At 35.7% G+C, this 72,089-nt stretch overlaps 1 protein-coding gene across 2 annotated transcripts; it reads left to right on the forward strand.

Annotated features, from left to right (window-relative positions):
* Positions 1-914: 914 nt before the first annotated feature.
* LOC149774882 (uncharacterized) lies at positions 915-36,774 on the forward strand. 2 transcript variants are annotated; one of them, XM_089944690.1, is made up of 4 exons: positions 915-1,216; positions 32,085-32,415; positions 32,851-33,615; positions 33,838-36,774. In XM_089944690.1, exons 2-4 carry the CDS (start codon positions 32,098-32,100, stop codon positions 35,344-35,346), a joined length of 2,592 nt encoding a protein of 863 aa, XP_089800816.1. In that variant the 5' UTR covers positions 915-1,216; positions 32,085-32,097; the 3' UTR covers positions 35,347-36,774. The 2 variants fall into 2 exon arrangements, with proteins under 2 accessions (XP_089800816.1, XP_089800817.1); XM_089944691.1 differs by lacking the exon at positions 915-1,216 and adding an exon at positions 11,782-11,864.
* Positions 36,775-72,089: the final 35,315 nt, after the last annotated feature.

Below are 72,089 nucleotides of genomic sequence, written 5' to 3' on the forward strand. Positions count from 1 at the left end.
ATTTCCCTTGACGCTAGAGAGACCCAAGGGTTTTTTTAATGCTAATTCCCATTGACGCTAGGGTGACCCCATTTACTACTTATATAATCAACATCGAAAGTATTTATTTGTAAATTACCTTAAGTACAAGAGCAGGTGTACATGCAATTACTGGTCAACACAGTTACATATACATAAACATTTAAGATTTAATACCAGACTTATGTAAACCAGAGAATCACGGGAGACAAAGGTGATCGACTCCCGTGGGAGAAGGTGCAATGGAGCTTCAAATATAATTGCACCTTCTCCACCTCTTTAAGAATATATTTATAATGATTTATATTACATAGAATTCACGTTATGGAAGTACAAGAAAGAGTTGCTTAAGTCGGGGCGGTGAATAAGGTGAAGTATTAACCTTCAGGCAGAGGCGTAGCTATGATATTTTGCACCCGGGGACGAACTATAAAATTGGCGCCTCAGCCCCCTCCCCGTTTAATCGCATTTTTGAATATTACCCTTGTTTACTTATTATAATGTAACGTTGTAAGCCTCATTTTGGCGTCCCTGTACCTTGGCGCCCGGGGACATATGTCCCCCCCCCCCCAGCTACGCCTCTGCCTTATGAGTATCGTAAGGTGAAGGTGCAGTGTGAGTTCGCCTTCTAACGAAGGTGAAGAGTGACGGTTTAGTAGCGTTAATATACTTATATATCAGTTTCTGTGGGAACAATTTGTATGTTTCCCAGGATTATATATATCGTAATTATCTCTCGCCTTCACTTGCATAGGTTAATCGCGGTGATAATTCACCGAAGGTGAAATCATATCAACCAATGCGGTAGCAGACGTCATCTCATGAATAATAGATAACTTCTGGAATTCCTCGTAATGTCAAGCAAACATATCAAATTTCATTAGAACTAACCATTGGAACTTGACTACGTTTATCCAACATAGCTTGAGACATTATAAAATAGTTGAAATGGGTACAACGTCACCCGATGCTTTACTTCCGTCTGCTCCGAACGATGGAAAAGATAACAGTGAAGCCCCACTTTACATGTACGTGGTGCTATTTATAGGAAAAGATCAAGTGACCAATTTCATAGCGCTCACTGACCAAAAGGGTGCAAATGGTGGATTAGTACGTATTTTGACGGCGAGTGCACAGCCAAACATTGGAATTATGGAATAATTTGACCATGTCCTGGTGGAATTATACATGATACAAGGTAATTTCATTATACTGCTATGACTAACATGTAAAATTTGCACAAAATATTCATACAAGGTTACAATACATACCGAATCTGTCCACAGGGGTTCGTTACAAAGAAAATTGAGGAATGGGGGTTCTAACCTGTAATAATTACAGGTTAGAACCCCCATCCCTTGATTTTCTTTGTAACGAGCCCCTGTGAATCTGTCTATCAAATCGTGTCAAGGCATCGTGAGTCAGCGTGTTCCAATACACAAAGCAGGTAACAAAATTCAGTTGCTTAACGCTGAAAGACGCGTCCTTGATAGTACATTATACATATTACCATACATAAAGCACATATCTCATCTAGGAAATTATGCATAGTAATTACATTGTAAATTCGTAATGGAGGTAATGTTCATTACAGTGCCATTTCCATCTTGCTTCCTGGTGCATTGTGATGTTTTATTTGCGCAATTTGTAAGCGACGTTGTCACAGCTGCTTTGTCTTTTCTTTTTTGGGATCTCCAGGCGCGGTCTCTCTAATCACCCCAAGACACCCCAGGACACCCCAAGACACCCCAGGACACCCTAAGACTCTCCAAAAACACCCCAATATTACATATATTGGCACCAAAGCTCTCCAAAACGTACTAAGAAGAGAGAAAAAAAGCAAACACACATACAGACATCAGTGATTAATAGTATTGGTTGATGTCCCAATTTCCAATAACCTACGGAAACTAACTCTTATGCATCAAATATCTTTAATTTTATAATATTATCAAACAATTTCCTTATTTAATGGCTGTGCACCATACTTTTCTCATTTATTTTGTTATAAACTGTTTATATACAAATTTTCATTTTAAATCGTGTATCAACATTTTTGACAGAGACGTTCAGAATACATGACCAAAGAGTGTTACAAGCTCCACGCGAGTGATTTCCCTTGATTTTAAGTAGCCGTGAAGGAAAGTCGCTCTGTAATTCCTTTCGAGTTTACATCAATGTCATGCTTGATATATCAGATGTAATTTATCTAAGCTGTCTGATTGGTACAGTCACATAGACGATTAATTATCAACAATAACTCACAAACCACCAAGTCGTTTAATTCTCTGTATGAATTACTGTCTCAAGAGCGAATCGAGAGGACATGCCAATAATACTACCCAAATTAAAGACTGATTAAAAGATGAAAAATGATGAAACACACATAGCTGGTTTGTTTTATAAGTTATTAATGTTTTCTCAAGCATAGTACTAGAATATAAAAGGTAGATTTTTCATCGTTTTAAATTTATTTATTATAGCAAGTTTCTAGCTGAAATCAGAAAAAAAGATATGAGCTATCGCATTTACATTTATTTTTACCAAAATAACTTTGCAATGTTTCCATAAAGAAAATATAAAATTAACTTTTAGTAAACCAGGCCATTATCAACACTATCAGACAGCAATGCATATTTATTGATTATTGAGTTCTCTAGCAAATCTGCTTTCTTCGCATTATATTTACAAAACAAACTGCATAAAGAGTTATTGATGAGTAAAACGATAGTACAACATATCAAAGAGTTATTGATGAGTAAAACGATAGTACAACGTATCAAAGAGTTATTGATGAGTAAAACGATAGTACAACGTATCAAAGAGTTATTGATGAGTAAAACGATAGTATAACGTATCAAAGAGTTATTGATGAGTAAAACGATAGTACAACATATCAAAGAGTTATTGATGAGTAAAACGATAGTACAACATATCAAATAGTTATTGATGAGTAAAACGATAGTACAACATATCAAAGAGTTATTGATGAGTAAAACGATAGTACAACGTATCAAAGAGTTATTGATGAGTAAAACGATAGTACAACGTATCAAAGAGTTATTGATGAGTAAAACTATAGTACAACGTATCAAAGAGATATTGATGAGTAAAACGATAGTATAACGTATCAAAGAGTTATTGATGAGTAAAACGATAGTACAACGTATCAAAGAGTTATTGATGAGTAAAACGATAGTACAACATATCAAATAGTTATTGATGAGTAAAACGATAGTACAACATATCAAAGAGTTATTGATGAGTAAAACGATAGTACAACATATCAAAGAGTTATTGATGAGTAAAACGATAGTACAACATATCAAAGAGTTATTGATGAGTAAAACGATAGTACAACATATCAAAGAGTTATTGATGAGTAAAACGATAGTATAACATATCAAAGAGTTATTGATGAGTAAAACGATAGTACAACATATCAAAGAGTTATTGATGAGTAAAACGATAGTATAACATCAAAGAGTTATTGATGAGTAAAACGATAGTACAACATATCAAAGAGTTATTGATGAGTAAAACGATAGTACAACATATCAAATAGTTATTGATGAGTAAAACGATAGTACAACATATCAAAGAGTTATTGATGAGTAAAACGATAGTACAACATATCAAAGAGTTATTGATGAGTAAAACGATAGTACAACATATCAAAGAGTTATTGATGAGTAAAACGATAGTATAACATATCAAAGAGTTGAAGGAAACAGTAAAAATGAACATCCGATATGTATTGATCATGTCCTTCTGTACACGTACGCCTCTTACAGAATTTACAAGAGCTTTCTGGAACATATTGCTACAGAGCTAGATAGATGTGTTGAGTCCGTACAAGTAAGAGTGCCTGAAATGATGGAATTTGGAAGTGATGATGAGAAGGGTATAACCAAGCCAATAGAGCCTGTATTCTCCTCGGCTACACGCTATCTGTGCACGAAACATCTGAAGGATAATGTCAGCACTTCCTTCAAAATAAAATATGGGTGGAAAAGGGTGAACGTGATATAATAAAGACCCAAATATTTGATACCGGTGTCATCACAGACACAAATACTGCAATAGATTTTGAAAGTCGATTGGAACTTTTGGAAACAATCATCAATGAACAGCATCCAATATTTGCACCATACTTTAAAAATAACTTAAAACCATGACTACGTAAATATTTTTTTCAAAAAGATAGCTGCAAAAGTGCTGAACGCGTGAATTTGACTAATGACAATGCAGAGTCCATTAATAACATTCTACAACTTTCAGTTGACTGGAAACCACAACATGCACAAGATCTAATACATAAACTTTTCAGCGTGACACAGCTCCATTTCATAGATGATAGAAGCACTCTTTACGACAGCGGGAATTATCAGTTAACGAGAAAAGAACACATTTGACACATACATGACAGAGTCTGGAGGTGCAAATCCGAAAAGCAGAAGACAGAGATTTTCGCAAACTTCCTCAAGGACATTAAACTTATACAGAAATTAAAGTACATGAAATCACAAAATGGAAAATACACCTTAATTAATAAAGCTATTATTATTATATACTGCTAATTATATAAAAAAATTATTGTGTTTTGGAAAGTTAAATATTATTAAGAATTTACATGTATCTGTAATCTTAGTATTGATTTATTGTATAGAAGATTTCGCAATTAACTTCATGCTCAGTACTAATTAATTTAGAAATAAATTACATTTAAAACTAAAGAACATGATATATTGGTATTTAAAGTCAAACATCTAATACTTCGCAATTACTGCAAACAATGTTGGAATCAGCCTGAAATATTGAAATTAGTACGATGTTTTTGCTAATCGTTAATTGATTCAATATTTAATTATTTACATCATGTTCTAAAAATAAAGAAATTATATAACTGTATAAAGTTGGTAGGCTTGGAGGAAAAATATAATGATATATATACTATTACATCTAACATGTATGAATATACAAGCATCATCTATGCTACTTGGTATGTTAAGTTCAGAAATAAATTGATAAATAAATATAAGTATTGAAGAGAGGAAGACTGACAGAACAAAAAAGGATAATGAATCATTACATGAACCTGTATCGCAAATGCGATGCTGTCATTTCCCGCATCTATTACAAGACAAAGCAAGCTGGCGAGGCCTGACATGCTTATGATATTGTATATAAGGATAAAACGCCATTGTCACAATTAACAGTTCAGTTCATATTATATCAAAATATGTCCGATCGGAAATGTCACAGTATAAACTGTAATTACTATAAATTAATGCAAAATGTACACACAAGTATGCCAAACACCTTTATTAAAGCTTAGGATAAAAACTAGCATGTAATGAAAATGTTTGGCTCTTTTGTACAAATTTAAAGCATGTGGTGCGTTTAATTTTCAAACCTTTTTCTTTCCATTCAAATTAGCGTGCATTGATTAACTTAATAAAAGTGACTTTAGTTATAATTGACTGTTCACATCTTTTTTATATAACTTGCAGACATCAATGAATAACCGTGTGATTAGTGGGAATGATCATTAGCAGTGTGTTAATTATTGTTTCTAAAACTAAAATCAGATTTTTTTAATGCAAATTTCTAGTGTGCAGTAATTGTGATTTCTTTGCACTCAAATTAGCGTGCATTCGTTAACTTAATAAACGTGACTATAATTTTAATTAACTGTTGACATTTTTTTCGGCGACTTAGAGATGTGTTGGTATCTTATTTAATTGCAGATGTCAATGAATAATGGCGTGATTAGTGGAAATTAATATTAGTGCTAATTATTATTTTAAATATGCATGAACTGGGGGCAAATTGTCCCTTGACTGGAGTTGAAGTGTCTTGGGGTCGAAATGTCTTGGAAATTTTCTTGGTGTCGAAATGTCTTGCTCCCATGTGGTATTGCTACTTATTTATAAATGTTGATAAATATTCACATTACTGCACCTGAACACTCTTCGTCGAAATGGGAGTTCTTTCCCTTGGCAACTCTTTGACCTCGCTATTTTTTCCGTTAAATAAACAATCGCTAAATATTCACACTTTTTATTTCTATGTTTGTTTGTGTTGTTGTTGAAAATTGAAGTAGGTAAATTTATTGAGTCTTGATGTGTTCTTTGAGAGTCTTGGGGTTTCCCGTGGTGTCTTGGGGTGTCCTGGCGTGTCTTGGGGTGTTTAGTGAGACCCTTCCAGGCGCCGTAACAAAAGCGCTCAAGACAAAAACACGCCGACAAAACCTCAGCGAGAATTGCGCGAAATAATAAACAACCTGACAAATACTCGCAAGACAAAAACGCGCATGTGTACAGTTGAAGCCTGGCATCGTTCATTTCAACAAACGATAGATTGTCATCATCCATCAGTATTCAAGTTAATCGAACACTTTCGTAAAGAACAAGATCAATACGAATTGAAATTTCAGAGATTTCGTTCGGGCATCAGACAATCAGAGGCATCTAAATCAAAGTACGTTCGTCTTAATTGCCATCTCCAGGCTTTGGTTCTAACATATGAAACAGTACCTATAGAAGATTACTTCGAGAAATAGCTCATAATATTGACATCTAACATTTCTACGTATGATTTATACATAAATCAATCAAGTTTTGCACAATATTCTCTTTTTTATTATTGTAATAAGTCAATAATAGGTTTGTTAAAATTCACAACAAGTGTGTATAGGGCTCCCGCCGTTTATAGAGTAATAAACATTCTAAGTAAATAAACCAACATTGTTTGGCAAATTTGTATGTTTTATTTATTTAATGCATTATATTGTAAGAATATTTGTTAACACGTTCTTATGCACGCTTATGTCTGCGCGCTTATGTCCTGTGCGCATGTGTCGCTGCGCGCTATTGACTGCGCAATTATGTCGGTGCGCATTTGTTTTGCGCGCTTTTGTCGGGTCACCATTTCTTTATTCTCTTCTTTGCCTTGCTGTGTATTTAAATGTTTTCTGGGTCGCTTAGTCCCATGGCTATTTGGTCTTCTATAATTTCATTTCCAACTTCATCCTGCTGCCTCGTTATTTTTTTTTTTCTTGGTAGTAGTTCTGGCGGTGTGTTACTATTGATGTTTTCTCTTTGATTTTTAAGATTAGTTATTTCCTAATTTGTATTTATGACTATAGGGAATAAGGTCAGCTCGGCTTTGTGTGGTTATCTTGGGTGGGCAGTCGCGTTTTCTTTGTTTGTTAGGAATCAGATCACAATTAGTACTTCCAGTTTGGTACCCACGAATGTAGTCCTAGTCTATTTTTAGAGCATTTTTCCTGTCTCCTTTTAGTGGTGATACAAGAGTTAGACTTAGGCATTTCGGTATGGATTTAAAGGTAATTGTTTATTCTTGAGAATATGAGTTTATGGTGTAGGTGTATTCTGGTGACAGTGTACAGTGAGTAATAAGACCTTGACGATTAAGTGAAATCTGTGTTCCATTGCACGTTGCTTTCTTTACAGTCCAGCCTCTCAAAAAATGTTGTTGAAACTAGGAAAAGAACTTCACCTTGAAGTCATTTTTGAAGATATTTTACATTAACATATGATTTGTATTGATTGTCAAACAGTGGAAAGTTCCAAGCTGATAAACAAATGTAGGGACTACATACGAAAATTAATTGTTCAGAGTCATGTCGAGGCAGTGTTAATCAAACTTTAAATTTTGTATACATTCTTTATGAAATGTACACATCATTTGGATATTGACTTTAAAAATAGAATAAGACAATTCAAATTTTAAAATGTTAATTTTAAATATTTTTAATGAATTGTTTTATTTAAAAATTAAAATTAATTTTCCCACTAAAATTGACATAAATGATATATTGTGGATATGACACTCAGCATTATTAGCAGATATTTTTTTCCTACATCATGTACAAGTTACAATGGAGGATTTTTTGCAAAGCCTGTCAGTAAAAAATATCTTTAAATTACGTGCCAGCACATAATAGTGATTGTATACTATGGACAGGAAGTGTAACATCTAATAGTTTATATGGCCTATTGTCATATAGGGATCCTGAGACGAACATATGGAAGAAAATGCATGTCCCCAGACCGGTATTAATGGTAAAGTTGAGAAGTCTGAACATTCCAAAGGAGCTCGATGCATCCCATTTATGCCACAATAGTTTGTTTGTGAATGTTGATCACCTGATTATAAAACCTCATTCCATTAACAAGCATATACATTGCTGAAAAGGTTATGTGAATTGCATTGGGCATGGTGACTTTCCAGACTGCATGATAAAGTTGAAATTGTAACATGGAATAATGCGGGTATCATTATATGTCCTATATTTTCACCCACATGCATATCGAATCATATCTGGCTTACTACTTGCATGGATAAAGCGGAGATTATTCAGTGATGGCATGCATGCATGAATGATTGTGTTGAGTAAGAAGGCATTATGTAGCGTGTTCCGATGTTGACTGTACATTTTCCAAACTTTTGTTCCAAGAGTCTTTAGTATGTTGGTGTAGCACATTTTAACAAGCTGCTTCCTCTGAGCCTTTCCTCCTGTAGACATACTTTTAAGTGGGGGGGGGGAGGGGGCACCAGACAGATGCCACTACCCCATTTTTCCCCCAAAAATACAAGTGTTTTTTTATGTGTTTTTGTTTCCTCCAGAGGTGAGTGTGCTGTGTGTTTTTTATTCTTTTATATAAAAGAACTTTGACCAAAAATTTATTTAATAGTAAACTTTTGATGGGTTATTTTCTCCCTAGTGTTATCTAAAGGTATCTAAAGGGTGGTTCATCCGATCTAGGTTTGTTCCTAGCTAGATTCTCTTCCCTTGTTGTGTTGCAGTGACCTTTCCCAAGATTCCCCTATGTCCTGTGTATCTTATATGTATGTTTGCTATATTGTTTGTGTGCTATGGATGTGTATGGTAGGACAGCAAGTATATCAAATTTACCCTCGAGTTTTCATCTTCTATGTTCAGTTTATTTAAGAGGAAGAGATTTGCTGCATATTTTTATTTGGTGACTTTAAACTAATTTTGTTAAATTTTGAATTTTGAAATCTATTTCTGAGTTTTAAAGAGAATCGGTGTCTTTATATAGAGGAAAAAGACATCCTAATGTGTGGTTTTTTTTGGTGCACTTTTGATGTGGCGATTCTCCTTTTCCCTCAGATTAAATTTTGAAAATATACGGCTATGCTCAATAAGAAGCCGCATATTCTTTATTTTCCTTTTTTATGGTTCTCTTATTTTGTGAGCATAGCCTTGTTTACCGTTTTCCCAAAACTATTATATTTATTTTCCAGAATAAAGTAATTATTTTTTACCTACTTCTTTAGATTAGACACATTATCATTAAGTGGTATATGTATCCTATTTCTCGTACTTTTATTTCCTAGACCGAAAAAGGTTCAAAATGGCCTAAATATTTTAGTGGATACCCGGTATTGCAATTTTGTTCTTATATTTATCCCCATTTGTATGTTTCGTTTGTCCATATCCTACATGCTGATTTTTCTGAGGCTCTTTCGCAGGCCTGGGCATTTCGGTTGGCGCCTTGTGATATAGCCCTACGATGTCTATGTCTCTTCTCCTTTTTCCCTCATCCCTGTATTTCTCTACAGTTTCTAGAGGGTTGGGAAGATGATGGAAAAAATCTAAAGGGGGCGTTTTATTTATTAATCTTTATTTATTATATCGGGTATTCAGCTGTTGCTTAATTTGGCAAATTAAAACTAGACAAAATTTACTCAAAATACATTATATACATAAGACCCTTTAAAATAGCTTCAAACCATTAAAATACCTAAGCTGAGAGATGAAATTAGAGCTTCAGCCCATGCACTGGCTGGTACAGACCCCTACTTGGGTTGTATACCGAAGCCCTCCCCCCATCTCCCTCCCCTTTGGTTTAATTTCATGAAACATATTTGTTAATTTAGTCGGGACACAGGGGGTCTAGCCCGCGCACTGGCTGATACACACCCCGATTGGGTTGTAAACTAGATCCACTGGTCATTTTTCTTCCTGCATGTTTTATTTTATTTTATGTTATATACTCAAAATACATCCATAACATCCATTACATACATAAAACCTTTTGAAGTAGCTTCAACCCATTGAAATACCTGGGGTGAGAGATAAAATTAGGGCTCCAGCCCGCGCACTGGCTGGCGTGTGTGCGTGTGATTTGGACTTTTAACGTAGCTTTAAGAATTTTTCAGTCATATCGCTACGATGTCTGCAGTGTACCAGTTTATAGTGATGTCTAGCACTGGGGCATCATGTCATTATCCTGACACCAGGCCGACCAGTCCTAACACTAACCTCTTAATGCGGAGGGCCTAGCGAGGCAGCTGTTAGTACCATTTTTTAAGTCTTTGGTATGACTCGGCCGGGGCTCGAACCCGCGACCTTCCGTTTCCGAGGCGGACACTCTAACCACTAGGCCATCGGAGGGCTGGTACAGACCCCTACTTGGGTTGTTTACCGACCCCCCCCCCCATCTCCCTCCCCTTAGTTATAATTTCATGAAACATATTTATTAAATTAGTTGGGACCCAGGGGGTCTAGCCCGCGCACTGGCTGGTACATACTCTGATTGGGTTGTAAACTAGATCCCGTGGTCATTTTTCTTTAACTACATGTTTTGTTTTATTATTCTTATAATTTGACCATGGTTGTTGTGATATAGTCAATTATTTTTAAAACTACTTTGTTTTCAAAGTCTGCGTCTATATATAAAATATTATTTCTGTGGCACTTATATTTCTTACATATTTCCATAATTAACATTAACCAATTATTTTTTGTTTTGTCAAATTGGGCGATGGTATGGAGTTTTGTGAAATTAGCTGCTTTTCACAAAGGACTCTTAGGTATTATTCTGATCATTTGACGTCTAACAGCTTCTTTGCCTGTGAGCCAGGTGTTGAGTAGATATTTAAAAATTATACTTTTACGGATCTTATTTTTTTTACGGATCTTGTTTTTTACCCAGTTTACCCTTCAGTTGTCCTGCTCTACTCTACATCTTATATATATATATATATATATATATATATATATATATATATATATATATATATATATATATATATATATATATATATCTTCTCTTATGCAGTCATAGGTATTTTTGGTATCTAATTGCCATAAATATATTCTATCTCTATATTTTAGTAGTGTTTCTTTGATATAGCTAAATTTTCTCGGTACTTCTAGTTTTTTTTTAGCAAGGTTGTTATTTCTGTATATTTCCGGTCTGTTTCTCATAGTGAAGCTAAACCAGTAAATATATAATGCTTCCCACGCTGTCTTTTTTCAACCTATTAGCCTAATTACGTTGTAGCAGTAGGGGGCTGAGTAGTCCCCTCTACCTTTTGATCTATACAGAGTTTCTTTGATAATATAATGAGTTGTCTTTGTCCAGTTTATTTAGATTTTCATTTTCCATATCAATAGATCTAATATTGTAATTTATATTTGAGTAAAGGTTTGGACACTTGGGCCCTCTCCATTATGCATAGTGGCATTAAAGCCCAGATATTTACGGGCAGTTTGTTTAGTGCGAGTCATGGCTGCTAAATAATCACAATACAAGCTATTGATTGCTTCAAGTCACTATGTTCACTCCAGCACATTTCTATTTATAATAGCATTATCAGGACTGCAGGACAAAGTCTTTCGGAACCAGCCAGTGAGAATCAGTTGTTTGCTTTAAATTTGTTTAACATTACACCTCTGTCTAGATAGTGTCCGCCCTTACTCAGTTGAGGCAAGTTATATAACATAGACAGTAAATTTGCCTGATCGATGACCTTCTTGCCAGAATATTTACAGAAAAAGTAGTTAGGTAAGTGCAGTCATTTTGATTGCATTTTGTTTATTACTTACAACCCAGAAATTGTCTAATAACAGAAGTTAATTTTTTTTTATAGAAGTGTGCATTTGCGTGTCTGCCCCTAAAGATGTACTAAGCAGTGGCAGTACTAGCAGCAGAGAGACTGAGCCCACCAACTATTCGTTCCAACAGAATCCTCTATCGAGAACACTCTTGATAGAGGGTCTTATTTCACAAAATAAACCCTCTATTCAGAAAACTATGATAAATAAGCCTTCTCTGCTGACTGGAAGAGTTATTTCATGAAAAATAACTAACTATAAAAATACTTCTTGACTCCGGTGGGGGGGGGGGGTTAGACGAAACACTTGGTGGCTCAGTCTCTCTGCTGCTAAAAATGTAAATATTCTAGGATTTCTGTTGTGAATTAAAAATTTAAGTTAACAATAATGGCCAACATTGGAGAAGCACATTCTGCTAGACTAGCTCGAGAGCGACTAGAAGCAATAAAAAAATTTCTTCCTGTGCGAGACTGTGTAAGACAAAAATTACAAGCACGGCAGCAAGCACAAGTTGAATTTGCAACAGGTGCAGAAGAATTATTTAAACCCGTAACAACAGCTACTGAAACAGTTAAAACCGCTATCATAGGAAAACCCGATCCTACTGATCCTGAACAACCACAGAAAAGTTTGCTTCAAGCGATAGAAGAACTTAAGCGGGCTCAACCTAAACCGATTAAAGGATTTAATTATAAAACAGACTTTCTTGAAGATTTTGCGGATGAAATCAAAAAACGTCCAGTCAGAAACAGAGATGAAATAATTGCTTTTGGCGTTGACGCTGCTAGGGCTTATCACTCTCGAGAAAAGTTTATAAAAGATCCTAATCAAAAGGTATCTAAACAACAATTTCTCGATGGAATTTATAAAATAAAACAGGGTATCGAACGGTTAGATACCAGTGATGTATTTTATCGAGAGTATATGTCAGGATCAGATCGATTTGATGTCCAAATGCGACAGACAAAACGACATAAAAAGCAAACTCCCAAAAAAATATAGCTAAACCGCAAGTCGTCATAGATCCAACAGAAAAAGAATCAGAAGAATTATATCGACTTCCTCCTCCGTTGCAACAGACCCAACAACAGTTAACTCCTCGAGATATGTTTACGCAAGCAGATCTTGATAAATTAGATAAGGCTATGTTTCTTCCCGCTTTTGCTTTAAATAATTTTGATAACAGAGAAAAATTTTTAAGAAAAAGACGTAAACAAAAAATGGACACCGAGGAATGGGCAACTGCGGTATATTTTGGTGGAAAAAAAATTACCCGTTGATCTAAGCGATCCTGGTTATATAAAATTTAGTGAGGAACTGGCAGAGTTAAAAGAGAAACAACAACGACCACAATCACCCCCCGAGGAAACCATTCCAGAGGGATTTTTCGATGAACTCAAATCAACATCAGGAAAAGGTTTAGGGTCAGGTTTTATTGCCTGTCCTGATAATATCATCAATGATGTATCACGGCTAGAAGTTCTCATAGGAGGAAAACGTGCCGGAAATAACTCTCCGGAAATTATAAATGAAGCCGCAGATATCTGTCAGCAACTATTTCAACGTGGTATCATGGATATCAGCATCTACCGTGAACTTATTAATGAACTCGCAGACGGTTACTACAGCGACTGAAGGTCACAGTAATTTTAGTTAGAGAAACAACAATTAAATAAAATGATTATACACAATGCTCAACCTATTCCAGTCAGAGTAGTGAATTCACGATTACCGGTCTATCGCGCAACCTACGGAGATGGTTTTGGTGATATTGCTACGGGTTTGTTTAGAAGAATAGCCCCCAAGGCGTTACCGATTGCAAAACAATTGTCGATGAAGGCTATTGATGTTGTTAAAGATAAAGCCCTTGGAGTTGTTGGTGATTTTGCCGGGAAAGCATTTACGGCAGTCAAGGATAGATTGGTACGGTTAATACGCAGACCGAAAGCGGTTAAACCACCACCAGTAAAATTACCGAGCACCGAAACTATGCCCGCGGCTGTCAGTAAAGTAATAAATCAGGCCGCAAATCAAAAACTCGCATCTCTTGTAAACCAAGAACCTGAACAAATAAATACCTCGTTCATATCAGGAAGTGGAGTTTCCCGAAGTGGTCTTCGTTTTAGACGACGATAATTTATATAAAAATGTTCAAACATGTATCAGATCCAGCGTTCGATATGGATGCACCAGTATTGAAAGATGAGTCTGTGCGCGATTATCAGTATTATTCTTATGAGGCAAGAACACCCAATCAACGCGGGCGAATTGAATTACAAGTGCATAATACAAGTAGATATTTCTTACCCGCTGAAGCATTCCTTGAAGTCACGGGGGAACTTGTAACAGATGTCGCTCTTGATGCACCATACGACGCTAATATCCAAGTTGGTCTTGTTAATAACGGCGTCATGGCGCTATTCAGAAGTGCTTCATATAGCATCGATGGAAAGGAAATTGAGATAATTCAGGATAACGTTGACGTTGCTACAACAATTATCGGGTTAGCACGATACTCAGATGATTACACTAGATCGGCTGGTCCGACTATGATGTTCGCTAATACTGATCATCCGAATGGAAGACCTGTTATTAGATATTCAATGTTAGCTAACTCTTTTGCAGCAACTAACGATAAATTGCCAGATACTCCAGACAAACCAGCAGCTGTCACAGCTGTCTCGGCGCCAAATCCCGATTACAATCTTGGTTTTGCTACACGTAAATTAATGTTATCGGGTAATCGTAGAAAATTTTCATGTGCAATTCCACTGTCTCACATCTTTGGATTTTGCAGAAGTGTCAGAAAGGTTATTTTTGGAGCCAAGCATACAGTTGTACTTGTTAGAAAAGGTGATGATAACGACGCTATCTGGCGAGACGGTGATGCTGGTGATGCTGGTGTTGCTAACGGTAAAGTAATATTATTCAAGCTTGCGTTGTGGATGCCAGTAATGTCCCCATCGTTAGTTGAAGAGCAACGGCTACTCTCTTTCATGGACACAGGTGGCAAATCACTGATATCATGGTTAACAACATCCACAGATTCCATTCAAGGCGCCGGTGCCGGGCAATTCACGTGGCACATAGCATCACAGCAAGGAGTGTCAGCACCACGACATATTTTCGTTGCACTCCAGGCTAATGCGAGAGTAAATTCACAAGCGCGGAGTCATATGATATTTGACAAACTTAATGTCTCTGAAGTTTCGCTGCGAATAAACGGACATCAAGAACCATCCAAAGACTTATTGATAGATTTTGAAAACAATCAAGTCGCACGTGCGTATCATCGTCTGATGACATTTATGGGACGTGATCAAAATATTGATACCGGCTTGCAGATATCAGTTTGATTTTACAACACTGTATCCGATTTATTATTTTCGCTGGAACATCTTGATTTAACCAAACAATCGGTCGTTGATATACACTTCAAGGCTAACGTGGGTGATTTCCCCGCTGCAGTTGCTGGTCCACCTGCAATTCCTGGTGGTTTTAGAGCGATCGCTGTCATACTCTCCGATAAAGCAATGCTACTTGAAGGTGTTGGTGGACGAATGAGAGTCATCGATGCCCCGGTGGAAAATACGTAACATTGCTAGCAGCAACGTGTAAACAATTAGATCAATCTCGTATTAAATAAAATGTCATACAGTCATGTTAATGTCACTCTGACTCCTGGTCAGGTGAAGAAATTACAATCGAAAAACGCGAGCACATGTGGGACAACAATAACACTAAAACACGATCAGGTTACTGGCGGTCCAAACAAGTTATCGTTGACTAAAACCCAACTAAAACATTTTAATAAAGCAAAACAATCAGCGACTGGAGCTCGACTTGATTTCTCTCCAGCCGCGGTCAAAGATATGGTTAAAACCGGCGGTATATTTCCTTTTCTCGCCCCGATACCAGCACTGATAGCTGCTGCTGCTCCCGCAGTCGCAAAAGCAGCCGCGTTATGGGCTGTTGGAACAGCTGCTGGAATGGCATTAAAGAAAGCCACAGGGCCAGGATACAAAAAAGTGGACTCGCGGATCAGGTCTAAGACTACCGGGAACTCCGGCGTCATGGTACCCAAAAAGGTTCTAAAAACACAAAGTGTTTTAAGAAACGGTAGCGTTTTTACACCGATGTCCAATTTTGATTTGCTTGATGCTGTTAAACAATTGCGTATAAAGAACTTCAGAGGCGTCTTTATGCGCGATCAATTACCAGCACGGCCGAATAATCCAGAAACCGGAATTATTAATCTTGATAACAGCGATGGTCCAGAAACTCACTGGGTTGCTTACGCGATCGATCCACGTGGAATTATCTATTTCGATTCGTACGGGCTAGCACCGCCAATTGAGTTTCTTCGATATACAAAAAGCATCCCCCTGACAGGTAAGATTTGGTACTCAACGCTGCCAACACAAACATTAACCGATCCTCCGATATGCGGTCGTGAAGTATTAAATGTTCTTGATGCAATCTCAAAATCAGCGAGTTCTCCTCACAAAGTCGTGCATGAATATACTGCAAATTTAAATAATCCTGTAACTAATAATGGTTGATATTTACGGAAGATCAAGCAGAACAAAGGAAGAAAAAAAAGATATCGATTTATCAAAGTATGTGACCAAAGATGAATTTGATGATCTTTTAAATCTGACCGGGATAGACCCAGATGAGGTTGTAATTTTTCAAGCTCGACATGGCAAGCTAAGAACCAGTAACATTAAGTGGAATGACATAATTCGCAGGGTCCTTGGAGCTACCACGGACAACATCGTTGTATTCACTGACAGCGGCAGAATCAGAGATTCGTCGATATCAATTGCAGCTTTCCGAGATGATATGCAAAAACTTGCACTAGCCCGTGTAGCGAAGACCGGTGATACAATGACAGGTGAACTCAGCATGAACGGTAACAAAATAACCGTTTTAAGAGATCCAACATCCCCGGAAGATGCCGCAAACAAACAATATGTAGACACAAGCACTAGCGCCATTGACGGTAAACTAACCACGTTGCGGGCAGAGTATGATGTTCACGTGGGCGCGTTTACAAGACTTCGAAGAAACTTCGCAAAAGCTGATGAGTCCATTGATAAGTTCTTTGGGGTTCCTCCAGTCATCGACATGAAACTTTCTGAAATCATACCAAATCTTACTAATAACGCCAACGATATCAACAAGATTAATACCCGGTTAGGTGTAGTCAGAACAGAAAAAAGTTTTTCAGATCAAATTCATATAATAGAAAATAACATTAACACGATCAAACAAACACAGCAAAACATCGTAGCGGGAATTCCTGAGATCGTTAACAAAACCAGTCTGATAAAAGTCCCCACTGGAGTTACCCCTGGGCATATCACTAACATCGTATACACGGTATCATCGGGATTCGCAACATGGTCCCGACAAAATAATACTATCAAATATACAGCAACAGCCACTGGCGTGCACAGGTTGTCCGTATTCAGTGCCGCTAAGTTTGAGATCTTTACAACATATCCCTGGAGACATTCCACTGACAAATATTCCAGGGTTGTGACTATCATATTAAACAAGGAAACCGTAGAAACATTTATACTGGAAGCCGCAGACAGGAAATTAACCGCAACATCTTACTGGTGGTGTTTGGAATTCGTCGCAGAAACACCTCAATTGGTCACCGCGTAAACAAATAATGGACGCAAATGAGTATAGATACAATCAAGTACGTGAATGGCAATCCGAGTTGAAAACCGTCATCGACGAGTATACGTCGAAAGTAAAAAAATACCGTAGACGTGTTACCGTGTTAGACATCATGGTTTATTCTGTATCTGCGGTAGTTGCATCCACCGGAGTAATATTATCAGCGATAACCCCAGTGACTGCAGTAATCGCTGCAACGATATGTGTTTCCACAGCTATAACTACAGCGGGTGTCTTTTGTATCATCGCGAAAAAAATATCATCATGCGCGAACACAAAATTACACGACTACACGGTAAAATTAAATACAGCCACGGCCGCATATCAGAAATTGTCATCGCTGATATCATCAAGTCTTGACGTACGAAGTAGCTCCGGTGGGGCAATATCAGATTCTGAATTCAAGTTAATGGCGGACACATACAATGACTTCTCCAAAGTAAATTCAAAGAATTTCAATTCCGATTTGAAAATGCAGCAAATAAATAATCATGTCAACGCCAGCCGAATTACTTCAACAAATAGTCGCGAATACAAACCCGGTAAAAACCACAATGATAACAATATCTTCGACGATTCCCGAATTCGGTATTAATTTTCCAACTCCGATTCCAGTTACCGAGATCGCGTTAGCACAACTGCGAGTATACCATAGCTGGCCCAATATCAGATCGGCATCGTTCGGCGGACTGCAGCCAAATAATTCGTTTGTGTTTTCATATCGGGATAAACCAGGAAATGTTAACATTCCAGATTGGGATACTATCACACTTCCCATAGGGAGTTATCAGATCGAAGAAATCAACGCTGAGATACAACGTCAAATAAAACGAATCACCGACAAGGAATCTAAAATGTCAATGACCGCACACGAACCAACGCTGTCCGCGGCCATCGAGATTGCTACACCCGGTTACGCCGTAAATATTTATAACAGTTCAATCCGAACAGTGTTAGGATGGCCAGAAGAAAAACCACCAACGATACCACGATCACCAGAACCTAAAAAATCCGACTACGTAACGGAAGATCTTTCTGATGATTTTAAAAAATAAATTCTTGCAAAAAGATCCCATTAAATCCAAATTTAAATTACCTATCAATATAGAATTACTTGCTCGAGATGAGATTTTCCACATTTCTATCTTTGGAAGGAGGAGGGTTTATGGAATTTTCATGCAGAATATGCCTATGAGGAATTTACGTTAGAAGAACTTATCGATGCATTTAATTATTATAACGAGTTTTATCGACAACAATTATCTAGTCTGCGTGGGCTTTTTCAATCACATATCGTAAAATTTGAACACCGTGATGAAATCATCCAGAAAATTAAAGAACTAAATCATCTTTCGTTTATCATTGAAAAAATACACGATAAATCAGTTCAAATGATAGCTGCTTATCCAGGTGGCGTAAAGAGGAAAATTAAAAGAGCTGAAGAGGATTTAGATGAATTCCTTAGCAGGTTTGATAATGTACCCGCGCATGCTAGACCCCGCCCCGGAGGAGAACTAGGAGAAGCAGGAATATTCACGCCTTTATTAGGAATGGAAGCAGCAGTAAGGAACGCTAACGACGAATATAGAAGATTTCAAAAATTTTTAACCGATAAGAAAATCACAGAGGCTGAATTACCAGCGTGGAAAGTCCCCGGATATGTGTCTGTGGCTGATAGTAAAAAACTTCGTGATGATCTCATCGATGAATCTTTCCAAGATATCCTTGCCGCGCACAAGCAAACACTACCAGAACCCGTCATCCTTAGACACGACAACAGCACAGAATCAACTGGTAGGCATATCTCTCCGGGGATCGTAAATATCACAGATGTGGTTGCGGTCAATCTTGTATGTGATGTCATCGACGGTAACTACAGCGCATCAGATACAACCACAACAGCACAGCAGGGGTTCATTCTGTATTCATTTACACCTAAAGACCCGCCTGGATTTCTGATTGTGCAAGAGGCGATCAATCCGGTCTATCTGCGGTGTCATAACCCGTGGCTGTCAAGAATAAATTTTAAAGTCACTGACCAGCAGGGTAGACTTTTGGACCTGAGAAACTATTAGTATTAATTTGCTGGTGAAATCCTAGAGGATTTTCAAATCGTAGACTTTCAATTAATAATATCATATCATAATAATGTCCAAAAAATCTTCGAATTTCAAGAAGTATGATGATGATGATGAAAATCTCTCTGACAGTGATTTTATTGTTAGTGATGAAGATGAAAATGTCTCCGACGTTTCCACTGACAGTGATTTTATTGTTAGTGGTGAGGATGAAAATGTCTCTGACAGTGATTTTATTGACAGTGACAGTGACGACGATGATGGCACTGTTGGTAACATCACCATCAATGACAGCACTGTCACAATAAATTATATTAAATGATAAAAAAAATATAGCATGTATCAGCACGTGAAATGTTTCATATACGACAAACAAACACTTGAAGAATATATCAAAAAGTTATTCAGCGGATCGTCGTCGATTTCATCAATGATGAAATTAGGTGTAGTTAAAATAGTTATTGATAAATACGGCAATGATGATTTTTTACTGACAGAATCGCAGTTGAAACAACTACAAGAAAATCATATCATAGCGATCACATGTTTTCCAGACCAAATCATGAATTATGCTCACTCGTGCATTTCACGGGATCATCTTGATAAGATACTGTAGTGAAAGTCAACGGGGAAAAAATCACAGAAATCGGACAATTTCACGATAATTTTATTTTTTTGTGCAGTAAAAATATTTGAAAATTATAAAGAATTTTTACTTTATATATATTTTTTACAACACTGACAATTTCACTGATTTTCATAGGGTATTTGCTAGTAAAAACCAACGAAATTGTCCAAGTTGCTGATTTTCATAGGGTATTTTGCTATGAAAACCAACGAAAATGTCCAAATTGCTAATCCTGATAGGGTATTTGCTAGTAAAAACCAACGAAATTGTCCAAGTTGCTAATCCTGATAGGGTATTTTGCTATGAAAAATGATAAAAATCGTGCAGTTTGTATAAATTTCATATAATAGTTATTTTTTCTGCGGGATTTTATTTTTTCTTATAGTATTTTTCTGCAACAGACCAAAGTACTCAATTTTATAGGGTATTTGCTAGTAAAAATCAACAAAACAGTCTGAAGTACTCAATTTTATAGGGTAATTGCTAGTAAAAATCAACAAAACAGTCCAAAGTTGCAGATTTGATAGGGTATTTGCTAGTAAAAATCAACAAAACAGTCCAAAGTCGCAGATTTGATAGGGTATTTGCTAGTAAAAACCAGAGAAATTGTCCAAGTTGCATAATTTGGACAGTAAAAAAAGTAATATTTTTTTTTACTTTCGATTTCACTTCCCCTTGACAAAGTCAAGGTATTTGACTTCAATGACGAAATCAAGGTGAGGTATTTACTTCCTCGTCAGTGACAAAGTCAGCGGACATATAATGTTTCAATTTTCGAACCCGATTATTTATTATCTTTTTAGTTTCATACTCGGCTGCCAGTGCCAGCCTGATCTTTTCGATTGCACGAGACAGTGGAACAAATTCATTTATTTGTGCCTCCGCTACGCTGGCCAGCGATTTATACAAATTATTTTGGATCATCTTTATGAATCGATATTGAGCAGGAAGAATATAACGCCCTGCACATTTAGCTTCATATAATGATTCAAAATCAGACAGTATTGTTTCAGGATTTAGTAATATATTAAATCCCTGTTTTTCTAATTTTTTAATAGCATCAATCACATTATTGATATTTTCTCGATTCATATTTATATATATTTTTATATATTTAAAATAAAAAAACATCACATCTCCTTTGAGCTTCTAGCTTATCATATGATAGGCTACCAAACTAAGGAGCGGTTTGCGAACGACGAGACAATCCCCAATTGTCAACCCCCTAGCTTACCATTTGATATCCTAGCAAGGTTCATATGAGGACAACACACACAACATTAACTTAATTCTAACTTATCCTGGTACTTAATTCTAACTTATCCTAGGGACGGTACAAACATATAACTTAATTCTACCTTATCCTAGGGACGGTACAAACATATAGTATTTACAATATTTACAGTAGAAGCATATTTACAGCAGTTGTATTTACAGTAGAAGCATATTTACAGCAGTAGAAGCTATTTACAGCAGTTGTATTTACAGTTGTATATATAACTTATCCTAGGACGGTACAAACATATAACTTAATTCTAACTTATCCTAGGACGGTACAAACATATAGACGCGTGGTTATATTGTACGTCCAACGAAGTTGCACCCCCACCCCGAAATCAATCCCGTTTGGGGTAAAAAACCCACCCCTGAACGAGGCGATACGGAGAAAGTTGTGCAACTTCGTTGGGTTTCGAAACCCCGTATAGTATTAGGACGATATTGTATATAAACCGACTGATACCCAGAAGTTCAAAAATAGCTCAGCGTGATTTGTTTAAAACGTATTTTCTTAAATATGATCGTGTGAAAAATACAGATGTACCATAAACCCGAACAAGTGTAATAAAATAGTGATATTGTCTGTAAAAAAAAAGATAAATACGCGTTTATTCCTGACAAAGTCAGGGATAAAATCATTCTTGCGCTGTCACCTTGATAAAATCAAGGGGAAATAAAAGGAAGTTATTTACTTCCTTGTGCAGAAAACCGTCTGCTGTTACCTGTAAAGTGTTATAGCGCGCTGTCATCCTTGACGCTGTCAAGGTGACAAGGGGGAAATAATTGTATCATTGACTTTCACGCAGTCACTGCAGAGTTATCTACATAAGAAAATATAATCCAGCTATCAAACTTACTTGAAAAAGTTGATTTGATAATATTTTATGCAACACGTTGAACCGAACGGGGGTTAATACCAAAATACTTGGCAGCTAAGCCCATTGAGCGAAATATATTTTTTTTATTAGTATTTTTCTTGAGAGATCTGACAGCTCTGGGAATTTTTACAAATTTACCAGTGCCACCTCGTGCAGAATTCTCGCTCTGCGTGATGGCTTGTAAATTTTGGAGAGTTATTAAGTTTATTATTATCTTTGTGATCAATTACAAGACCGTCTTTGATCTCTCCGTTAAATACCTCAAACACAAACCTGTGAATGTAATAACTTTTTTCCAACAGTAAATCGGAGATAACCAGTATTATTAACAACACCAACTGGTTTTTTCAACCTGCTATTTCTAACTATTCCCTCACGTGATGCTTCATAATTCTCGATGGTTGGATGTCGAACAAATTCTTGATTCATTTATATAATAATGTATTTGTCTAATTTATAATTTGTCTGAAAACTTAGTTATATAATCACTCACGGATTTTAGCGCGTCTCCGTTATTTTTTTTTATTGTAATATAGCTTGAGTTCCCGGTATCGTTTCCCCCCGCATCCCGCACACAACTGTGTTTTACCCCTGACACCAATGCCACATCGCAGGCATGGTATGGGTCCTGTGCTTCCTCGTTTGATGCTTTGTATGTGTTCACCGCAGAATTCCTTCCTGCAGGGCTTACCACAGACTGTTACAGATCCAACTTTTAACCACTTGCAGTTATTCATTGTATATATATATATATATATATAATATTTCTTATTTAAATATTTGTCTTAAATATAATATGAAGGGTTTATTTGGCGCTGGGAGATTCGATCTTGACAGGCTAAACAGAGACTCACGACGGCGGAATCTAACTGATCTGTTTAATATTATCAACGAGGGTAAAAAAGAATTCCGCGACGACGGCGCTTCTCATGTATGGTCGTCATTTAAAATTATCCGCGACACCGACGAAGTTATCGAAGCTACAATGACTGATGCCCGAGCAAAAACAATTATTGATTATCTATTTGATATTCATCAAAGTGATGAACACAGTAAGAAATATTTTTTCAGAATAAAATTTATTGTGCAAACAGATTCCGATGAATGGATTATCCGTGACAAACTCGACCCTGTTCTTGCTAACGGAAAGACCATTCTGCCAAGTAAAGATTCCAAACCAGGAATGCTGACCGGGATTGATAAACCATATTACGCTCGAGCGTATCTTGTAACCATAGTCATTTATGGAATCTATCCGATAAAAAAAACAAAAATTGATAAATTCACCCCGATGAAGGCGTCATCAATGATTACGTTAAATTGTGTAGCCGAGCGAGTAATGGAACACTTTAAAAACGCAAAACGAGGAAACGGTTTAACCGATCTGGGAGGTGAAAAAATAACAGCATGGGCTGAGCAAGTCAAAGATACTGGGGCAACAATAAATGATGTTGCTGTGTTATCAAGTAAATTAAAATGTTCAATAACAGTAAAAACACTAACCGGGGAAATATTATATAATTCCAAACATTATAGAAAGTCAGGATCACCGATTGAAATTATTGATCATAACTCTCATGCCTGGACTGACGCGGTTACAATATTTCCACGAGATCGTGTTGTCAAACTTTATTCCGGAAATATATTTGATGCTATTTACACGTTGAGTAAAACCGACCCTGTGTCGGTGTGGTTATTTAAGAGTTCCGAAGATTCCGAGTATGATCAATTTGTAAAACCCAACGGGGAATTATACCGGACAGAGTCGTTGCAACAACAAATGAAAAAACTCGCAGAGAAATATGCGAAAACCGAAGACAATATTGAGCAGTTATTGGTTAATTGTTTTACAGTTCCAAGTGCTGCCGCTCACGCCGCCAGAGAAAGAAATTCGTGGAGACCAACCCGAAGTCAGTTTCTTTCGGATATACAATTAAGCTGTGTCGAGTATGGGCATGGCGGGCTGTGGAATACCCTATATGACCACCGGGATATGATTTCCGTGGATATGACGGCTTGCTACCCAGGAAGCTTTCTCGGGAACGGCGAGTGCAGCGAATATTTTAAGCGATTTGGACATCCCACGAACTCGATGACGCGAGTTGCTATAAACGGCGTTTTACCCGACTTTGACCTGACAGGATTTGCTCGTGTGACTTCGTTTGAATTTGCTAAAGGACTTCATCCGTGCTGTTATGTTTGGTTTGGCAGACACTTCAGTGAAAAGCGCTGGGTACCAATAGTGTTATTGCGATATATGCGCGACAGCCGAATACTGGTATCGTTGACTGTCAGTGAAGCAATCATATCATATCAACCGCAGACCTCAGTTTGGTTGCCAACACCGGGGCATGTCAGTGTAGATGAAGTTATCAGCGAGTATGCACGAGAGAGTCCAAATACCCCGATGGCTGTCATTGTCAGTGAGGCTCCTAAAGTTCTTAAGATCAAACTCAGCAATAGTGAAAAAGCAGCAAAAGATCTTGGACGAAGAATGATCGGTAAATTTACTCAGGGTGCAGCATTTGATCATAAAATGCATCACTCGCGGTTGATTATCGATGATGCTGAATTGGATTTTATAATTGCTGACGCTGTTGCGAGAAATATATTTTGTAATCGGGAGGATGTGTTCTTGTCCGACGGGAAAAAGTTGGGCACAGTTGTAAGTTATATCGACGGAGAATCGCCTCAATACACACATCTAAGATCTTCAATGCTGGCTTATGTTTCTATAAATTTACTATCAACGATAAATCGATTTCCTGACACCGCAGTTAGAGTTGCAACGGATTCATTTTATATCAATAAAAAATATTCAGAATTATTGGCTCGTTTTACAAAGAGCGTCGAAGACTTTTGCGATGAATCATGGAGTTCGTGGAGAATAAAAGCGGAGATGTTACACGAATATTGTGAATCCGCCGATGTTGCAATTAAGGATGATTATTGTAAATCAGAAATGTCAGAAATATCTTCCGCACCATCTGTGTATGATCCAATCACTAGACACAAAACCGTTTATTTAAACGAGCCGGGTAGGTCTGGTAAAACAACTCGAGCGATTGAATTATCTGGAAAATCGGATATGATTGTGCTAACACCTTCACACAGGCTTGCCAGGGAGATGAAACAACGAGGAGTCAATTCTTGTACTTATCACAGCTTTTTCAAATACAGCGGCGGTGTGTGGACGCTAGATCGAATGGGAACAAAATATATTCCCGAGAAAATAATTTGGGATGAGATATGTACGGTACCGCTGGAAACGTTAAAAACATTTCTTGATTGGCTGCTAACGAAAAATACTGCAGTCGTTATGTGCGGCGATCACGGTCAACCACCTTCGTTTGTCGGCGCATATCCACATGATTGGCTGAGGGATTTTGTTGATTATTACGAGGAAGTGTCTGATGATCATAGAGCACTTGATGCAACGTTGAAAGAATTTAAAACATTAATCAGATTACAACCGAATAAAATTCAATGTGAAATTATGCCCGAGATGATTCCTGAAACTTCGATGAGCGACTTTTGGGGCGTGTGGAAACCAGACGATTTGATAGTAGCAAGTAGAAAGATAGTCAGAGACACACTTCAACAGCAGCTATTTCAGTTACAACAAGAAAGGTTTCCAATGCTGCCAACGCCGTTATGTTATTGACCAGCTGATACGCGGTTACAAAATATAGATGTTGATATCCCTGCAAAAACAGAGAAACAGAATTTAGTACTAAATGATATTGTGCTAGTTGATATTAATGCTGTCAAAGATGCACTAATAATGAATAAATCTCCGTGGACGCTAGGATACGCAATGACAATTCATTCATCTCAAGGACTGACTATCTCTGATACAACTGTCTGGATTGTTGATGATCGAATCGAATGGTCAAACTTAGTCTACTTGGCTGTGTCCAGAGTCAGAAGAATATCTCAACTGCGAAGAATTGTCTTGGATGAATCAAACGCTGATAAAATTAATAATGAAAACAACAGCGACATAATAAGGAAAAAACTCGCCAGTTACAAACAGAGTGACAAAAAATAATCGTGATTTTGATCTTGATGTTGAATTTATCAGAGCGCTGAAACAACAGCAGAATAATCACTGTGCGAGCTGTAATTGTATAATGCTATGGCAGTATTCGAATAAAAATTCAAGACAATTTACCGTAGATAGAAAAGATAACAGTCGCAGTCATACACGTGATAATATCATGTTGACCTGTCTTGAGTGCAATCGACGTCGGGGTGCTAGTTAAGTGATCGAAATTACTGAAGTGATTTTGGCAGTAATTGTGTGTCCTCGGGAATCACCTGTAATTGCTCACGTGTGAATCCGCGTTGAGGAGCAGTTGAATCCAACCTGGAGATTGCTGGTCTGCCTGACGATCTTGTCACGGTGGTTATCTTGTGTGTGGTAAAGCTCCAAATGGGATCAGTTGCTCTTCGTTTACCACCTTCAAGTTCACCGGGCTCATATAAATATCTAACTGTAACATTACCCAGTATCGGCTGCGCTGAAGAATCACGTCGTACGGGTATATTTTTTGTGATTGCGATGGCAGGTTTCATGTTGGTTGCTCGTGTGATCTCGTTATTTAGTGCAGCTATCACGCTTGGTAATCTTGCAACCCATTCGCGAGATCTCGTATCCTGAATAAATTCCTTCGCGTATTGATATCCAAATAACCGCTCAGCAAGTGTTCGATTGAATCGCTCAACAATTGCCTGATCACGGTGAATTTCAGTATGTCTTCGTCTGATGGTGACGTTATGTTGCTTCATCAACGATGATACTGCACCCTGAAATTCTTTGCCAAGATCAACTTGTAATAAATTTGGCCAACGTAGACCACGTTGATAAATTCGTTTAAACGCAGAAGCAACTTCAGATGCTGTTTTAGTCGTTAACGGTTCAGCATCTTTGTATCTACTTGCAACATCAACTACAGTTAACGCGTACTTGTATGTACGTCTTCGGATAGTATCATGTGGCAGAAATAATATATCAGCCTGATGAACCTCATTTGGCACACTAACATTAAAATGCGCAAAGTGAATTTGTTTAGGACCGGGTAGATAAATTTGCCATATTGCCTGTCGGGATAACCAATTTTTAGCAGCAACTTTTGTAACTTTTGCTGCTTCAGCGAGTTTACTAATTGCTGCGCTACCTTTCCAATATCCGCTTGGTGAATAATAAATCGACTCCATTATAATTAATTACCAGCGCCTAATACAAGCTTAGATTTCATTGCAGTTTTTATTAACCAGGATGCTAACTTTTCTTTGAAAGATTTATCAGGGATGGCATTTAACGCATGAATTAATTTCACATCCGCGAGATGGCGCTGTTGCAAATCCTTGCTTCGGTAAGCTACATCATGAGCATGACACGCCTTATCAATAGCGTTTATCGGATACTCACCTGGTTTTAGTTGATCTTGGTCATCAAGTCTGATATCAAGTCGGGTTCCTGGACCACAGTAATTATATCCTGGAAGATGTTTTTCTCCTGGGTATTTAGCCCACGGAGCCCCTGGTAATTTTCCTAACTTGGCGATATCACCGCCTCGCTTTTTTAAAAAATAAATCTAAACATTTTTATACCGCATCGTTCACACTTGACTGTAAGCGCTTGTCGATTATTTTTTGTTGTAATTGTTGTCATATCCGTAGTTGGGGTATGTGCTCGGCATTTCACACAATATAAATTCATATTATTTTTATGATATATCTAATGGAGATCACTGACTTTTCTGCGTCAAAAGGACGAGAGCCAATTAAACATAACTCAGTGCTACCAAATTCAATTCGAATGATTATTATAGGTCCATCTGGGTCGGGTAAGACGCAGTTGTTACTTAATTTAATAATGAAGTGGATGAAGTGGGATAAATTATATTTGATAGCCCCGTCTGTGGACGATCAGCGGTGTTATCAGGTATTAAAAGATTTTAACGAAAGTGCAAAATCGATAAGTGAAGAAGATGTTATTGATTTTATAACTGATATCAATGAAGCACCGAGTATCGATGATATTGATGGGAGTATTAATAATTTAGTCGTGTACGATGATATCATGCTGGACAAACAATCAAACCCTGCCAGGATATTTTCACGCGGCAGGCATAAAAACACCGATGTGATTTATGTAACTCAACGATATACACAAATTCCGAAAGTGATCAGAGATAACTGTAACGTTCTTGCGGTATTTAACGGTGTTGACGCACACACGCTCCAAAATATTCATCGGACTTGGTGCAGCGGTGACATGGACATAAATAAATTCAGAAATTTCTTTAGTCGTGCTCAGGCAAAACCACACGGATTTGTAACGATAAATTTACATGATCCTTGGACACGGTATCGAGTTGGGTTGGATACAATTTTTAGTTAGAAATCCTTTAGGATTAAAAATGTTTACATTTTTAGCAGCAGAGAGACTGAGCCACCAAGTGTTTCGTCTACCCCCCCCCCTCCGGAGTCAAGAAGTATTTTTATAGTTAGTTATTTTTCATGAAATAACTCTTCTAGTCAGCAGAGAAGGCTTATTTATCATAGTTTTCTGAATAGAGGGTTTATTTTGTGAAATAAGACCCTCTATCAAAAGTGTTCTCGATAGAGGATTCTGTTGGAACGAATAGTTGGTGGGCTCAGTCTCTCTGCTGCTGTACTTTAGAAAGAAAAAAATATATACTATAGTTCATTGCGCACAGCTTCGCGAATGATAACTGCATCTCTTTCTTGCTTAATTAATTTAGCAGCAGAAAGGGTGAACAGACCAGAACAGGTCAATAACGTCAAGCCGAAGCCTCTAACTGACCGAGAGTTTCTCTAATTGGGTTACTTTATCTTTGTCGTTTGTGTTTTTTTAAATTTTGTTTACCCACCGTGTTATGTATATTTGATTTAATTTATATTTGATTTAATTTGTGTTTGTTTGTGGGTTTTGGAGTCTTTTTATTTTCTTTACATGTCAATGTAATGTAACTTTCTTTAATTGGAATTTGATATTTTCCAGAAAATTCAGATTGATCTAAATCTTTCCATAAATGCCTAATAATAGAAACACTGTTTCTATTTTTGACTTGGTTCCTGGCCTTGACTGAGGGTCAAGTAAACAACTTTTATTCTCGGAGTAAAATGATTGGTTTTATCAAAGACATACAAGGGCTACGTGATTTGTATATGTAAACAGGATCACGTGATCATCTATTTTGCAATTAGGCATTTCAAAAATTGCAAAATACTTAGTATTAATAGTGATGTTTAGATAGTTTGGGGGCCTTTAAACACTTGATGTACAGTTGTTTTCTTCTGCTGTGACTAGTTTTGAGTGTCTGAGTTTCATTTTAATTTTTCTGATTCTAAAAGATTAATTCGTTTCTCTGGAAATATTTTGTATTCATACAGAATTATTGCACATAGACATTTCTTAAAACTTTTATTTGGATTTCCATGACCAGAGGATTAATTATTGTGTTTCTACAAGGAACTGTAGACTTCAACACAGTACTAGCATACGTCATTGCATTCCATCTTGGATTCTTCATCGGGACTCAAACTTGAAATCATTAGAACATTTTGTTATTAGGACTTCTAAAATATTATTCGTGGATTATTCTTTGAATCATTTTGGATTTGATTCTTGAAACCGTAAGTTTTTTTTTCTCCATTTCTACAATATTTTTCCAGGTAAATAAATAAATTATTATATTTTTAAAAGCTTGTTGTTTTCACTCTTTCTTGTGTTACTGTTTATTCGAGCCTAAACACGTAACATAAGAATTGGGTAGCTCGTCCTAAGGATAATTTTGAATTTTGGCTAGAATATTTCAGAAAACTTTGTTTCTTGAAATTTATATTCCCCATGTTTTTGAAACCTTTAGTGAAATCTGCAAGGTTTTTCTAAAATGTCATCAAAAGTGGAAATCTTTCTTTCAAATCCTACCCAGGAACAATTAGATCTTTCCAAAAAAAAACGAACTGATTCAACTTGCCAGAAAATACGATCTTTCTGAGGTAAAGGCTTCCTTAAAGAAACAGGAAATAAGAAATATTTTGATTCAGTCCTTGGTAGAAAAGAATATTTTGGATAAAAGTGCTTTGGTTTCGATCAGTAAGTCTGTATCAGACTCTGACACAAAAGTAAAGGAATTAGAATTAAAATACAAGATGGAATTGGGGTTATGGAAGCTGGAACTTCAGAAAGAGGAAAGAGAAAAAGAGAAATGCAAATGCAGTTACAAGAAAAACAAATGCAGTTGCAATATGAGAAAGAGGAGAGGGAGAGATAGGAAAGAGAGAAGAAAAACAAATGCATTTACAAGCGGAAAAAGAGAAAGAAAGACAAATGCAATTACAAAAAGAACAAATGCAAAAGGAAGAAAGAGAGAGAGAGGTAAATGCAAAGAGAGAGGGAATATCAATTTAGAATGAAAGAAATGGAACTGGCAAGTGAAAAGCATTCATTCTTCAACACAAATTTAAGTTTTAATCTTGCAAAGAATATTAGATTAGTGCCCCCTTTTAGAGAAAAAGAAGTAGACAAATATTTTCCTTATTTTGAACAAATTGCTGAAAATTTGAAATGGCCAAGGGAGCATTGGTCTCAGTTATTACAATGTGTACTCACTGGTAAAGCTAGTGATATTTACCGTTCACTGTCTGTGCAACAAAGTGGTGACTATGATATGGTTAAAGAATGCATCTTAAGGGGTCATGAGTTAGTCCCTGAAGCTATCGGCAAAAATTCCGAAACTATAGAAAAGAAGCTAGACAAACTCATGTCGAATTTGCTAGAGAAAAAGAGCAGTTATTTGACAGATGGTGCTTAGACAAGAAAGTTGAACGAGATTATAAAAGTCACAAACAACTTATATTACTTGAAGATTTCAAAAACTGTGTCCATAGTGACATCAAGTCTTATCTTGACGAGCATCAGATTGAAACCTTGGAAAATTTTGCTCGAGCTGCTGATGAGGATTTTTATCAGCATGTTTATGCTCACGTATTGTTTGAAAAGGTTTAGGAATATATGAGTCGAAACGACTACAACACTCGCTGACCATGGGGTTTATTAACAAACAAGAAACACGGGATAAACCTAAAACAAGCAGACAAAATTCTTAATAAACAATACTACAAAAGAGACAAACAGAACAAATAAATATATAATACTACAAGAGACAAATACGATACACAATCCGCACGCCGGTATTTCAATATATCAGCTCAATGTCATATAAATGATATCTTACCAGACACGAAGACTCGAAATATAAAAATGCTACAATTACCTCAAATTATAACTATATGCGGGAGTAGAATTAGTATAGTGTTGTTCGTCTGAAGACGAGACGAAACGTGCCAAGGGCTTTTGTTAGTTGGCATGGGATCGACGTTCATGCGCATCATGCACTGTGATCGATCGCTCGCTCACTCGCTCAATTCTTCAAGACGAACACGTGCTGAGTCTCCAATACATCAGATCTGTGATATGAATAGCTATTAAAAAGATTACAAGTTAGTCAGGTCTCATATTCTTAGCCAGACAAAAATGCAAATGATCTCATGCTTCATATGGTTATTTTCAATTTCAGGAAGAAACTAAAAATGACAGAAATATTACCCTATCGACCGGGGATGATTATAGGTAGAACCTATGACCTAAGGAACCATTCTATTGGACAGGACATTTTTCCAGAGGAGTATACAGCCAAACCACACAGAGCGCCATGTCCTTCAACAATAGTCAAATACAGCGTAATTAAGAAATCTTCCGATGTGAATAATATACTTGAAGTTTCCGGAGATATATCCTTGAAAGTTAAAGCAGGGATTATAAATGTCCAAGGAATGGGATCATATCTCATGGAAAGCAGATCAGAGGAGAGTGCTTTGGAAATTATGGCCATAGCTCATGTGGAAACGGTGTGTTTTCATTTTACAGAGATGATTATTGTGTGTACATGATTCTTCTATTCAATAGATACATGATATTGTTGTTTACTCTTAATAAGATGGGGATGTAAAACAAACGGGTTTTATTTTAGTTTAACTTGCATGAAATATAAATCTTAATAATTAACGTGTCTTAGGAATAGTTGAAACTTGTATCTTGTGTTTCTTGTCGTAGCATGCCAAGAAAAAAGTCATCTTGCTTTATCATAGCATTCTGCAGATAAGACAATAGATTTAGAAATAGGGTGGCTAAAGAACTAACGTGAAAGTTCACCAAGATACTTCATTACTTTGCTAACGTACATTTGTTTTTAATTTTCTTATTTTTATTATTAGTAGTAGTAGTATTAGTATTGCCATTATTGTTGCCATGCTGTATATTAATTAAATAATTTTTGTTATCAGATATCTACAACACTGAAGAACCCACAGCCAGATTATAATTGGAACAAAGGCGCAATAGGCACCCATTACATACGCTCAATCATCTATGGAGGAGACTTAATCGTCAGTATCCGCATCATTGCAGCTGACTCAAGACATCTCGAAGATATAAAGGCAAACGTCGACGGAAAACTTCAAATCCAAGGCATCATCAATGCTGAGGCTCAAGCAAATTTTAAAAAATTGGAACAGGACCTCAAAGATAGTTCAGAAATAAAATTCAGCTATTATTGCACAATACCAGGCATATCAATTCCAAAAGATGTTGCTACCATGTTGAAGACTATGGATGATTTCCAAAATGAGCTGAGAAAGATAAACAATGGAGACGGGGCACCTCTCAGATGCGAAGTGGTTCCACTTGCATTTCTTACTGATAATTTTCCCACAGTTCTCCGTCAGACAGGTCTTGAGGCCCAACTTAGACAATTAGAAGAGATGTATGATGAGATCAGGCAGGCAAAGTCCATGCTGCATAAGTGTTTGGAAGATGATGCAGAGTATTTGGCAGATGAGCAACAGGTAAAAGTTACTGAAATTGACAACAGGATACAGGAAGTGATGTCATGTTTCAACAAAGTTATTTCAACAATAGATGTCACGACTGCTGGAAATAGCCTGGATGAGATTCAGCAAGCTTTAATGTTTTACCGTAAGAATGTAAAGCTAGGAAGTTTCCGGACGGAAGTAAAACTGTTCATTAAAGAGGTCCAGGCACATAAATCGGTAAGCATATTATTTCTCTTAAGTTTAGACTTGAAAAATAATACTATTGAGCATTTAAAATGATGCATTTATGAAATTACTTATAAACGATGATATCCATATTTTTAAGGAAAATTAATTCAAAAGTAAAGGATTCACTTTTACTAATACCAATGTACAGAGAGGAAGCCGTAAGTATTTCACTTCTACATATTGCAAGCTAATATTCTTTATTATTTTCAGAAAAGCGCTTCTGAAATGCGTATCACTTCTGGAAAGCCAACCAAAGAACTCCCACATGGTCAACCTTTAAGTATTATTCTTCTAGGAAAGACCGGCCATGGCAAAAGCGCAACTTGTAACAGTATCTTTGGTGAAGAGAGATTTGTTTCGAATATGTCAGCTGACTCTGTATCAGTGAAATGTCAGATGGCAATTGGTACCCCAGGGGGAAGAAACATTTCTTTGGTGGACACACCGGGAGTAATGGACACCAGATTTCCTGATGAGGCATTAAACGAGATAGGAACTGCTATCGCCTACCAACCACAGGGATTCCATGCCTTTATTTTTGTCATTAGCATAGATGCCAGGATTACAAAGGAGGAGAAAATGGCGATCATGATGCTGAAAAACATGTTTGGAAAGGATATCCTCACACAGTATGGCATATTTGTCTTCACACATGGGGACAGTTTTAAAAACAACAGGAAGAAGCGCAAAGGAAATACAAAGTTTATGGAGCATATAAAATCCCAGGGAGGGTATATCGAAAGCGTTTTAAAGGAATGCAACTACCGCTGCACTCTAATTGACAATTTGGAAGAAGATCCCGAAAAGCTTAGAAAGAAGGTCATCAAAATAATCACATTGATAGACGGTCTTGTCCAAGTCAATAATGGTAAAACGTACACAAATCACATGTTTGAATTGGCACAGAAAAGATTGAAAGAGGAGGAAATGAGATTAGAGGAGGAAAAGGCCGCACTTGAAAGGGAAAGACAAGAAGAAATAGAAGCCATAAAGACGGAGGCACTGAAAGATGCCGCAAGAAAAATGGAAGAAATTCAAACAATGTATGATGACAAATTAAAAGAAAATGAAAAGATGCTGAAACAAAAAGAGGAATCCGTTGGAAAAGAAATTGCACATAAAGCAAAGGAGGAAGGTGCCTGCTTCCCGCCTGATGCTTTAGTAAAGCTTGATGACGGCAGAACAATTACCATCGCCAATCTCCGTACTGGGCAAAAGGTCTTGTCATCATCGTCCTCTGGGACTCTCGAATATAGCGAGGTTTACTTCTTTGCTCATTTGAACCCAGATGCAGTAAACAAATGTATCATCTTGAACACGTGTAAACATATGCTGAAGCTTACTTCGGAACACCACATCTATGTTGTCAGACATGGCCATCTTGAAACGATTGCTGCCAGAGAGGTCAAAATAGGCGACAATGTGCTTGTTCTAAATAACAATGTTTCGTCTCTCCTACAAGAGCCTGTCAGGGAGATTTCTGAATCTATTGAAGTAGGTGTTTACGCACCAATTACGATGTCAGGAACCATTGTCGTCAACAACGTCCTTGCGTCATGTTTTGTGGACATAGTCCCGCCTGTGTATGCACATACCATGTTATGGCCCATGAGACAACTATACCGACTATCACCGTCACTTGCAGCCCTGATCAATGTTAAAGGAAGACAAGGAATGCCCGCCTGGGTCCAATGGATAATGGACAACATTCTTGCCTAATAAATACATATTTATTTACAACACGATTTGTAACTTATGTAACTGATCCTGTTCATACATAGCGCTACACACTTGCGTATCACAGCGACCTAACTGGTTGGCATTCTCTTCGCTTTTGAACTGGACTGGTGTGTCTACCATTTCCCTTAAGATGAATGATTTAACACTAGTGACACATAGAACCTTTAAGTGGGGCACAATATATATTTATCCCGAACATGTGGTACCTTGAGGAGTTGGTGATCTAATTGTAATTTATAAAACCTGTTCATGCCTTTTTATATGGTCCAGCTTTGTTGTTATTTTTATTAAGCCTGATTTACTAATTTGGGAGATGTTTCTGGCTTAGTTTTGTCGTCATAGTGTTATGTAATATTTAATTTAATTATTTGTCTGTTATTTTTTTTTATTCCATTACATGCTATTGTAATGTAATATTGTTTACTGGATTTTATATTGTCCAGAGTAGAGTTCAGTTCTGTTTGTCCTGACTGACTTCTTTAATTTTTGTTTATTTTCTATGTAAACAACTAACAATATAAATATTTTATCTAGTTGCTAACCTTGTTTCAGAATCAGTGACAGTTTTAGTTTACAACTTTTTATATTTTTTAAAATCTGTTTGAAAGTAAGACTCATTAAGTTGAGTCAAGGACATACGTGGACTACGTGACATTAAGCACGTTTAAATTGATAAACAAACTTCTATTTTTTCCAGAAGGATGAACTCTTGACCCCATCCGGGAATCTGTTTTGCGTTTTATTAGTTTTATAACTGATGTTATGATAAGAATTCTATCAGTCGTGCCTTAATACTTGAGACGTCAAGTTGTTTTATGTTGTGTCCAGTTTGGGCTGAGTTTTTATTTTCTTCAAATTATTGAAATTCAAGTGATTCTTTTCCCTGGAAATACAAAAGTGCTTTGATAATTCTTGGAAAAAGACATAACCTGGAAATAATACAGAATTCAAAAACTGGAATAATATTTTATGTGATTCAACAAAAGACAGTTGACACAGCAGTACAATGCTGACCATAATAGACATCATCGCCTTCCATCTTGGATTTTCATTGGGATTTGAAGTGTGATTCACTTAGAACTTTTGATTGAAGGACTTGTGTTTTTTAATTCTTGAATTATTTTGCATTTAATTCGCACTACCGTGAATTCTTTTTTTAAATCATTTTTTTATTTTTTATTCTAGGGAAATATATTTGTTGTGTTAAATTTTGCAAAACTTGTTGTCTTCACTCTTTTCTGCTACTTTTTTAAGAGCATAGACTCGTGAAGATAGTGAGTAAAGAGTACCTACTTATCATTCTTATAATGTGTATTCAGTTCTTGCCTTTTCATATCTAACACGTGTATCGAGAAAGACATTTCCTTGTGGCACATACATTTTTAATAAACAATTAAATCCAATAAATATTTTAATCTATTTTCAACCCTCTCCTAATTTAATACCATCCTTGCATAGGTTATTGTCACGTGCTTAAATTGTCAGATGAACATGCAATTGCTTTCTTCAATAATGTGTACCTGTATTATGGCATTTTAAGGAAATAAAATTGACACTAAATCAATATAATACAGAATGCGTGCAGCGGTATGAATTATAAACCGTGTTCTTGTTAACCTGTCTGATTGTTGTGTGCTCAAGAAATAGATGCTTGAAGATTAAAGATTATCGTTTGCAATATGTTGGCATAACATTAAACTTCTTGAAAAATATAGACACACCACACAGACTCATACACATATGTATGTGGTTTCTGTACGTTCTGACATTAACATAACGGATGAAGACTTCAGCAGTTACTTGCCTATTTCAAACCAAGTTATTAAAGGCAATGCTATTTTCATTAATTTGTTTCCATTGTACTTATTATGTCCGTTTTTATTTGGCTATATTCACACACATGACTTTTCAAATGTTTTTTCTTTGATTACATCCAGCGCACACATAATCAAGTACAAATATATTGAAACATTATCATAAAAATAAATGAAGGATGAAGCTTCGGTACTTGATTTGCCTAATCTAAATCATGTAGAACAACATAATGCATTTGCATATACAGTCGAAAGGAGTTATGACCAATTAACAAGGTAATATAAATATAAAAATAACGAAAAGGCTTAAAGATTCATTTGAAATCAGCGTAAATTATTAAAACTTTAAAGGCGGCAACACTTGTAATTTGTATGTTTTCGTTGACATTGAAGCGGACTTGAAGATAAAAGTCATTCAATACAATCTGCGTTTTGATTCTGTTAAAATATAGCTGTACTTAACCATCAGACACTTATAAAGAGGCTTAAAGGGCAGTCTGTGTAAATTACATATAGAATCCTAACGTTACACCTCAAGAAAGGTGGGACAGTGCATGGCACAATTCAAACGGTATTAGAAACAATGAATACAAAGAAGTTTGCTAAAGAACAAAGACCTATGAACATAATGAACAGAAACAGAGTGGTTAATTACTCTGAAATGTGAGACATAACATTGGAATATGAAATAAGCAAAATAACGAAAGTCGACATGATTTAAAACTTAACATGCGCTGGAAAATTTAGTGGCAGCACTAACAAGCACTATCCTAACAGTTTAGCAGTGACAATCACATGTTTGAATGATGTGCATACAATAAATGAATTATGGCTAGGCAATTCGTATCATATTTGTGACTGAAAATGTATTTAATGGAAAAAACATTGTGGTCTTTGAAGAAAGAAAACAAGTATACTATTTCTTGGAAACACCAGATCCAATAGTGAGACTGCAATTCAGGACCAATATAATGAAAATGCTACTTCCTATAGCCATCATACTTTGTTCATGTGTATCACGATCTTCCTGATCTTTCTTCTTCATTCGTTTTTCTTTCTTTGCTTTCTTTCATCATTTCCATTCGGTTGTGTTTTATTCCTTCTCTTTGTCAGCAGATAGTCCTGGGGGATATTTGCAGAAGTGACAAGACATTATGTCAAAAACTGTTTTGTATACCACATAAATACCTGACCCACTAATATACTGGGTATGTGGGGGCCCCTGAAATTCCCCATCACAACAGCCTTTGAACTGAATACATGTGAGAGAACTCATGAAGATTTCTACAGTTATTATTGGTGCAATACTAGTTTTTCGCCGAGCTTAAAATAAATATGTGCATTGCGAAATGACTTTTATGGATAAATGGTAGTCTGTAGACTCTAGCTAAAATATGGCTCGAACAATTATCTTTTCTTTTAACATAAGTTCATTCATTGCAAAATAAGTTTGAATACTTCCAGGGTATAAGAGTTTAGAAGCGGGATAGATTCATAGCGATATGTACAGATAGACCGGGATAACTAAACATACATACAGAGATATGTGGTATTAGATTAGTATTGAAAAGATGTCTCTGCTTTGCATGCACTGGTTTCCCGTTCACATTGTATCGGACTGCGGAAATGAGAATAAACGGACACCTCCTGTTCGTCAGGCAGATGGGGGTGCGGTCAACGTTATATCTTTATATTTTGATTCTAGTCCAATGGATATAACGGTTCTTCTAATCATTCCGCAAAAATGTTAACTTTTAATTTTTAAAGAATTGAAATATAAAATGTAAAAGAAAAACTTGGAGATCATCCTTTCACTGTGCTTAACCGCTATTATTCTATTGTCAGGAGAATTGTTCTCGCAAAATAGCACACTAAACCGCTATTAATCTCTTGTCGGTGAACTGTTCTCACTGTCATTAAAATACCACACTGAACCAGTGTTAATCTCTTGTCACGTGAATTGATTTCGCTGTCAGTGTAACACCACTCTGAACCGCTGTTATTCTCTTGTCAGGTGAATTGTTCTCGCTGTCAATAAAACACCACGCTGAACAGCTGTTAATCTCTTACCAAGTGAATTGTTCTCGCTGTCACTGTAAGAACACGCTGAACCGTTGTTAATCTCTTGTCAAGTGAATTTGTCTCATTGTCTCTAAAACACAACGCAGAACCGCTGTTATTCTATTGTCAGATTAATCGTTCTCGCAAAACACCACACCAAACCATTATTATTCTCTGTCAGCTGAATTGCTCTCGCTGTCACTAAAACACCACGCTGAACCGCTGTTATTCTCTTATCAGGTGAATTGTTCTCGCTGTCAAGAAAACACCACGCTGAACAGCTGCTATTCTCTTGTCAGGTGAATTGTTCTCACTCTCACCAAAAACAACGTACTGAGCCAATATTATTCTCTTGTGAGTTGAATTGTTCTCGCTTTTACCTAAACATTTCACTGAACCGCTATCAATCTCTTGTCAGGAGAAATGTTTCCGCTTTAACTTAAACACCACCCTGAACCGTTTTATTCTTTTGTCAGGTGAATTGTTACAGCTTTGAAAGCATTTTCAGCGATTCCCTCTTAGAGTTATTACTGTATGTATACTTCCTTGATGATCGACGTTATAACCATGCAAGTTAAAATTTTGCAGAAAGTAACACTTATACTATGGTACCTTACACGCTCTCAATTAATATGCAGTGAAGACATCACACCAGAAATACAAACAAAAGTGTGTTTTTATGTCTTGACTTCATGTTAGGTTTTTATTTTTATTTTGCAACTTCAACGCATGCATTCAATGTTGAGTTTGTCTAGCACCTTATGTACCGCTATTATGCAAAGTTTCAGAGCTTGAGCAAATCTTGGCTCGCCTCTTCCCAAGTCGTTTTATTGTGTCATCCCGATGGACCCCCTCAAAAGCAACAGTAGAGAGATCACAGCCTAAATTCTGTGCTTCATCTTCCAACACGAGCATGCACAAGGTTCTGTTAAAATAAGTAATTGCAATATTTGTATATGTGAGCTTTGATCCCTCCTAAAGACCCAAGGGCATGGTCCAAAGATCATACCTCTCTCCCAGATGGTCACTAAAAATAGGAAATATATGAAGCAAATTTAGTGAATGGAAACCAAACATGTTTTGGTGAGGTGCGATAATGGAGAAATGAACGGTCAAAGGATAGAAATGGATATTTGGATAGACGGAGGGTTTTATAATATTCCATAGTTGAGCTTGGTGATAATTATCGTAAAGACAATGTGTTCTTTCTATCCAATAAAAGGTAATAAATTAATGTCGTATATTATTCCAATATGATTGCTACAGCTAGACTGCCAGTACGGGAGAACAGTATACTTCACCTTACTACATATTCCTATTCACTAATAACTTCATGAACATCATGGTATGTATATAGGTACTAGCCGTGTGGAAAAAACACCTGTATATATTTGCGGGACTTGGTAGCAAATATAAAGGTTTGCGCAGATATAGAAAATTACGATTATAGTATGTGTATTACACGACAGTGATTCAGTGTTTAATATACCAAGAGATAAGGCTTCCATAATATAGTCTGGCTAAATTCATTCATTGGTTTCATAGATGTCTATTAATAATATATAATATACGAACAACTGAAAGTGAATAGGCCAGCTCAGTAACTGTGTATTAAATATTCAAAGAAAGACTGCGCAAATGGCATAAATCCACGAAAGCCCCAAGAATAACTTGTGAAGAGAAAGAAAGACAGACACAAAATATCGCTCCAATTGATCGTGCAAATAACTAAAAAAATATAGAAGGTACAATTACGTAGAAAGAAAAGGTGCAGTCAAATATATAATGTTTAGACAATTTACCCTCAAACAATTATGATCAGAAATGTGATATTTTCAGTTGAGTTTTGACACATTATAATTCAGATATGATCATTAGGGCCAAACCACCATGCTAAATGGTGACGACTCCTCGTACGTGTCCCAGATAATTTATTCAGTGAATGGAACTTCATATTTTGTATTTTAATGTTTTCTGAGGAATGTTAAGAACTTCAATCACAAAAGACTATGTTACAGTGTAAAAAATTCAATGTTATGCCGAACAAAGGCTCAGTTGTTGATTAATTTTGCAGAGAATCAATTACAATTTTCATCTGCCATTTATTGTGATTGTAAATGTATCCCAGTTTTGAACAATTGGAGTACGACAGCAGAACGTATATGCAAAGAGCTAAGAATGGAATAATCTACTCTGTACGCAAGTACCGTATTTACCGCATATGTTGGGACACGATAAAATAATTATTTTTTTTCCTGTCCCAGAACTTATGGTGAAACATTTTTTTCACCTTGGTCATATGTCCCAAGACTTAAAAACGAAATAAATTGGTATTGCATTTGTGCTCCCCCCCCCCCCCCACTGCACGTCGCAATAAAATAGATAAATAAAACGCTTAACTGACAATAAAAGGAAGAACTAACCTGGTGTTGTTATCATTTATTCCTTTTTTCAACATGAGCATTAAAGAATGAAACATTTCCACGAAATCCGTATAAGTAGCGTAGGCTTCCATACTGTAGCGTGTATCAATTATGTCCGATACCACACACTATGTTGTTCATTGACATGAACACTGAGAAACAATTGTGTGTGGTTGTGCTCAAAGGTTTGAACATGTTATCCGACTGAAAACTGGAGCCAACAAAATCGCATACAAGAGGGGAATAGTCAACTGATATCTTGAAGAAGCCGTTCACGCATGACACGGTGTTGGGTGCAAAATAATCAAGATTGAATTATATCCAGGTCTACTATGCGACAATATCTCGCAAAAAAAAAAATCATCAATTGAAAACACATTATTCACTTGAGTACAAGTGACAGTCTTTTCACCAGCTAGGGTTACATAATTATCCTTACTATAACAAGCACACATAAGCCCTGGTGGTGAATAAACACGACTGGCAGCAAGCAGTTAACTCCTTCTTTGAACCTACCGACAGGACATCAAAGACAAAAGGTTATTTTTATTACAAAGCAGGCGATCTCAGAAGCCGACCCCGGTTACTTTATTTTGTAAAGGATATCAATACAGAGGTTATTTTATTGCAAAGCAAGCCGACATCGTAAGTTGACTATGGATTCTGTGAAGTGAGCCGATTTTTTTTATTTTTTTTATTTTTGAATATACAAAGACGGCCGAGATATGGAATCATACTTGGGTTCCTTTTCAACTGTATTCACGGGAATTTTGAAAATAAATTGAAACAATGGAACAAATTTTAAAGTGACACAATATAGTGCTTTGTGCACAGATGTAGATGACCCAGCGTCACCCAGAATATTTGGAGAAAATAAAATCATGTGATGAATTCGTTAAGGCCAGAAGAGAACTATACTGTATGCCAGTATCTCGTAAATAAAAATCATTATTTTAAAACACATTCACTTGAGTGCAAATGACAATCTTTTCGCCAGCGTGGGTTACATAAGTATCATTAATATTTACCCGGAGACATCAGTGCACCTATTAGTTATTACTAAAGATGCCAAGCACATATAAGCCCTGGTGGTAAATAAACACAACTGGCAGCCAGCAGTAAACTTCTTTGAACTTGCCGACAGGACATCAAATACAAAGGTTAGTTTTATTACAAAGCAAGCAGACGTTGGAAGCCGACTTTGGACTCGGAAGCCGATTTTTTAAAAAGGATATCAATACAAAGGTTATTTTATTGCAAAGCAAGCTGACCTCAGATGCCGACTACTGGATTCTTTTAAGTGTGCCGATTTATTTTTTAGCTTTGAATATACAAAGACGGCCGAGATATGAAGCTAACTTTGGTTCCTTTTCAACAGTATTCACAAAAAGTTTGACAATAAAGTAAAACAATGCAACAGTTTTTAACGTTGCACAATATAGTGCTTCGTGCGCGAACATGGATGACCCAGCATCATCCAGAAGATTTGGAGAAAATAAAATCACGTGATGAATTCGTGATTCCCAGAAGAGAAACAGATCATTTCGCCGACAATATGATCATTAACATGGATGAAACTCTAGTGTACTTTGATCGCATTCCTGGATGGACTGACGATAAGATGGGCATCGAAAGTGTGAGAATTAGCAAGACTAGTGCAGATTTGAAAAAAAAATCTTCCTTTTGTTCTTGCAGTTTCCATTTCAGGTGGTGTGTTGCCTCCAACAATTTTTCACGGTATGAGAAAGTTAAAAAAGTATTCATGTACCAAAATAATAGACCGTACGTGTGCAGGAGAAGGGTTGTGTTGATGAGATGCTGCTGCATTGGATTAAAGAGTTTTATCTCAAGTACAGTTTTGTATTTAAAAAATAAAATTTCAGTTGGATTGCAATTTCCGACATGTAATTTTCGAATGATTTGAAAGGTGTCCCACAACTTACGACTCGAAAAAACGATGTGTCCCAGAACATACAGTGCACAAAAAAATTACTTTTAAAATTAATTTATGGTGTCCCAACAAATACGGTGTCCCAACATATGCGGTAAGTACGGTAGTATATGTACATGTGGGTTCTGGCTCAGAGTAAATAGGGTTCTAACTCACTTTTTATGCAGAGAAAATTTAGTTTTTTGGATAGTGTTTTCTGGCTCTCTTGTTTAATGTGAAAAAGATCTTAGGTTTTGGCTCATTTTCTCGCGCAGAGAACAAGGTTGTGTTATAGGGATGGTGAATGTTTCGTTTATAAAAGCAGACATTTTTTTAATGATTTTCGACTAAAGCCTGATGTTGAAATGATATCGCTGCAATATCTTTTATCGTCATATGGGCATAGTCCTTTTGTTTTGTTAATGAGCAATGTAGATATCCCTGTCGATCTGATTTGAATGTTCTCATGGTGTAATAGTTTAGACCACCACCTAGGACCTCTCTATACTGGTCGATGGTGGAAGGTTATGGACGACAGGTTTTTAAATGCCTTTAGCATTTTTATTGACCGCTCCAGTTTCCATTTGGATACAATACGATATGGATCGAAGACCGATAAACTCTAAAATAGGTGCACCGTTACATTCGCCCTTGAACGCGCCTATGACCTTTTTATTGTCAGCGCAGTAAAGTGGACTGTCCCGTATATAATCACTTAAACCGAAAAAATGTTGTGGTTAAAGTTATCCTGATAAACATCTTATGTCTGAACCTCGTAGATGAGTGACTCTTTATCAGTCATGAGTAGACAAACGCGATCTCCGTATATCTGTTTGATAAAGCCATAACGGAAATTCAGTATGAGCATTTTGGAGAGATCGAATATGGCAGCTCTGACTTATCACGGTTTATCGGGTTTGAGATGGTTTTTCTGGACTCGATGACTCTTAAATCTTCGTCAAAGATTTTCATGTACATAAAAATATCCGATGCGACAAGTTTTCCAGTCGTCGCACATCGCTGATGATTTCAATTTTTGTTTCGTTTTCTTATATTTTTCATGGTTTTTCTGGACAAGTTTTTGATTATGAGTTTGAATAAATCTTTGTCGAAGTCCATTGTGGCTAGTGTGCGTTGGTGTGTGTTAAAGTCGATGTAGCTTTTCATCCTCGGGGCTTGATTAAACTTGAGCGCACGATGCAATTTGGCTATCACCAGCCCGTGTTTTAAAGCCTGATCAAGCAGACCATGAAGTAAGATGTACTTGTTTTTTTTTAATTGGTATTTCCAAGACCGAACTTATCTTTTCGTCTCTAACTGTTCCAAAAAAAAGTGTTTCATCGTCGACCAGAAGATGAAGTGATACATTACATTAAAACGGGTTCTGGAAACATTGAAAAAGGTGTAACATCTAATTCGTTACAGCTTCAGAATCTTAACGACAGCACTTTTGGATGGTATTGCATTGATTACATCAACAGAGATATACATCAGCTGATGAAGCTATTTTATTTCTTTGAGTGATACTCTCACTTCCAAAAGAGATACAAGGTAGTTCCTGAAAATGCATAGCATTTCAAGACTTGTTGTCTTATAGCTTTCCTAAACAGTGTTGTCACTGTCTTCCAACCTCAATCCCAATTTTTTGTGTGTAAGTATAAGATGTAACAAAAACATGAACTCGTGGTGCTTAAAGCGCAAAACAAGAAATATGAAAATAAACCATGAGTTGCACGTAGGTGTGATGCCTGATGTTGGTGTTCATGGTGCATCAGGCTTAAAGCGAGCCACTGGTGTAGATGATCTGTCGCAGGCGTCCAAACTGCTGATGGAAGAACTGCATAAACTTGCTCGTAAACATTTTCCACGTCGCAAAGTCATCGCTGTGATTGTGTCTACATCACAGATTGCAGCGCGTTCAACGATCATTTTAAATATCTGCTGACGGTCATCGATATGCCTGGGTGTTTCCTCTGTAAAACATAAAAGGAAATTCTTTCGTTGAAGCGTTGGATAAAGTAGTGGGCGTGCAGTGCAAGCCCAAAACTATGGGTAGATCATGGCAGTGAAATTTACAACAAAAAAGTTTCAGATATTGACCTGTACAGCACAGACAATCAGCTTTTAGCTTATGTCGTGGAGCGGTTTAACATAACTCTGAAAACTCGAATGTGGAAAAGATATACCGGCGATAACAGCAGCCGAAACTTAGATTTTTTTACGAGAGATCGTAGACCAGTATGATCATGACTGGCAACGCAGTATTAAAAAGACTCCAACAGAGGCATCTTCAGTGGATCGAAATCAGGTCACAGACGCCTTATTTGTTTGATCTAAATTGAAGGTAGGTGATCACATGATAGTAAGTAGGCAACAAAGCACATTTGAAAAAGGATATACACCTGACTGGACTGAGGAAGTGTTTATGGTGAATTCAGTAACAAAAACTGATGCCTGTCACATACACGCTTAAAGATGCCTCAGAAAATCCCATCAAAGGCGCTTTCTACGAGCAGGAGTTACCAAAAAAAGAAACAGCCAGGACCCCTTCAGGATTGCAAAAGTCACCTTAACCAAAAGTAAAATATCTCTCGTCAAATGATTTGGTTGTCCTGACCAATTTAACTCGTAGATCCCAACGGAAGCTTTAACGCTTCTGAAATAATTATATAATATACCTCTGATATGTTTTTACTGAACACTGGTTTACATATCGCTACATGCTCTGGATAACCCATTACCATAAAAATACGCTTGCACACATATTCAAACTTAATAAATTTCATTCGACCTGGAAGATGATATCGCGTGACCATGTTCAGTAACTGAAAAAAATGATCTGACTGTGATGCCGACAGATTAAAACGCCTTAGCTTAATTTTTAATGTAGAACTGCTGCGTATATCTCTTCACTGGTCTCTGATGGCTGAGGCAGCGCCTCATCCACCTGTCATCCTCTTAATCATGTACGACGTACTCTGAAAAAAAAATCATCTCAGGAACATAACTCAGATCCTTATTAGCATACGCCACTACATCATCAAAACTTTTCAAAAGACCTTTTTTTGTAAGAATTATGAATCTCGCACAGCTGAGATGCATCATATTCCTCTGACGGAGACAACTCTGTCCATGGCCATAGCCATAGAGGAACAAAATCTGACATCTTAGACAACTAAATTGCTCGAAACAATGTTTGTAATACGCATCCACCATCCTAAAAACACACCGTTTTCCTCTGCGTGAAAAAAGTGAGCCAAAAGCCAACATATTTTTCACTATCAAAAAGGTGAGCCGGAACACACCATCCAAAACAACCCACATTGTGTCTGCGTATAAGAGTGAGCCTTAACCCCCTTTTTTCCGCGGTAAACAAAGTGACCCAGAACCCCCATTTTAATAAACGACTTACGCAGAGAAAGAAGAATGCCTTATTTGATAAGTATATATAATATCTAAAAGGAAAGGAATATTAACAAACAAAGTTGTTAAACATTGTCACTTGACTGTTTTGTATAGACGGGGTGATCATACTGTGCAAACTACACGTATTCAAAGTTCATCCCTATGTTGACTGATAACAGCCATCTGTTCATCAAATAGTACACAAGTCCGATAAAAATATATTACATTTATCAACTATTTCCCTGTTGATCGGTTCACAAAGGATGGGAAAGAATTAACTTTCCCGGGGTGATTTAGGCTTGTAGATAGCTTTCAATTCCTGCGGCATTATAGTATCTAACCACAAATTTAACTGTTGAAGCATTGAAACAAATATTTCTGAGCGAAAACAAATATTTATACATGTGAATATATGAGTTTTTATGAACATTTTTTAAAAAGAAAAGCTATACCTTCGATATAAATATTTATTAAAGTCGAAAAGTTTCAAATCTATCTGGCAATATGTACATGCCCGTAATGTCATGTCATACTCCAATTTAAACCGACTATGTGATATTCTTGACTAAAGATTGGCACAATGCCCTGTGCTCTCTGGTGTATTCATACATGTAACATTTTAGAATTACCGACTAGATTCCTCGAACTAGTTCAGTGCACCAGGAGTAATTGTCTTTTTTTAACAAGAGCCATGACTACGGACATTCATATAATTAATTAGGCTGAGACGACCAACGCATAATATTGATTCAGATTTGAGTCAGATTATTTTTAAAAAATGGTTTTGGAAAAGCAAATGAAAACACCGAGGAAAAGAGTAACAGTTACAACATATGTGTGAATGATAATACATTTTAGAAGATAGAAACTAATACAGAACAAACAGTAATGGTCGCAAATTGATGACAAGGTCAGGGTCACTAAGTATGTGTCTGGATTCTATTGACTTATGTGGTTGGATTCCGGTTAAAGTAGCTTAGATAGTAAATGTTGAAGGAATTAGATGGGAAATTAAAACGTGTTTACTAACTCTGACGAGTATCATATCGGTTGCATACCAGAAATTAATATGGAGATGCCAACACATCTAGAAGTCCATTTCAAGGACTATTCGTTTGATCTAGATAAATGAATTCAAGAGCAAAATTATTTATCTCCATTGCAAACAAAAATTTACACATGACTCAAAAACGGTGCATGTCTTTTTAAAATATATTAAAAAATAAAAGTAAGCTTGTTATTCACTATAGAAAAACAGAAATCACGCCTTACGTTAAACATAAACCGATACACAAACCTGTCTTGTTTAAACAACAATCATAGATGAAGACGTACATCGATTTAAATACTCTACCCTTAAGGACAGACAGAAATTGAGCACATAGCATAACTTAAATATTCTTAACATGTGTGAATGAAAATTAATTTGTTCATGTCACAAAGATACATTATTTGCCAGGAGAACACGAACATACTTAGATGTGTTACTAGTCTGTCTTAACAATAATACTATATAACAAACAAATCTGGTGGATTTAGAATGTTAGAACGACCCGAATAGTGGCTGATAAAACAGAATTAAGGTTGTTAGAAGCGTAAATACTGCTGGTTTGAACATAATATTAATAATCAGCGATCTGAACTTACTCAAATTGCATAATCACAAAATGTATAGTATTTGTTAATTTTAAACTTGCCAGATGGCAAATCAGCAATGTTCAGTATATTTAATAGGTTGTTGGTTTTAAAATGCAGCATGACGTGCTTCGTAGACTCTACATAAAAACAGTAGGTCTATGGTAAAAGTACGCACGTGTCTAATTGTTGAGAAAACGTGTCGCACGGACTTGTATATTTGGGTCGCAAATACTAAACAGGCTCGACTAGTATTTGTTGTATATTGGATAGCGCGGCATATATTTTATTGTGTGAGCACTTTTTAAGCAAACAAAAGTGACTAAGAGTGATGAAAAATGAATCACTGCATTTCTCGCGTTGTTTTTTTATAACGGTATGAAACAATAAACACGGTAATATGAACACGTTTCTTTTTTATTTTGTTTGATTAAAAACAATCTCGATCTCATTAAAATTATCACAATTAAACTTTACATATTTGTGAAACACCTAAATAGTCTAAGCATTCTTTACTCAGAATTTTATCTTCCGTGGTATTGATGATTTCTTAACGTTTTTTTAAATAAATTGGTTTTTGCATCGAATGATTGGATTTAGTCAGTACTCACAAAGCATCCTGATGTGTATGTAAATAATGAGAGAATCTGTTTCTTTTTCCACTTTTGGGAGGAAGATTCTGTCTTGAGATGAAAATGGTGAGTACACTTCTTCATGACATCTTTCGTTTCAGGAGCAAATCACTGAATATAATCATATCTCACACATCTTTTTCATACTGGAATTTATATCCACTGACTGTCGGCAGACCGTATCAACTTCACTGTGGGCAGCACTGTATGATGAAGTGTTTTCACTGGACTAAATCGTGACAGTTCTTGTTTGGTTATATCGAGTAAATTTTGTAGTATCCCTATTATGTGTTATGCTTTTGGCACGGGTGAGGCCAATGTTTTAGCCGTAGTAGAAGCTGCTGAAGAAAACTATGTTGTCATCACAACAGATGGAGGGGAAGTTCCCTTAAAACATTTTTCCTTAGATTAGGAAACACTGGTGTTAAATCATGAATATTGAAGAAGTAGAAATGTCCATTCCAGAGTCGCGTGGTTTCCTTGAGTACATATGCATCCTAGCAGCAGTACCCTACTTTCTGACAAGAGTTGGTGTTTTCTTGGGACCTTTCTTCTTTTAGGTTTTCTTTTTCTTATGTGACCTTGTGGCATAACCACTTTTCTTTTGGGCCGCTGACGTCTTTAGGCAGAGATGACATTTTTCTTTTTTGTTTTGTGCATTTGTACAAAGGAATGAATAATGACACCTCTTAAAGATCTATTTCCACCAGGTTTCAGATTTTTTTGTTTTGTTTGATTCAATTGCCTTTTGGAAAAGCGTTTGACATGATGAGGTATATGAATGATCCCTTGTAGTAATTGATGTGCTGTCGAAGTTAACCATCATACATATAGTAGTTCATTGAAACTAGTTCCTAACAATTATGCAGAGACTTGTGCATTGTCTCTTTGTCATGTAATACAAGAACTGCAGGGTGCTTTTATGTTCTTTTTATTTTTCAGATAAATGCCAAAGGGGATGACAGGACTTCATTCTTGACAGCTATGACTTATTCATATATGATACTTCAGGTGATACATCATGTGACTGATAAAAAGGTTTCCTTTTCTTTGAAGAGCACCTGTTTTCGCCAATAACAAAGTAACATGCTATGTATACATGTGAGGCGGAAGGCTTTACGGAAAATAATAATCATGTCACTCCAAAGACAGCTACATTGCAGGGACAGCATGGAGACCATCTGGCATATTCCAGAAGAGCTTAAGTCTTTATACTCCCACTCATGCATCTTCACACTACAACTGAAACACACTGCTTTTTCTCCTCATCCCGAGTAGACAATCCCACTTCTCCAGTTGGCCTTCAAAATCACACGAAATGTATATTTTTTCTTTGATTTGTACATCTGAGTGAACTAGTGGTATCCAAAGAGGTTCGTCAGTATATAGATAAGATCCACTTGAGATGTACATGCAGGCATCACCTTTACAAGTAATGCAGATAGGTCATGCGGCATTGATTTTTCTAGTAGAGTGATGAGGCTTACAAATTTTATCACTTTCAGTGGTAGTAGAAGTCTCCAGGGAAGTAGTTAAATAATCCTCTTCATTTTTCTAGTGACGGAGATGGGGACTCCAACCCCTGTCATTCTTCTTCCAGATGTCCCCATAGGTATTTATAGATTATATAAGAATGAAATTCAGCTGAATATAATGAATATGGGTTTCCTAAAACTCAACCACTACTGCCAGCCATGCCTGACAGAAAATAGTGTTATCATCATATAAATCCAAATCATCAGTTTGGGGAATGGATGCGTGTAAAAAGCTGCCACTAATTAAAGGCTACTGCATTTTGTACGGGAAAATATGAACACGTTTTTCTGAGCTATATTTTATGGCGTTAGTAAAAGCATGAGTTCATATTGTACAATATTATATACTCATTTTGCTTTTCTACCTAAGGCTAAATAATAAAATGAAAACACTGCAAGAAACAAAGCAATTTAATTTATGCTGAATTCCAAAGCAAATACACATTATTGTTGATCAAATGGACAGTAACCGTATGCATTGGCACAAAGCAACCCCCATTGTTACCTTTGAACTTCGTAGTTATCCTGCACTACGTCATTTGTTTAAAAAAGTAGTAAAGTTTTGGTCTACTTAAAATTGAGATTAGAGTCATGATGTGAATGACTGGGCCTTGAAACAGCTTTTACAGTATGTCTGGAATGGAGGGATTTAGTTTTTCTGTAGATCAAGCTAAATTCTGCTTTTTTAGTTATGATTGACTGGATTTATTAGTTGGGTCAATTTCATACGACGTGGCTGGAGGGATTGGCCTTGATATAGCTGCACATTTGTTTCTGTTCTGTCATTAATAGTTTATAATCATAAGGTGGGAATAAAATATTAAATTCTTTTCACTGAAATTCCCAAGAAGATGCATGATATATTCTTTCTTAGAGAATATCAAATTAATTTCATTTTGAAATGCAGTAATTCCCCTTTGTAATGCGATTTATGTTGGAAATCTCTAAAGTGCAGTACAATTTCATGCTGTGTGTCACTGTTTGGAACCCATATAGTTCTGATTAACAGAAATAACTAAGAAAGTACATTATGATGACATTCAAGATCCAGCAAGGTAAGTGTATTTATAGTCATTGTTATTACCAGCTATAGATGACACATGTTATGCCCTGCTAATGTGATGCTATCTGTTGCATGGACCCCAGCTTTTTACAATATATGATCTGTATGACTTGTATCACTACTATAAATCCAAACATTTTCACAGAAGATAAAACAGTGAAAATTTCAAATAAAGTGCAATATGATATACAATTTTGCCCGAGGAAATAATACTCCTTTGTCTTCTTATATTACTGACTTAAGGCTCACGCTTTTCGGCCGATACTGTCATTATCAGTTGCATTTTTTAAATTTAGTTCTTGGACTAACTTGTGGAAAAGGACATCTCTGAGGGAGACAGAATATCCCTTGTCCTTAAGATGCCTTTGTATAAACTCTAGATAACACTGCTCATACTCTGAACCATTTGATTTGACATGTATACTGCATGATGTTAAGACTGCAGTATTGCACAGAAAAACAAGTTCATATTTACCCTTACAAATGTTTGTAACCGTATTATTATATACTCACTTTGCTTTCCTACCTAAGGCTGAATAATAAAAAGAACACACACAAGAAACAAAGTAATTGAATGTATGCTCGATTCCAAAGTAAATACACAACCATAGTTCAAATAATGGATCGTAACAGTATTTATGCATTCAAAGCACTGCCCAGTGACCTTTGAACTTGTAAAATATCGTTGCAAAAATAAATCTTGTATTGGTCTACACAAAATTGAAACTTATTGTCATATTGCGAATGAGAGCAACTTGAAACACGTTTTTCATTTGGTCTGGAATATAATGATTTTGTTTTCATTTCAATCCATCTAAATTCTGCTTTTCTATTATAGTTATGGTGGACTGGATTTATTATACGACTTTTGCTCAAAAAGAGCAAAATGATTAAAATTGCAAAGCAAATGGATGTGACTGTCATGCTTATAAAAATATAATTATTCTGTATTATTTTCCTTAAAACGATAACGTTTGAAATTAAAACTATATTTTTGGGTTATATAAATAGGGGCTATTCTGGTTTTTCGAGGAACAAATGAAGCTTGGAGACAAGAAATCTGAGAATGTCAAATTTTTGAGTTTAACAAATATCTCCCCCCATCTAAGCCCTATTGTATAGTTAACAAATTCATAAATGTTCTAAGTTTATAATTTTCAACACTGCAACAACTGGGTGGTTTACATGGAAACAAAAGCATCATTGAAACCAACTACAACCTGTTATCCATCCTCTGTGCAATCATTGGTGTTATTGCCTGTGGATAAAGTACTTCCTTGGTTTAGAGCTCATTAAAGGCGCTGTCAGGTTTCATCGTTGCAAATGCTGGCCTTGTAAATATATACTGATCTTAAATTAGAATTGTCTTTTGTTCACCTGCATTAGTTTATAATATTTAACAAAGATAAAAACACAGCAAATGAGCTGGTATCTCAAATGAATTTATTATGCCCGTTTCTTATAGTAGCATACTCTGTTTTCTTTAATTTTCAATTCTTTCCTTCGTTTATTCATATATTCATTTACTACATTTCATTTTCTAATACTTCACAATGTATTATGTTGAAAGTACATTTCAGTGCAGAAAATGTGAATACGACGATTTCTTGTTTCGTATGACATTAACTATGGAAAGGACATGTAGTTAGTTACAATATAATCGTTTATTACTAAATTTACTTTTTTATAGAAAAGACCGCCATGTATCCTAAATATTGGATGGAAATGGTTCTACAAGGCCAAGGCCAGACATATGATTAACCATTGTCATGTATCTATCTATCATCTATATATATATATATATATATATATATATATATATATATATATATATATATATATATATATATATATATATATATATATATATATATATATATATATATATATATATATATATATATATATCTGCCAAGTCCGAACCCGATATGTCGATTTGTGATGTATCCTGAATCTCTCTTTCTAAAACTAGAATTATTCTGTCTCATCATCAAAACTTGAAATTCGACCAGTGTATCACGCTCGGTTATATAAACAATGCCAGTATATCACGCTTGGTTATATAAACAATACCTATTCTTGTTATTTGAAGACTAAGGTTAAACCCAAAGCTAAGAAATCAGCTAATGCCAAAATCTTGATTTTGACAACTAACCACAACTGTACCTAACGTACGTTATACAATCAACAAATACTAATTGTTTTAAGTTTACCTTATCAGGATCAATATGTCAACAACTGGGTGGTTTAAATAGAAAGAAAGACATTCTTGGAATGAATTGCACCCTATTATCTAACCCCTGCGTGGTCAACAAAGCGTCGCACACCTGGAGATAAATTACTGGTATTTCAATCAGTCAGCTCAATATAGGTACTGGTAGGATTTATTGTTTCAAATGCAGTCCTTGAATTGAGAATTGCCTTTGTTCAACTGTAGTAGTTGATAAAATTGTAAAATATAGAAATACAAGTGAATGAAGGTAAATATTTGTCCATTCTTTACTTCCTACTAACTGCTTTTATATTCTCAAACAGTCGTGTACAGGTGTGAATCATGACCACCTACCTTCTTTTGAGCCGTACATAATTATTCTAAGCATTATAATTATATTATAAAGGTAAAACGAGGAAGTTTTATTTAGCAACCGAACCGAAGTGTCATATTGCTAGTGGTTTACAGAGATCGGTGAGATGGGGTTGACTACCAACAAAATTTCATTTCTAAAATTATAGATCATGATTAATTCTAGAGTTTTGAAAAGCGACATATAATACAAATAGCGTACCTTAATCTATTTAATCAATGAAAATATGAAATACAGAATTAAAGTGATATTTGGTAATATATTGGATCTATTACTATTGACAACACCCCTTAATAACCAGGTAAATATTGCGTTACGTGGTGATGCATATTGTACCCAGTTTGCTGTAGATATCTTCCTTGTTCTCGGTGCCCACGCTACCAAGGTCAGGTCAGGTCACCATTAAATGCGACAGACGTGATAAAATGTGTGCAGAATTTCGGTTTGATGAATAAATAAGGAACAGTTAGAAAGATAGAATTGGGGGTGGGTGGACGATAAAGGGGCTTTAAAAAATCGAAGTGCAGAAAATGAAGTGACATCTCAGATTTATTTACCAGACTCGTGACTGTTCTATTTCTTTTAATTATCCATTTTTTCATTCATTTATTTTTAAATTCATTTTACTACACGTGCAAACCAAGTTTCATAACACTTCACAATGTATTCTATTTACAGTACACATCAATATAGGAACGTTTGAATACAATGACATTGTCATATAAGACATTAAAAATATAAAGTACTTGTAGTTTGTTGAAACATTTGGTCTGTTCACTATTTATCATACTTTTCATTAAAGTAAAGGCCTAAAGTTATGCTAGAAGTTCGAGTCAAGATGTGTGGGTATGGGATAGAGTGGTTCTACAGGACGCATGATTAATGCATTGCACAGTACTTGTAATTCGGTACCACATCTGGCGGAAATTAGAGCAAGTAAGATAAATATTGCAAATAGCTGATTTAATGTTTCCCGATTTCATCATAAATTATTCTAGTAATAATTTCGAATGCACATATTTCAATATTTGGGTCAAAACGTCCTTGCAAAGGGCAGGAGTAAATCCAATGATTACGTCACTCAGATGAGCACGTGTCTTTTGTTTTGACAAGGAAGAAAAAATAAATTGGTGGCTGTGTGTCAAAGTCCGAATCCGAGATGTCGATTTGTGATGCATAATAAGTCTAGGTCTTTACTAAAGTTGTACTTATTGTGTGTTATCATCTTTAAAACGGTAAAGTTTGATATTAAACCAATATGTCGCTTATGGGTATATAAACAAGTGCTATTGTAGTTATTTGAGGAATAATTTTAAGAATGCCATATTCGCAAATTAGAACACTAACCCCCAAATCTACCTAACTCACGTTAAACAGTCAACAAATTCCTAACTGCCCTATGGTTGCATTATCATTGTCAGTCCTGCAATAACTGAGTTGTCTGAATTGAAAAAATACAGAATTAAAGTGTTATTTTGTGATGTATTGGATAAATTAATTTTGACAACATCCCTTAATCCATGAGTAAACATTGAGTTCAGTGATGATGCATGTTGTACCCAGCACAAAGCAGGTATCTTCCTAGTTCTCGCTACCCACGCTATTGTAGGCCACGTCAGGTCACCTTCAAATACGATAGACGTGATAAAATGTGTCCGGAATTTCGGTTTGATGACTCAATAGGAAACAATTAGAAAGATGGAAACATTGGTTGGGGAATGGACTATGAAAGGGTCAAAAAGATATAAATGAAACAGTTAACTATCAGAGGTGAATTTATTAGATCAGTGTATTTTTTCGGCATGTCCTGTTTTAGTTTATTAATTAAGAAGTCTTAATTGTTTTAAGTTTACAAATCCTGCTATATCTGGGTGGTTTAAAAAGAAACAAAGACACAATTGCCTCATATCTAACATATGTGGTGTCAAAGAAGCGTTGTACACCCGGAGATTAAGTACTTCAACGAGTCCTGTCCAGAAAAGGCGATGGTGGGATTCATTGTTTCAGATGCAGACCTTGATAATATATATTAATATTAAATTGTCCTTTGTTCACCTTTAGTTCACAGCATTTGTAAAATATAGAAAAACAAGTGAATGAAGGTAAATATCTGGTCTTTATTTACTTCTTTATTTCTTACTGTTTTGATCTTCCGAAAAAGTCGTGTACATGTGTGTACCATGATGACCTACCTATCCATGCTGAACCTTGTATACGTGTTCCAAAGTATTCTATTTATATGTGAATGATTTATATATGAATGATAAAACTAAGAAGTTTTATTTAGTGACCGTACTCAAGTTTTCGATGGCTGTGGGTTACAGAGATCGGTGAGACAGGAGTTGACTAACAATTAAAGTGCATCTATAAAATTATTGTATCTAATATATGTTGGAGTTTTGAAAAGGACGTATGTTACAAATATTCCATATCGAACGATAAAATCAATTAGAATATGAAATACAGAATTCAAATGCTATTTTGTACGTGTAATGGATATATTGATACTGACAACACCCTTTAATCCCCAGGGAAGCTACAAGATGATGCATGTTGTGCCCAGTTTGCTGTAGAGATCCTCCTTGTTCTCGTTACCCGCGCTATCGAAGGATCCGGTCAGAACACCTTGAAATACCAGGGACACGATAAAATGTGACCTGAATTACTCTTTGAAGAATATACACGGAACGGTTAGAAAGGTAGTAATAATGGAGGGGGAATATAAAAGGGTTTACGAAAAAGATAAAAAAAATACTGAAAATGAACTGGCAACTCAGATGCATTTACCAGATTATTGTATTATCGTGGTCCTCTCTAATTTGATTCATTTATTTATTTTTTCATTCGTTCTTTTTTTATCTTTAAATCTATTATACTATATATGCAAATCAAGTTTTATAACATTTCACAATGCATTCTATTGACAGCACACATCACTGCTGGAAAATTTGAATACAATGGATTTTCATACACAACATTAAAAATAGAAAGTACTTGTAATTATTTAAAATATATTTAGTTTCTTCATTGCTAATTTTACTTTTCATTAAAGTAAAGGCCGTAACGAGTGGACGAAGTTGGAATCAAATTGCATGGATATGGAATGAAAATGGTCCTACAAGGTCAGACATATGATTAATCAGCGTCCGTATATTTGAAATCAGACCAATATAACACTTGCTGCAGGATAACTCTATTTCCTTACCACGCTGTATTATTTTTATAATATGTTCAAATTACAACATGGAGGGATTTAAAGTAAGTAGGATACCTATTTAAGTAGCTGTTTTTTCTTTACAATTTCATCGTAACAATGTTGTCGTAATTTCGTGTGACCTTATTTTCATAATTTCCTTGTAAAGGGCAAGGATAAAAGCAGCAAATGAGGCGAACAGACCACTTGCTGGAAGGTCCATTTTTGGCTTCCTACGAAAAACCAAAATAAAGGGGTGTGTGTGAAGATATCACTGCTGGAAGGTCTATTTTTGAAAACTAAGGCTTCCTACGAAAACGAAAATCAATAACGTCAAGCTTACGTTTACCCTTCTGGACACTTTTTTGAGGTCGCGCCTCCTCTGCTGCTATAATTAGATCATTATTTTATATCAATAATGACACCTGGCACGGAATCATGTACAGCTAGATTAGCTAGAGAAAGATTAGAAGCGATCAAAACGTTTTTGCCTGTTCGTGATTCTCTTAGACAAAAGTTTCAACAATGTCAAGAAGCACAAGTTGAATATGCAGAAGGTACAGAAAAATTACTTAAATCTAGTACAAAGGCTACTGAAAGAGTTGCAGAAGCAGCTGAAGGTCTTCGCCCAACGTTAGAGCAGACTGCTAAAGATACTAAACAAATAGCAGAAAGAACTAAGAAAACAAAAACGATTTTGAAAATCTTCCAACTGATATAGCTGCTGCTCAGCCACCCCGCGCAGATGAAGAAATGATTGATGGCATTGATGAAATAAAAAACGCTCTCACACCAAAGCCAAAACTAGAAGAAGAAGCGGAACCAGAAAAACACAGGTTAAGATGTTTGAAAAATTTAATGACATGGCTATTAATGCAATAGAAAGAATAACGGACTTAAGTATGATAGCTGCGTTTGCGGTTTCAAGTCATAGTTTTAGAGAGCGATATTTAAAACCTGAGTATGATAAACCTGTAAGTAAAGATACCTGGCAAAAATGGATATATCGCATAAAATTTACAAATGATGATATTATATATCTAGCATATTTAGATGAAATAGATAAATATCTATCAGGTGTTCAATTTTCTCGACGACAACCTTCCCAACCTCAGCCTAAACGACAACCTCCCCAACAAGAACCTTCTTTTCGACTTCCTCCACCACAGCAACAAATATAACGACAACAAAAACAACCAGTCTCCTGGGTCACAACAAAAACAACCACATCCTTCTATATGCAAAGACATTTTTACCAATGAAGTTCCTGAGTATTTTGCTGAAAATCAGGATAAATTAATTGACATTGCTGCAAATAAATATAATCATAGAAGAAAATATTAAAAATCACTATATATTGCAAAAGTGTCACCTGAATATTGGATTCCTGCAGTCTATTTTGCTGCTAAAAATTCAGATATTAAATTAAAAGATCCAGAATATATTAAGTTTAAACAGAGTGTAGAAAATAAACAAGAAGAAGAAGAATTTATTAGCCCAGAAGATTCCCCCGGCGTTACTGGAAGTAGTTTTTACTCAACTACCCCAGGAGGAAGCGGTCTTATTGCTTTTCCTGACAGTGTTCTCACCGAATGTAGAATGATTAGAAGTTCTGATTGGAGGAAAACGCGCGGAAAATACTTCGCCTGAAGCATTAATGAAATATATGATATTTGTCGAAGATTATTTACTGGCGGTATTATGGATATCAATGTTCATCGTTCTCTCATCGATGAAATTGCTGATGATTATCACAGCGACTAAACAACTATTTAATCAGTATGTAATTAAAAAGATGATTATGCACAATATACAACGTGGATCTGTAATGGCCAGGGTAGTCTACTCAACGATTATCAACTTACAAAGCGATTTACGGAGATGGACTTGATGTTGCTGTTATGTTTTTTTTTCTCTTAAAAGGATAGCTCCAAAAGCAATACCGATTGCAAAACAATTAGGGATGAAGGCTATTGATGCTGCTCGTGATAAAAGCATCGACTTTATTGGTAATCTTGCTGGTAAAGCGTTCTCCACAGTCAAGGATAGACTAGCTCGATTAGTACGAAGAAAACCACAGCAAGCAAAATTACCTTCCACTGAAGTTATGCCTGCAAGTGTCAGTAAAATAATAAATCAGCTGCAAATTAAAAACTAGCAGAATTGGCTGGTGAAGCAGAAAAAAAATATAACGGCAAATTTAATAGCAGGAAATGGTCTTTCTGCTAGACGATAACAAGTATAATAAAATGTTCAAACGTGTATCCGATCCTGCGTTCGATATAGACACACCAATTATCGAGGATGAATCTATACGTGATTATCAATTTTATTCTTATGACGCACGACAACCAAGTCAGCGTGATCGAATCGAATTACAAGTTCTAGATACAAGCAGATATTTGTTACCCGCTGAAGCATTTATTGAAGTAGAAGGTGATGTTATAAAAACAGATGATACTGAATATGCAGCCGATGTTAGAGTTGTTTTCGTTGATAACGGCATCATAGCGTTGTTTGACAGTGCCACGTATATCATCGACGGAAGAAATATTGAATCAATTCCAAAGGACGTTGACGTTGCCACGACGATAATAGGTCTAGCAAGATATTCAGATGATTATACAAGATCAGCTGGCCCGACAATGATGTTCTACAAAGACGGCACTGACTTTCCTGACAGCAGACCGTATAATATTAGACGACCAAGAAACTTCGCCGACAACGATAACGTTGATGTGTGGCCGGTGGTTCATGGTGCTAATTTTGATTTCATTTGAGGATTTTCATCACGCCGATCAATGTCAAAAGGTGATGTAGAATATTTTCATGCGCAATTCTACCGTTATATATTTGTGGATTCTGTAGAAACGTTAGAATGGTTATTTTCGGCGCTAAACATACAGTTGTACTTGTAAGAAAGGCTACTGATGATGATGCTATGCATGTTGAGGCAGCTAATCCAGCTGGAACCGCAGCACTTCATGGAAAAGTAATACTGACAAAACTTTCGTTGTGGATGCCGGTAATGACTCCATCAATTGCTTAAGAACAAAAATTCTTTCTTTTATGGATTCAGGTGGCAAATCATTATCATAGTTGACATTAACTACAGATAACATTCAAAGCGCTGTTAATGGTTTATTCACATGGCACATAGCATTACAGCAATGTGTTTTTGAACCACGACATATATTTGTTGCTTTCCAAGATACCGCACGAGTAAATTCGCAGATACGCAGTCATATGATATTTGACAAACCTGGAGTTAGTGAAGTTTCACTGAGGATAAACGGACATCAAGAACCATCTGAACATATATTATTAAATTTTGATCAAAATTATGTAGCGCGGGCATATCATCGATTAATAAAATTTATGGGACGTGATCAAAATAAAGATACTGGTTCAAAAATATCACAAATAGATTTTACAACATTGTATCCAATCTATTACTTCTCGTTCGAACATCTTAATTTATCTAAACAATCTGTTGTTGATATTCAGTTTCGAGCTCGAGTAAACGGATTACCCGCTGCTGGTAACTACAGAGTAATTGCAGTTATTCTTTCAGATAAAGCAATGTTACTTGAAGATGCTGGTGGAAGAATGCGAGTTATTGACGATCCAGTAGAAAACATGTAATTAAATCGCTCATCATATTATAAAAATGTCGTATAGTCACGTTAATGTCACTTTGACTTCCGGTCAAGTGAAAAAAAAAATACAATCGAAACTCGCGAGAAAATGCAGAACAAAAATATCACTAAATAAAGATCAGATTTCTAATGGTGGACCAAACATATTATCATTAACCAACACTTAACTTATACATTTTAATAAGGCCTTAGAATCAAAACCGGGAGTTCAACTTCATCTTTCTCCGAGTGCTAATTAAGACATGATTAAAGTAGGTGTTATATTTTCACTTCTTGCAGTTATACCAGAACTAATAGCCGCAGCCTCACCTTCCGTTGCAAAAGCAGCCGCGTTAGGTGCTGCTGGAACCGCCACTGGAATGACATTAAAGAAAGCACCAGGAAAGGGATATAAAAATGTGAAGGGGTCTAAGATTACAGGGAACCCCTTATCGATATGGGAAAGGTCTGAGACTTGCAGAACAATTGCTTATTCCGTCCAATGTCGAATTTTGATTTACTCGATGCTGCTAAAATATTAAATATAAAATTTTTAGGTGTTTTTTGCGTGACCAATTACCAAAACAACCAAACAATTTTGAAACAGGTAATATTAATCTTGATGATAATTCAGGGTCTGGTACTGATTGGGTGGCATACGCAATTAATCCATGTGGAATCGTTTATTTCGATTCATATGGGTTAGCTGCACCAATTGTTGTCGTGAAGTAATTAAAGTACTTCACGCTATATCAAAATCAACATTACCACCTCATAAAGTAGTACATGATTATACAAACAACCGTTAATTGTTTTAAACAGATCTTAAAGTATAATGGTTGATATTAACGGAAGATCTTCTTCTATCAAGTGCAAGAAAACAAAAGATGACATTGATTTGTCAAATTACGCGACTAAAGATGAACTCGCTAATATTATGAACCTCTCTGGAGTGGACCGAGATGAGGTCGTTATTTTTCAGGATAAATACGGCGTTTTAAAAACGAGCAACATCAAAATGGAATTATATACTTCGTAGAGTTGTCGGTGCTGCTACGGATAACATTTCCGTATTTACTGATGGCGGTAGAATCAGAGACTCCATTATATCATTCGCAACTATTAGAAATGAAATTGCAAGAAGCGTTGCTAATCGTTTGCGGAACACCGGTGATACAATGACAGGCGAATTCAGCATGAACGGATATAAAATAGTTGTTTTAAGAGATCCAACATATGATGAAGATGCCGCTACAATAAATATGTAGACAATAACTATAATACAGTTGATACTAAATTATCCATGCTACGAGCTGAGTGTGACGCTCACGTATGCGCGTTTAAAAGACTTCGTAGAAACTTTCAAAAACTTAATGAAATCGCAGATGATTTCTTTGGACGTCCTTTCACTATTGACGCAAACCTGGTTGATATTAATACAAATATTGAAACGATTAAAAACAAACTAAAAGATATCGTAAGTGGGATTCCTGAGATCGTTAAAACATTTAATCTAATTAAAATCCCCCACGGGCAGATTACCAACATAGTATTCACAGTATCATCAGGATTGTCAACATGGTCATAGCAAAAAAAAAAACAAACACCATCAAACATACTGAAGAAGTCTATGGCGTGTACAGACTGTCTGTGTTCTGCGCTGCAAAATTTAAGATATTTACTACGTATCCCTGGCGTCATTCAACCGATAATTTTTCTGGAGTCGTGTCCATCATATTAAATAAAAGAAACGAAGAAATATTTATTCTGATAGCAGATGATAAGATATGAACTGTAACGTCTTACTGGTGGTGTCTGGAATTTGTGGCTGAAACACCTCAATTGGTTACTAAATAAAATATAATGAGCACTTCAATGTACGTTCAAATATTCAGATACAATCAAACACGTGAAAGGCAAACAAAATTGAAAACTATCGCTGACGAAAATGTAGTTAAAATAAATAAATATCGCAGACGTGTAGTTATTGTTGATATAATTGTTTATTCAGCGTCTGCTGTTATTGCTGGAACCGGCGTGCTATTATCAACAATAACAATGATGGCACCAGTAGTTGTAACAATTTGTGTTTCAACTACAACAAGGATTGCCAGTATTCTCAACATCATTGCAAAACAAATATGTACTTGCTAAAATGCAAAATTGCATGATTATATAATAAAATTACATACAGCAACGCTAGCATACTCCAAATTATCCTCGTTATTATCAACGAGCCTTAGTGATAGAGAAATATCAGAGTCTGAACTCTCCAGATCACTTACAGATCTGCGAAAGTTATTTTCCAGTATCACACAATATTATAATATCAACATAAAGCAAGAGATCATTGAAACGATGCAACGTTTGAAATACCAGGATATCAAACTGATGAACTATAAAAATCACTCAACGATCTTATCAACGAAAACTTTCCTCAAATCGTCGAGCCATGGAAAAAAATATCGCCACCAGCATCTCTTCTCAAATATAAATAATAATCCGTACGGTGAAGTCGTCATGTTTTACCAGGAATCACCAATGAAGTCAATCTTGTATGTGACGTAATTGATGGCAGCTATCCAATAGACCTTGAAAAATCAAATCAAGCTCAACAAGGATATATTTTATAAACTTTTACTCAGCAAGTGTCTCCTGGATACTTGATTGTACAAGATCTTATTAACCCTGTTTATTTACGATGTCATAATCCGTTATTATCAAGAATACATTTTAAACTTACTGGCCAATCCGGACACTTAATTGACCTACGTGGAGAATTTCTGAACTTACATCTGTATGTCAAATCTTAACGATTTTACAATTAATCAAGAAGTATATTATGATCTTTTCAGGATCAAGTTGAATATTTATACCATCTTTTTTTTCAATTTTTATTGCAGAAATAATAGCATTAATATTTTCTAAATTCAATTTATTATATATATATATATATATATATATATATATATATATATATATATATATATATATATTAGATCATATTGAATGTTTTGAGGACTACACAACTTCCATGTGAACTCCTCGCTTGCCAGATGACATTCTAGCAAGCTCAGAAGGCGACATATTTTACACAACACAACATATCATAGATACATATAATCTTAATTCTAAGGACAGCACAACATATAAAGAGAGCAATTTGAAATTTAGTGAGAATAGCCAAATTGACGTTTGTCTAGTGAGAATAGACTAATTGACGTTTGTCTAGTGAGAATAGCCAAGTTGATATTTTTCTTGTTTGCCAAATTGATGTTTGTCTAGTGAGAAACGTGAAGTTTGTCTAGGAGAATAGCCAAATTAAGATTTGTCTAGTAAACTTTTTAGATATATAAAAAACAGCACAAATACATACAATCTTAATTCTATAACTTAATTCTAAGGACGGCACATACATTTAATTTTTGTTTTAGGGACAGTACAACATATACGGCAGCCATTCTCCACGCGCAACAGATTTCTGCACCATCCACCCATAATCAAGTCCTGAAAAGAACACCCACTACGTGGTGACATGGTTTAGAGGTGTTGTTTCTTTTAGTTTCGAGGCAGAGGCTGGGCCCCCGTTTTTACATAGAACAATCACGAAATATTAGCAACCATCGACAGTTGTTAGTCATGGGACTCGATCGTCAGACCTCAAGTGTCAGAGATCTATGCTTTAGCATTACGCCACGTTTCAATCTTACAAATATACGTTTCCGAAATTATTATAAAGTAATATATATATACATATATATATATATATATATATATATATATATATATATATATATATATATATATATATATATATATATATATATATATATATATATATATATATATATATATATATCTGCCTTGACAAAGTTACATTTGAAAAATATATATTTCTGTGTAAAAGATATGTTGTACTGTACTGTACCGCGTGTTCTTCTGTCTTGATTTCGTTAAATATCCCCCTTCTACTAATTTGATATATTATATATTTATGTTCTTTCTCTGATATTAATTATGACGTTGATGGTTAATTAATCACCATTGACAAACAAAATTGCGATTTACGGACAAACATGTACTACAAATTTATTTCTCTTCTCTTCAGGTCATTGACCTTAAGAAAGGGAGGTAACCTCTAAATTAATCTCTGTCAAAGAGAGAGGAATTATCTCTCTTGGAAGAAGTGGGTAATAAGAGGGTTATGAGCGCATTTAAATACTATTCCATCTACAAACCTTCACGATGATTTTTTAGTTTCATCGACATAAATCAGATTGAAATGATAAATTGACAGTTGCATCATAATTAATTAATTATTGAGCAATGACATAATATAATTAAATAAATAGTAAATATAATCGAGGTAACTACTACTCGGATATATCTTAGCTTGACAATTATCTCTAATAATACTGGAAAATAATTTATTATTTATATTTCTATATTTATTTGAAAATGCTGATCTGGTTACATTATCCGCGACGTATTTTACCGCACGCGAGTTCATATCAAAATATCTCCCAGCTGAATTTATCGATTGAAATATTGTTTCTTCGCCAGTATCTACATTGTAGATTTAACCGCCTTCCTTGCAACTGTTTTTTTTTCATAGTTACCAGTACACCACATACAGAATTCTGACTCTGCATGATAGCTCTGAGATTAGATAAATATCATCGATTTTTGTACCGTTGATATTATCGATCACAAGACCTTCTTCGACTACTCCGTAATAACAATAAAATATGAACATATGGCAAAGATATAATTTTTTTTCCAGCACGGAATATGAGATAACTAGTATCAGTGACAACACCGACTGGTATTTTTCGTCGACAGTACCGAATTACACCATCACGAGATGCTTCATAATTCGTTCTAATAGTATCTCTCATAAATTCGTTTTGGCTCATTTATATATAATAGTATTTGTTTAATTGATTATTTTTCTTAATTATAACTTTTAGAATCTTATTAGATAATCTTCTACGCTTTTTATAAGCCTGTCACTGTCATTATTTTGTCATATCATAATATCTTTTTATTTCTCTGTATTTGTTACCACAAAATTGCAAAACACAACCGCGTGTTTCTTCTAACTCCAACACAGCTTTTCAAACACGGTTTTGGTCCTAGACTCCCGTTACGAACGCTTTGCAAATGATGTCCGAGGAATTCGTTTACGCAGGCTTTGTTACAAGGAGTCAAGGAACCTATCATTAACCACTTGCATTTGTCTTTTGTTTGAATCATTATGTATATATATCAGACTATGAACATGCGAAATCGCTGGAACCAATCGCGTAATTTCTTCCAAAAAGTGTTTCATGTGGTCATGACATCACACACAAAAGCAAACTCAGCAGCTGTAAATATGGTGTCAAGAAAATCGACCATCAAAAATAAACACTGGCGTGCCCAATACTTCAGGAACATTATCAGAAGTTACGCAGTGATAGCAGTGAGCAGGTTTGTATTTCAATTTCTTGAAAAGATTGCACCAATTTCTGTGTTGTAAACATATTAAACAGTTGCTAATTATAAATTATCATCGCATCCGTACCCACCCAAAATGGATGGTCTATTAAAGAAAACAAAATGAGATTATATTCATAGCCGTTTGCAAGAGGAAATGTTTTAGAATTCTAGTAAGTTACTCTTTGCCCATGGATTCTGTTGTTCTAGTCTAAAACGTATATAACAAAAAACGTATATTAACAATTTGAATCATACTTTAAAACACCTCACGGCTGCCGTTTACCACATCTGGAAAGACTACAAGCACTGCCGCCGTGTGTATAATTTACGTAAAGCTATTCATAGGCTGCCGCATACATACGTAATATACTCATTCTGACACCGATTACCCTTATTTCGATATTTTCAAGTTATTGTTGTTAAAACTTTTACAAGGCTACACTATTCCACCTCTGCTAAAATAAGAATGTTTGAATGAATATTGAGTGAATGTCATTGGTGGAAAGTTCAGTATTGTCGCTCAATAATTGCACTCTTTTAATAATCAAGTTGAATGACACATCAAATTAAATTAATGAATTAAATAAGACTCCAGCTTCATGGTTTATTTTATAAGCTTTATTTAGTATATAAGCGGTATATAATACAGTATATGGTATAAAGGTAAATTCTACATAAATCTAAGAAAAGGAATAACATGCTCAGAGCAGTATACGAAACTATTACTATATAGACCTGATCTTTTCCAGTGATAGTAATCACATTAGTTCTCAATAGCAGAAGGTAAACTCATTTTTGGCACCAAGATCTATGAGTTGCTTTGATACCATTTCCTCATTTAAACTGGCAACCCAAGATAAACAGTCAGACATTATGTCATTTGATTTGTATACAGAACTCTGCCAACCACTCTAACATACCTACCTAATAATTAGACATATCATTTTAAATGTCATATTTATATCAAAGACAAGATTTAATATTTGTTCCATCTTCTTCATCTTGTTTGAGTTGAATCTAATATCAGCTTTCATAGCACAAGTGGTGATATGAAATTGGTTAATTTTTTTAATTATATTTGACTAAATTAAGTTGGATTATTAAGGCATGTACTGGTGTTATGTTGTTATTTTGAATACTCTCTCCCTCTTTCTCTCTCTGCATACATACATACATAGATACATAGATACATACATACATACATACATACATACATACATACATACATACATACGGCCTGGTGTCAGACATCGTAGCGATATGACTGAAAACTTGTAAAAGCTAATGTTTAAAAAATAACAAACACCCATATACAGTGTCATATACATGTGTCCATACTATTCTTTTTTAAATTGGTTTGGTTAAATCACTACATGTAAACTTCCATCTCCACCCTGCATTTTATGAAGGATGTTATTTTTTTGCAGGTGCTTGTCATGGGTGTTCCATCGGAGCGTCCAGAACTTGGTATATACACAGCAACAATGCAGCAAAACAAAGGTAATTCTCTAAATGTGCATTGATTATCCATTTTCATATCAACAACAGAAACGTTTTAAAGTACTAAGCAACAATATTTGCAGATTATCCTCCATAACATTTCTGATACATATAGTGATTTCATGAGGTTTTAGTTTCTTGCCTGGTAAAGGCTGAAATAGTTTTGTTTCTGTTGTTGTTTCTGTACAAAAGACACTTCAAATATCGTTCAAAGTGGAGAGGTTGTTGTTGTTGTTGTTGTTGTTGTTGTAGGGTTTAACGCCATTTTTCAGCACACGATAGGCTATACATGGCCGCCAGTATTAATGGTGGAGGAAGAACCCGGGAAAACCCCGGAAAGAACCACCGACCCACGAGAAGCTACTGGCAAGCTTTCTCACATACCCACGTTGGCTGAATCCGAGACTCGAACCCACGCAGACAGAGGTGAGATGGTAGTGATCCGTAACGGACAGCGCTTTAGAAAACTCGGCCACTCGGGGCCCCAAAGTGGAGAGGTAAATGAGTTGTTACTATGATGAAATGTCCATCAAAGCATGCAGTGTCCAAGAAAATGTTTCTAAAATTAATATAAATGCTAGATTTTTGTATGTTTATATAAACTAACTTAAAATTGGTATCCAAGGATCTATCCTTCAAATCCCCAGGTGTTTTAAACAATTTGAAAGTTAACAATGGATAAGAAACATTCAGTGAATGGTGAAACAATGGAAACTCATAGTGAAAACCAAAACATGAGAGGATATGACATCGTATTGTGACAATAAATATAATCATTTAAGGATCTGTGACTGATTTACAAAATGATGCCAAAGCAGTGTTTTATAGTTAAAACTTTCCAAATCGTTGGAATCTTAGTTGTTTAATATCAGTTGTTTAACCCTGAGCAGGTCTCTTATGGATTAATTATTTCACAATAGTACTTTGGTGACATTTTGTTTTCACCCCAACATAGCAAAAGTTGACAAAAGCTGTACAAATGGATTCCATCTCGACGTCTGTGCATTAGTCCGTCAAATAAATTTTCAGTTTAAGAGCATCATTCCCAAATAATTCAAAATATTTTTATAAAACCTGTTAGACTTATTAATCTGTTGGTTCTGATGTGCCTTTTGCTATTCACAATTCTTCTTTCTGAATATTTGTAAAATAATTTTTCCATGTCCTTGTCCATCCATCCTCACATTTATTTGTCTCACCACAAATCATAATGTGTTGTTAACCTGTATGGCCTGCGTTAATTAGATAAGATTTAAGCAACAGAAATAACCTTTATTATCCATAACAGAATATTTTTTTGAGCTAGTTCACCATCACACTCGACCAAATTTGTCTGCTATGTATGCATTATACATTTTCCCCGACTTGAACCTGTTAACTAATATTAAATTTTATTTTGCTTAAATCACAACAAAAGCAGAAACTACTGTTTCAGGTTAATATTCCAAACTAAATACTAATGTAAGAAAATATATTTTTTACAATAAAAAAGTTGAAAGGGAAATACGTGATAAATGGATAATGATAGCAACCATGCAACAACAAATCCAGAAAGGAACCTACGTATATTCTCACACATTAGTTCATGAAATACATATATCAGTATTTTTTATTATTTATGACAAGTACTATTGTCTTTTTCTTGCATTTATAATTCCCTGGCCCTGTTAAAACAATCGGGTTTTCCAAAAAACATTAGAAGCCCTTATATACACGTTGGTCCCCCTCTTGAACGGCTCATTGACCAGTGTCCACCCACTTTTTATGGCCAGAATCCCATGGCACTGACGAGTTTCTGTTTAAAAGTATCCCTCAAGAAAGTCCACCCCTTAAATGCGACCAGCAGCAATTATAATTGTGCAAACAATATAAGATTTTCCTTTCACAAGTGGCCACATTTTATTTTAATGTGTCCGAAACCAATATTTAATTGGTACAGTAAGTAATATGATTATATCTACTGATATCTATTTCCCAATGTCAGGTTTTCGTTACTTAAAGAATTGTTTGCTAAAGTACATGTACCACTAAGGTTAATATATCATTATCTATAAATGTGGACATTTGCAGGAAATGGGCTCACAATTTATGTGTTAGAGTATTGGACTTCACACAGCTGTCGAGTTCTTCTATTTGATGATTACGATTGGACATAAACTGTCAAGATCACAAAATGGTCTTCATGGGCTAAAAATAGATTTTGTGGCTTAGGAGACAGCAAGAAATTAACCTTGAACGGCACCGAGTACCAGACAAATACCAGAAAATCATGAGACAGCTCATGCATCACTTCCTTTATAAACAAGGCATTTCGTCCACAAAAATTTCATCTTCATAATGAATTGCAGTACTTTACCATTAGCAACAAAGGAAACAAATCATTAGAAAACTTTAGCATGTCATCACGAAAATGGAGACTTATTACTTTAAAAGAAGAGTTAAAGTCATTGGACTCAACCGCCTTGGAGGTGGTGTGGTGTGTTATCAGTTTATACAAATATTTAATGTTCTTTTCTCCTTGTTTAAGATAATCTATTGATATTATATATATATATATATATATATATATATATATATATATATATATATATATATATATATATATATATATATATATATATATATATATATATATATATATATATATATATATATATATATATATATATATATATAATAAAATTGTATTGCATCTGATAAACATTGTTAACTTTTCATTCTGAAGCAGTATAGCTGATCAGTCATTGTCTGCATGATTATTTGATTGCCAGAATTGAGGTACAACATTTTACCTAAAAATCTTTCTCTATCAAGGTTTGGATATTATGAAACAGATGCTGGAATGCAATAGAAACGAGGATTATTTTGGGGGAAAACATATTTGCAGTGGATGATATCAAATCAGCTGACTGAGAGAACTTTAATTTGTTAACCAAGAAATGCAAAAGGCTGCCAGTGCCGGGTTTGTGCATTATCCCGGCTTTCTAATACCTGACCAAATATATATGTAGCTTGCCAGCTTTATAGTTGAAGTGTTTAGAATCAACAAAATCATCTATCTTAAAACCTAACTTTGAACACAATGAAGTGAGAACAAGATAAGCATTGTTGTTGTGAAATATGAACAGAGGATTGTGTTTAATATTTAATAGTGCATTTAATTGTATACCTTGTAGTGTTGATGCCATAGTAATATACACTTATCAACTCCTACTTCAAGTTTGAGAATACAGCTTAAACAGCAGAATGTATTGTAGTGTCCATAAGACAAGTACATTATTTGGATGTCAAGTAATTTTTAATTCGAGAGGTACATGAGAAAACAAAGTAGAACACATGATATTATGAGTGATAAAAAAGGAAAATATGTCATTTTGTAAGAGAAAAGTAACCAGAAATCAAAATGGCAACAACATCAAAGCAATTTAACCAGACCTTGTTAAATATTAAGCAGCTACAGTAAGGAAACAAGTAAGATAAAGTTAATGACATCCACAAAGAGCACTAAACCCGCAAAAAAAATTGCACCATTCATCCCAGTAATACCTTTATAATTTATGTACATTTTACAGAAAATTAACATCTATACCTTGTATATTTTGCCATGTATGCAACTTGCATCGAAATAGTCAATTTTAGTTCTTTTGATAGAGTTTATGGATTTGTTTTTGTGCATGCTGGCATGTAGATGCCATAACCTACATTTGATTGTCTGTGGTGGGCAAGTTAAACACAGTAACATTATGCTTATAGTGTTTTATGTTTCATTACAGAGTCAAATAAATTACCTTCCACTGGAAGAAGGTATTCTGAAATACTGTTCCAAA

This window comes from Sinohyriopsis cumingii, unplaced genomic scaffold (genome assembly GCF_028554795.1).
Source record: "Sinohyriopsis cumingii isolate HCF-2022 unplaced genomic scaffold, ASM2855479v2 utg000127l, whole genome shotgun sequence".
In the NCBI taxonomy this organism is placed as follows: domain Eukaryota; kingdom Metazoa; phylum Mollusca; class Bivalvia; order Unionida; family Unionidae; genus Sinohyriopsis; species Sinohyriopsis cumingii.

Bases quoted from the DNA above. Each gene is read 5' to 3' on its own strand.
- LOC149774882 (XM_089944690.1), top strand. From the start codon at position 32,098: ATGACAGAAATATTACCCTATCGACCGGGGATGATTATAGGTAGAACC. The intron at 32,416-32,850 runs GTGTGTTTTCAT...TTTTGTTATCAG, and splicing joins CCATAGCTCATGTGGAAACG to ATATCTACAACACTGAAGAA. The intron at 33,616-33,837 runs GTAAGCATATTA...TATTATTTTCAG, and splicing joins AGGTCCAGGCACATAAATCG to AAAAGCGCTTCTGAAATGCG.